Source organism: Aegilops tauschii, chromosome 2 (assembly GCF_002575655.3).
Source record: "Aegilops tauschii subsp. strangulata cultivar AL8/78 chromosome 2, Aet v6.0, whole genome shotgun sequence".
Lineage (NCBI taxonomy): Eukaryota > Viridiplantae > Streptophyta > Magnoliopsida > Poales > Poaceae > Aegilops > Aegilops tauschii.
In genome coordinates this window covers 585,511,937-585,582,237 of record NC_053036.3, presented here as the reverse complement: position 1 = coordinate 585,582,237, position 70,301 = coordinate 585,511,937, and the positions used below count along the sequence as shown (strand labels likewise).

Sequence of the window (70,301 nt, the reverse complement as noted above, 5' to 3'; positions counted from 1 at the left end):
CTTGCGTGTTGCATATTGCCATGTCATCATGTGCATTGCATCCTCATGTTTTTCAAAACTTGCATCCGGCCCGGTCTCCCAGCTTTCTCCATTGTCCATTTCGGATTCCGACACTCTCACATGCACCCGCCGCACCTAGATCTTGTTTCGTGAGCAGGAGAAAAACATTCTCGGAATGGGCCGAGATTTTTCGAGTGGTCTTGGTACACCACCGGTAGACCGCCTGCCAAATTTCGTTCCATTTGGAGGTCGTTTGATGCCCCAACGGTTAACCGCGTTAATCGCCGGACCCCTTTCTCCTTGCAGCCCAGCACCCTCCACAACAGCCCACTAGCCCATATAAACCCCCTCCATGCTCTCCGTCGTTGGATCACGATCGTGTAGGAGAAAACCGCACCTCAATAGCCCTCTCCTAGCTCCCAGAATCAATATAAACCCCCTCTCCCCCGAAATTTCAGCCGAAACCCTAGTTTTCCTCCTCCTCCCGCCGCCGGACGCATCCGCCGCCACCGGACATGTCCGCGCCGCCGCCCTCGTCCAATCCGCAGCCGCCACATCGCTCCCGCCGCCATCCCCGCGGCCGCGGCCCGCCGAGCCCATCGCGGGCCAGCGCGAGCCCGACCGCGCCCGCCGCCACTTGAGCTCCGCCGCCCGGCCCGCTCCGCCCCGCCGCTCGCCGGCCCTGCCGCCTCCCGCCGCCCGCGCGCTGCGCTCCGACCGCCAGCCATGCCGCCGCCCCGCAGCGCTCGCCTCCCCGCGCTCGGACCCCACGCGCCGCCGCCGCCGCACTGTGCCGCCTCCGCCTCGGCTCCCCCGTGCCCGCGCCGCGGCGCCTTGTCGCCGGCCGGCCACCACCCGGATCCGGCCGGGACCGCCCTGACCTCGCCGTCCTCGGCCTCCTCCGCCGCCCGCCATCGCCGGGCGCCTCGACGCCTCGCCGGCGGCCCGGATCCGGCGGGTGGACGAGATCCACCCGCCCCTCCTTCCAAACATGCTGCTCTCCCCCTGGATCCCTCAGTCCCGCTCGGCCTCATCCCGTTTTCCCGATGGTAAAAATCTGCTAAGTCCCCAGTTTGTGGCATTGTGTGCCTTTGTATGTATCCCCAATTATTATGTAATGGTACGATGTAATGATATCCACCTTGCAAAAGCGTCTCCAATATGCGCTTCTATCCTTGGTGGGACCTTCGAGTTCCTTTAGGATAGAGTCGCATATTGGGCGTGATAAGTTGGTATCAGAGCCTCGACCGGCCATAGAAGCCCCCTTGATTGTTCATAGTTGGCCGTTGTCGAGTCTAGAAGAAAACTGTTTTCGAAGTCTAGTTATATCGGAGGGTAGGAATTCTTTTTACTCCTCAGCCCCTTCGTCGCTCTGGTAAGGAATCTTGACATAGGTGCTTTGAATTACTACTCTTCCCCTTTAAATTCTTTTAGGATCACGCAGTTAGTTTCGTTCATTGCGATGTCAGCTCTTTTCATCCGGTGCTTTTCTCGTCAAGTTGACTCGACCCTCTTTGTCTTTTGCGAGATCAATCATCAGTTCTTTATCAACGACATTGTTCCCCCGTATGAAGTCGTCTTTCTTTTTACCACCCACCCACCCCCTTTCTTCTCGGAGTCGGAGTCCGTAATCGAGTATCCATTCTACTCGTGCGAAGCCTTTGCATTATTTCCTCAATAGTTCAACCGATGCTTTTCTCTTCTAGTTATTTGTCGGTTCCCCGTTTCAGTTGTCTTTGTTTTTCCCGCTCGTGTAATGCCCCAGACACACCCGCCGGTGGTCGTTACTCCTGGCGGGATCTAGACTGGCCCCATAGATCAATACTAGTCTTTTCTGCGCACTTTGTCCTCACTCGTGCGCACCTGGGAGCAACTTCCCGGTCGGTCACCCATCCCGAAACTACTCCAAGCGGAGCACGCTTAACTTTGGAGTTTTGTCCGAATGGGCTTCCGAAAAAGAAGGAATTCCTTATTGATATGAGTAGTCTATCATCCCTATTAAGCTAGGCTATCGCATACACCCCCACTCAGAGGAACCGACGTCCTCGTCGGGCCACAAGAACGTTCCCTCTTGGCACATACGTCTGTGCTTCCAGTCCGGCACATGTTCCTGTCGTCTGCCACGACGGGTCACAAGCATCATGCACAACATGACCGCACACATGTCCGCAAACATCCGTGTAACTGCGAGGGTCGGCTCTGATACCAACTTGTAATGCCCCAGACACACCCGCCAGTGGTCGTTACTCCTGGCGGGATCTAGACTGGCCCCACAGATCAATACTAGTCTTTTCTGCGCACTTTGTCCTCACTCGTGCGCATCCGGGAGCAACTTCCCGGTTGGTCACCCATCCTGAAACTACTCCAAGCTGAGCATGCTTAACTTTGGAGTTCTGTCCTAATGGGCTCCCGGAAAAGAAGGAATTCCTTATTGATATGAGTAGTCTATCATCCCTATTAAGCCAGGCTATTACACTATGCACCCTGGAGGGTTGCGTGGTGCTCCTCCATGGCCGCGGTGAAGGAGCGCGGGATCCGGCAAGCTTCCGATGGTGGCGTGGGAGGTAGAGGTGTTGCCGATGGTGGAGGAGGTGCGGAGTCGGCGACGAGCCCTTGTCTTCAACCTTAATGGCCATGTTCAGGCCGGGGATGAAGGTGTACCCGCTAGTTCCCGCTGCTACCTCTATCGGGGATGGAAATCCGGGATGGGGCCGCATCCAGGAAGGAAGAGGTGCTCTAGCAGTTCGTCCGATGGCGTTGGTGATGGTAGCCGTGGTGGTGCACCCGTACGCGCTAGGACGATCCAAAACAGTGTTGTAGGCAGTACGGGGGCAGAGGTAGCAGGGCGAGGTTGCAAGGGAAGTTCACCTCTTCTCCCAGAAATATCATAGACGGACCTGCAAGCAACCAATCCATCAGTGGGATGGTGAAGGAAGATGGTGGAGTTGCCAGTACGATGTGGTCAACGGCGACAGCCAGGGCCGAAGGCCTGGCATGACGTGTGATACGTCTCCAACGTATCTATAATTTTTGATTGCTCCATGCTATATTATCTTCTGTTTTGGACATTATTGGGCTTTATTATTCACTTTTATATTATTTTTGGGACTAACCTATTAACCGGAGGCCCAGCCCAGAATTGCAGTTTTTTGCCTATTTCAGAGTTTCGCAGAAAAAGAATATCAAACAGAGTCCAAACGGAATGAAACCTTCGGGAACGTGATTTTTGGAACGAACAAGATCCAGGAGACTTGGACCCTACGTCAAGCAACCAACAGGGAAGCCACGAGGTAGGGGGGCGCGCCTACCCCCCCCCCCCCCCCCCAGGCGCGCCCTCCACCCTCGTGGGCCCCCTGTTGCTCCACCGACGTACTTCTTCCTCTAATATATACCTACGTACCCCAAATGATCAGGGGAGGAGCCAAAACCCTAATTCCACCGCCACAACCTTCTGTACCCACGAGATCCCATCTTGGGGCCTGTTCCGGAGCTCCGCCGGAAGGGGCATCGATCACCGAGGGCTTCTACATCAACACCATAGCCCCTCCGATGAAGTGTGAGTAGTTTACCTCAGACCTTCGGGTCCATAGTTATTAGCTAGATGGCTTTCTCTCTCTTTTTGGATCTCAATACAATGTTCTCCCCCTCTCTCGTGGAGATCTATTCGATGTAATCTTCTTTTGCAGTGTGTTTGTTGAGACCGATGAATTGTGAGTTTATGATCAAGTTTATCTATGAACAATATTTGAATCTTCTCTGAATTCTTTTATGTATAATTGGTTATCTTTGCAAGTCTCTTTGAATTAGTAGTTTGGTTTGGCCTACTAGATTGATCTTTCTTGCAATGGGAGAAGTGCTTAGCTTTGGGTTCAATCTTGCGGTGTCCTTTCCCAGTGACAGTAGGGGCAGCAAGGCACGTACTGTATTGTTGCCATCGAGGATAACAAGATGGGGTTTTTATCATATTGCATGAATTTATCCCTCTACATCATGTCATCTTGCTTAAGGCGTTACTCTGTTCTTATGAACTTAATACTCTAGATGCATGCTGGATAGCGGTCGATGTGTGGAGTAATAGTAGTAGATGCAGGCAGGAGTCGGTCTACTTGTCCTGGACGTGATGCCTATATACATGATCATACCTAGATATTCTCATAACTATGCTCAATTCTGTCAATTGCTCAATAGTAATTTTTTCACCCACCGTAAAATACTAATGCTCTTGAGAGAAGCCACTAGTGAAACCTATGGGCCCCGGGTCTATCTGTTGGGAATCGTAGCATAATTTTAAAATTTTCCTACGCTCACCAAGATGCATCTATGGAGTGTACTAGCAACGAGGGGAAAGGGGTGCATCTACATACCCTTGTAGATCGCGAGCGGAAGCGTTCCAATGAACGTGGATGACGGAGTCGTACTCGCCGTGATTCAAATCACCGATGACCGAGTGCCGAACGGACGACACCTCCGCGTTCAACACACGTACGGTGCAGCGACGTCTCCTCCTTCTTGATCCAGCAAGGGGAAGGAGAGGTTGATGGAGATCCAGCAGCACGACGGCGTGGTGGTGGATGTAGCGGGTCTCGACAGGGCTTCGCCGAGCTTCTGCGAGAGGGAGAGGTGTAGCAGGGGAGGAGGGAGGCGCCCAAGGCTGTAATGTTGCTGCCCTCCCTCCCCCCCTTTATATATGCCCCCTGGGAGGGGGGCCGCCGGCCAAGATCCATCTGGAGGGGGGGGCGGCGGCCAAGGGGGGTGGCTTGCCCCCCAAGGCAAGTGGGGCGCCCACCCACCCTAGGGTTTCCAACCCTAGCCGCAGGGGGGAGGCCCATGGGGGGCGCCCAGCCCACTAGGGGCTGGTTCCCTTCCCACTTCAGCCCACGGGGCCCTCCGGGATAGGTGGCCCCACCCGGTGGACCCCCGGGACCCTTCCGGTGGTCCTGGTACAATACCGGTAACCCCCGAAACTTTCCCGGTGGCCGAAACTTGACTTCCTATATATAATTCTTCACCTCCGGACCATTCCGGAACTCCTCGTGACGTCCGGGATCTCATCCGGGACTCCTAAAAACTTTCGGGTTTCCGCATACACATATCTCTACAACCCTAGCGTCACCGAACCTTAAGTGTGTAGACCCTACGGGTTCGGGAGACATGCAGACATGACCGAGACGCCTCTCCGGTCAATAACCAACAGCGGGATCTAGATACCCATGTTGGCTCCCACATGTTCCAAGATGATCTCATCGGATGAACCACGATGTCGAGGATTCAATCAATCCCGTATACAATTCCCTTTGTCAATCGGTATGTTACTTGCCCGAGATTCGATCGTCGGTATCCCAATACCTTGTTCAATCTCGTTACCGGCAAGTCTCTTTACTCGTACCGCAATGCATGATCCCGTGACTAACGCCTTAGTCACATTGAGCTCATTATGATGATGCATTACCGAGTGGGCCCAGAGATACCTCTCCGTCACACGGAGTGACAAATCCCAGTCTCGATCCATGCCAACCCAACAGACACTTTCGGAGATACCCGTAGTGCACCTTTATAGTCACCCAGTTACGTTGTGACGTTTGGCACACCCAAAGCACTCCTACGGTATCCGGGAGTTGCACGATCTCATGGTCTAAGGAAAAGATACTTGACATTGGAAAAGCTCTAGCAAACGAAACTACACGATCTTTTATGCTATGCTTAGGATTGGGTCTTGTCCATCACATCATTCTCCTAATGATGTGATCCCGTTATCAATGACATCCAATGTCCATAGTCAGGAAACCTAGACTATCTGTTGATCAACGAGCTAGTCAACTAGAGGCTTACTAGGGACACGTTGTGGTCTATGTATTCACGCATGTATTACGATTTCCGGATAACACAATTATAGCATGAATAATAGACAATTACCATGAACAAAGAAATATAATAATAACCATTTATTATTGCCTCTAGGGCATATTTCCAATAGTCTCCCACTTGCACTAGAGTCAATAATCTAGTTACATTGTGATGAATCGAACACCCATTGCGTCCTGGTGTTGATCATGTTTTGCTCTAGGGAGAGGTTTAGTCAACGGATCTGCTACATTCAGGTCCGTATGTACTTTACAAATATCTATGTCTCCATTTTGAACACTTTCACGAATGGAGTTGAAGCGACGCTTGATATGCCTGGTCTTCATGTGAAACCTGGGCTCCTTCGCAAGGGCAATAGCTCCAGTGTTGTCACAGAAGAGAGTCATCGGGCCCGACGCATTGGGAATCACCCCTAGGTCGGTAATAAACCCCTTCATCCAGACTGCTTCCTGTGCTGCCTCCGAGGCCGCCATGTACTCCGCTTCACATGTAGATCCCGCCACGACGCTTTGCTTGCAACTGCACCAGCTTACTGCTCCTCCATTCAAAATATACACGTATCCGGTTTGTGACTTCGAGTCATCCAGATCTGTGTCGAAGCTAGCGTCGACTTAACCCTTTCCACGAGCTCTTCGTCACCTCCATAAACGAGAAACATATCCTTAGTCCTCTTCAGGTACTTCAGGATATTCTTGACCGCTGTCCAGTGTTCCATGCCGGGATTACTTTGGTACCTTCCTACCAAACTTACGGCAAGGTTTACATCAGGTCTGGTACACAGCATGGCATACATAATAGACCCTATGGCCGAGGCATAGGGGATGACGCTCATCTTTTCTCTATCTTCTGCCGTGGTCGGCCATTGAGCCGTGCTCAATTGCACACCTTGCAATACAGGCAAGAACCCCTTCTTGGACTGATCCATATTGAACTTCTTCAATATCTTGTCAAGGTATGTACTCTGTGAAAGACCAATGAGGCGTCTTGATCTATCTCTATAGATCTTGATGCCTAATATATAAGCAGCTTCTCCAAGGTCCTTCATTGAAAAACACTTATTCAAATAGGCCTTTATACTTTCCAAGAATTCTATATCATTTCCCATCAATAATATGTCATCCACATATAATAAGAGAAATGCTACAGAGCTCCCACTCACTTTCTTGTAAATACAGGCTTCTCCATAAGTCTGTGTAAACCCAAACGCTTTGATCATCTCATCAAAGCGAATGTTCCAACTCCGAGATGCTTGCACCAGCCCATAGATTGAGCGCTGGAGCTTGCATACTTTGTTAGCATTCTTAGGATCGACAAAACCTTCCGGCTGCATCATATACAACTCTTCCTTAAGGAAGCCATTAAGGAATGTCGTTTTGACGTCCATCTGCCATATCTCATAATCATAGTATGCGGCAATTGCTAACATGATTCGGACGGACTTCAGCTTCGCTACGGGTGAGAAAGTCTCATCGTAGTCAACCCCTTGAACTTGTCGATAACCCTTAGCGACAAGTCGAGCCTTATAGATGGTCACATTACCATCCGCGTCTGTCTTCTTCTTAAAGATCCATTTGTTTTCTATGGCTCGCCGATCATCGGGCAAGTTAGTCAAAGTCCATACTTCGTTTTCATACATGGATCCTATCTCGGATTTCATGGCTTCTAGCCATTTGTCGGAATCCGGGCCCGCCATCGCTTCTTCATAGTTCGAAGGTTCACCGTTGTCTAACAACATGATTTCCAGGACAGGGTTGCCGTACCACTCTGGTGCGGAACGTGTCCTTGTGGACCTACGAAGTTCAGTAGTAACTTGATCCGAAGCTTCATGATCATCATCATTAACTTCCTCCCCAGTCGGTGTAGGCACCAGAGGAACATTTTCCCGCGCTGGCTACTTTCCGGTTCGGAAGGGGTGACTATCACCTCATCAAGTTCCACTTTCCTCCCACTCAATTCTTTCGAGAGAAACTCCTTCTCCAGAAAGGACCCGTTCTTGGCAACGAAGATCTTGCCTTCGGATCTGAGGTAGAAGGTATACCCAATAGTTTCCTTAGGGTATCCTATGAAGACGCATTTTTCCGACTTGGGTTCGAGTTTTTCAGGTTGAAGTTTCTTGACATAAGCATCACATCCCCAAACTTTTAGAAACGACAGCTTAGGTTTCTTCCCAAACCATAATTCATACGGTGTCGTCTCAACGGATTTCGACGGAGCCCTATTTAAAGTGAATGCGGCAGTCTCTAAAGCATAGCCCCAAAATGAGAGCGGTAAATCGGTAAGAGACATCATAGATCGCACCATATCCAATAGAGTGCGATTACGACGTTCGGACACACCATTTCTCTAAGGTGTTCCAGGCGGCGTGAGTTGTGAAACTATTCCACATTTCCTTAAGTGTGTACCAAACTCGTGACTTAAATATTCTCCACCACAATCTGATCGTAAGAATTTTATTTTCCTGTCACGTTGATTCTCAACCTCACTCTGAAATTCCTTAAACTTTTCAAAGGTTTCATACTTGTGTTTCATTAGGTAGACATACCCATATCTACTTAAGTCATCAGTGAGAGTGAGAACATAACGATATCCTCCGCGAGCCTCAACACTCATTGGACCACACACATCGGTATGTTTGATTTCCAATAAGTTGGTCGCTCGCTCCATTGTTCCGGAGTACAGAGTCTTGGTCATCTTACCCATGAGGCATGGTTCGCACGTGTCAAATGATTTGTAATCAAGAGACTCCAAAAGTCCATCTGCATGGAGCTTCTTCATGCGCTTGACACCAATGTGACCAAGGCGGCAGTGCCACAAGTATGTGGGACTATCGTTATCAACTTTACATCTTTTGGTATTCACACTATGAATATGTGTAACATCACGTTCGAGATTCATCAAGAATAAACCATTAACCAGCGGGGCATGACCATAAAACATATCTCTCATATAAATAGAACAACCATTATTCTCGGATTTAAATGAGTAGCCATCTCGAATTAAACGAGATCCAGATACAATGTTCATGCTCAAAGCTGGCACTAAATAACAATTATTGAGGTTTAAAACTAATCCCATAGGTAGATGCAGAGGTAGCGTGCCGACGGCGATCACATCGACCTTGGAACCATTCCCGACGCGCATCGTCACCTCGTCCTTCGCCAGTCTCCGTTTATTCTGTAGTTCCTGTTTTGAGTTACAAATATGAGCAACCGTACCGGTATCAAATACCCAGGAGCTACTACGAGTACTGGTAAGGTACACATCAATTACATGTATATCACATATACCTTTGGCGTTGTCGGCCTTCTTGTCCGCTAAGTATTTGGGGCAGTTCCGCTTCCAGTGACCACTTCCCTTGCAATAAAAGCACTTAGTTTCAGGCTTGGGTCCATTCTTCGACTTCTTCCCAGTAACTGGCTTACCGGGCGCGGCAACTCCCTTGCCGTCCTTCTTGAAGTTCTTCTTACCCTTGCCCTTCTTGAACTTAGTGGTTTTATTCACCATCAACACTTGATGTTCTTTTCTGATCTCCACCTCCGCTGATTTCAGCATTGAATATACCTCGGGAATGGTCTTTTCCATCCCCTGCATATTGAAGTTCATCACAAAGCTCTTGTAGCTTGGTGGAAGCGACTGGAGGATTCTGTCAATGACCGCATCATCCGGGAGATTAACTCCCAGCTGAGACAAGCGGTTGTGCAACCCAGACATTCTGAGTATGTGCTCACTAACAGAACTATTCTCCTCCATTTTACAGCTGAAGAACTTGTCAGAGACTTCATATCTCTCGACCCGGGCATGAGCTTGGAAAACCATTTTCTGCTCCTCGAACATCTCATATGCTCCATGTTTCTCAAAACGCTTTTGGAGACCCGGTTCTAAGCTGTAAAGCATGCCGCACTGAACGAGGGAGTAATCATCAGCACGCTGCTGCCAAGCGTTCATAACGCCTTGGTTCTCTGGGATTGGTGCTTCACCTAGCGGTGCTTCTAGGACATAATCTTTCTTGGCTGCTATGAGGATGATCCTCAGGTTCCGGACCCAGTCCGTATAGTTGCTGCCATCATCTTTCAGCTTGGTTTTCTCTAGGAACGCGTTGAAATTGAGGACAACGTGGGCCATTTGATCTACAATACATAGTGTAAAGATTTTAGACTAATTTCATGATAATTAAGTTCATCTAATCATATTACTCAATGAACTCCCACTCAGATAGACATCCCTCTAGTCATCTAAGTGAAACATGATCCGAGTTAACTAGGCCGTGTCCGATCATCACGTGAGACGGACTAGTCGAGATCGGTGAACATCTCCATGTTGATCGTATCTTCTATACGACTCATGCTCGACCTTTCGGTCCTCCGTGTTCCGAGGCCATGTCTGTACATGCTAGGCTCGTCAAGTTAACCTAAGTGTATTGCGTGTGTTCCGAGGCCATGTCTGTACATGCTAGGCTCGTCAACACCCGTTGTATGCGAACGTTAGAATCTATCACACCCGATCATCACGTGGTGCTTTGAAACAACGAACCTTCGCAACGGTGCACAGTTAGGGTGAACACTTTCTTGAAATTATTATAAGGGATCATCTTACTTACTACCGTCGTTCTAAGCAAATAAGATGCAAAAACATGATAAACATCACATGCAATCAAATAGTGACATGATATGGCCAATATCATTATGCTCCTTTGATCTCCATCTTCGGGGCACCATGATCATCTTCGTCACCGGCATGACACCATGATCTCCATCATTGTGTCTTCATGAAGTCGTCACGCCAACGATTACTTCTACTTCTATGGCTAACGCGTTTAGCAACAAAGTAAAGTAATTTACATGGCGTTATTCAATGACACGCAGGTCATACAAAATAATAAAGACAACTCCTATGGCTCCTGCCGGTTGTCATACTCATCGACATGCAAGTCGTGATTCCTATTACAAGAATATGATCAATCTCATACATCACATATATCATTCATCACATCTTCTGGCCATATCACATCACATAGCACTTGCTGCAAAAACAAGTTAGACGTCCTCTAATTGTTGTTGCAAGTTTTTACGTGGTTTGTAGGTTTCTAGCAAGAACGTTTCTTACCTACGTATGACCACAACGTGATTTGCCAATTTCTATTTACCCTTCATAAGGACCCTTTTCATCGAATCCGTTCCGACTAAAGTAGGAGAGACAGACACCCGCTAGCCACCTTATGCAACTAGTGCATGTCAGTCGGTGGAACCTGTCTCACGTAAGCGTACGTGTAAGGTCGGTCCGGGCCGCTTCATCCTACAATACCGCCGAAACAGGATACGACTAGTAGCGGCAAGAAGAATTGACAACATCAACGCCCACAACTGCTTTGTGTTCTACTCGTGCATAGTAACTACGCATAGGCCTGGCTCATGATGCCACGGTTGGGAATCGTAGCATAATTTTAAAATTTTCCTACGCTCACCAAGATGCATCTATGGAGTGTACTAGCAACGAGGGGAAAGGGGTGCATCTACATACCCTTGTAGATTACGAGCGGAAGCGTTCCAATGAACGTGGATGACGGAGTCGTACTCGCCGTGATTCAAATCACCGATGACCGAGTGCCGAACGGACGGCACCTCCGCGTTCAACACACGTACGGTGCAGCGACGTCTCCTCCTTCTTGATCCAGCAAGGGGAAGGAGAGGTTGATGGAGATCCAGCAGCACGACGGCGTGGTGGTGGATGTAGCGGGTCTCGGCAGGGCTTCGCCGAGCTTCTGCGAGAGGGAGAGGTGTAGCAGGGGAGGAGAGAGGCGCCCAAGGCTGTAATGTTGCTGCCCTCCCTCCCCCTTTATATATGCCCCCTGGGAGGGGGGGCCGCCGGCCAAGATCCATCTGGAGGGGGGGCGGCGGCCAAGGGGGGTGGCTTGCCCCCCAAGGCAAGTGGGGCGCCCCCCCCACCCTAGGGTTTCCAACCCTAGGCGCAGGGGGGCCCGTGGGGGGGCGCCCAGCCCACTAGGGGCTGGTTCCCTTCCCACTTCATCCTACGGGGCCCTCCGGGATAGGTGGCCCCACCCGGTGGACCCCCGGGACCCTTCCGGTGGTCCCGGTACAATACCGGTAACCCCCGAAACTTTCCCGGTGGCCGAAACTTGACTTCCTATATATAATTCTTCACCTCCGGACCATTCCGGAACTCCTCGTGACGTCCGGGATCTCATCTGGGACTCCGAACAACTTTCGGGTTTCCGCATACACATATCTCTACAACCCTAGCGTCACCGAACCTTAAGTGTGTAGACCCTACGGGTTCGGGAGACATGCAGACATGACCGAGACGCCTCTCCGGTCAATAACCAACAGCGGGATCTGGATACCCATGTTGGCTCCCACATGTTCCACGATGATCTCATCGGATGAACCACGATGTCGAGGATTCAATCAATCATGTATACAATTCCCTTTGTCAATCGGTATGTTACTTGCCCGAGATTCGATCGTCGGTATCCCAATACCTTGTTCAATCTCGTTACCGGCAAGTCTCTTTACTCGTACCGCAATGCATGATCCCGTGACTAACACCTTAGTCACATTGAGCTCATTATGATGATGCATTACCGAGTGGGCCCAGAGATACCTCTCCGTCACACGGAGTGACAAATCCCAGTCTCGATCCATGCCAACCCAACGGACACTTTCGGAGATACCCGTAGTGCACCTTTATAGTCACCCAGTTACGTTGTGACGTTTGGCACACCCAAAGCACTCCTACGGTATCCGGGAGTTGCACGATCTCATGGTCTAAGGAAAAGATACTTGACATTGGAAAAGCTCTAGCAAACGAAACTACACGATCTTTTATGCTATGCTTAGGATTGGGTCTTGTCCATCACATCATTCTCCTAATGATGTGATCCCGTTATCAATGACATCCAATGTCCATAGTCAGGAAATCATGACTATCTGTTGATCAACGAGCTAGTCAACTAGAGGCTTACTAGGGACACGTTGTGGTATATGTATTCACACATGTATTACGATTTTCGGATAACATAATTATAGCATCAATAATAGACAATGACCATGAACAAAGAAATATAATAATAACCATTTATTATTGCCTCTAGGGCATATTTCCAACACTATCTTCATCATATTAATCTTCCAACACTTAGTTATTTCCGTTGCTTTTTACTTTGCTTTTATTTTACTTTGCATCTTTATCATAAAAGTACCAAAAATATTATCCTATCATATCTATTAGATCACACTCTCATAAGTGACCGTGTAGGGATTGACAACCCCTTATCGCGTTGGTTGCGAGGATTTATTTGTTTGGTGTAGGTGCGAGGGACTCGCGCGTAGCCTCCTACTGGATTGATACCTTGGTTCTCAAAAACTGAGGGAAATACTTACGCTACTTTGCTGCATCACCCTTTCCTCTTCAAGGGAAAACCAACGCAGTGCTCAAGAGGTAGTAAGAAGGATTTTTGGCGCCGTTGCCGGGGAGGTCTACGGAAAAGTCAACATACCAAGTACCCATCACAAACCCTTATCTCCCGCATTACATTATTTGCCATTCGCCTCTCGTTTTCCTCTCCCCCACTTCACCCTTGCCGTTTTATTCGCCCTCTCTTTCTCGTTCGCCTCTTTTTCGCTTGCTTTTCGTTTGCTCATGTGTTGGATTGCTTGTTTGCCACGATGGCTCAAGATAATACCAAATTGTGTGACTTTACCAATACCAACAATAATGATTTCCTTAGCACTTCGATTGCTCCTCTTACCGATACTGAATCTTGTGAAATCAATACTGCTTTGTTGAATCTTGTCATGAAAGATCAATTCGCCGGCCTTCCTTGTGAAGATGCCGCTACTCATCTAAATAGCTTCGTTGATTTGTGTGATATGCAAAAGAAGAAAGATGTTGATAATGATATTTTTAAATTGAAGCTATTTCCTTTTTCGCTTAGAGATCGTGCTAAAGCTTGGTTTTCGTCTTTGCCTAAAAATAGTATTGATTCTTGGAATAAGTGCAAAGATGCTTTTATCTCTAAGTACTTTCCTCCCGCTAAGATCATCTCTCTTAGAAACGATATTATGAATTTTAAGCAACTTGATCATGAACATGTTGCACAAGCTTGGGAGAGGATGAAATTAATGATACGTAATTGCCCTACTCATGGTTTGAATTTGTGGATGATTATACAAAAAATTTATGCCAGATTGAATTTTGCTTCTAGAAATCTTTTAGATTCGGCCGCGGGAGGCACTTTTATGGAAATCACTTTAGGAGAAGCTACTAAACTCCTAGATAATATTATGGTTAATTATTCTCAATGGCACACTGAAAGATCTACTAATAAAAAAGTGCATGCGATAGAAGAAATTAATGTTTTGAGTGGAAAGATGGATGAACTTATGAAATTATTTGCTACTAAGAGTGTTTCTTCTGATCCTAATGGCATGCCTTTGTCTACTTTGATTGAGAATAATAATGAATCTATGGATGTGAATTTTGTTGGTAGGAATAATTTTGGTAACAACGCGTATAGAGGAAACTTTAATCCTAGGCCTTATCCTAGTAATTCCTCTAATAATTATGATAATTCCTACAACAATCCTTATGGAAATTTTAATAAGATGCCCTCTTAATTTGAGACTAGTATTAAAGAGTTTATGAATTCGCAAAAGAATTTCAATGCTTTGCTTGAAGAGAAATTGCTTAAAGTTGATGAATTGGCTAGGAACGTTGATAGAATTTCTCTTGCTGTGGATTCTTTAAAGCTTAGATCTATTCCTCCTAAGCATGATATCAACGAGCCTCTCAAAGCCATGAGAATTTCCATTGATGAGTGCAAAGAAAGAACCGCTAGGATACGTGCTAAGAAATATTGCTTTATGAAAGCGTGTTCTTCAAATTTCTATGAAAATAAAGATAAAGATCTAAAAGTTATTGATGTGTCCCCTATTAAATATTTGTTTTGCAATATGAATCTTGATAATGATGGGACTAAATATGACCCACCTTTACCTAGAAGGCGTTCCAGAAATTCGGAGTTTTTAGATCTTGATGCTAAAATTGATAAAAGTGGGATTGAAGAGAACGAAACCCTAGATATTAATAAACCCACTATTTTGGATTTCAAGGAATTTACTTATGATAATTGCTCTTTGATAGATTGTATTTCCTTGTTGCAATCCGTGCTAAATTCTCCTCATGCTTATAGTCAAAATAAAGCTTTTACCAAACATATCGTTGATGCTTTGATGCAATCTTATGAAGAAAAACTTGAGTTGGAAGTTTCTATCCCTAGAAAAATTTACGATGAGTGGGAACCTACTATTAAAATTAAGATTAAGGATCATGAGTTCTATGTTTTATGTGATTTGGGTGCTAGTGTTTCCAGTATTCCCAAAACTTTGTGCGATTTGCTAGATTTCCGTGATTTTGATGATTGCTCTCTAAACTTGCATCTTGCGGATTCCACTATTAAGAAACCTATGGGAAGAATTAATGATGTTTTTATTGTTGCGAATAGGAACTATGTGCCCATAGATTTTATCGTTCTTGATATAGATTGCAATCCTTCATGCCCTATTATTATTGGTAGACCTTTCCTTAGAACGATTGGTGCAATTATTGATATGAAGGAAGGGAATATCAGATTCCAATTTCCATTAAAGAAGGGCATGTAACACTTCCCTAGGAAGAAAATAAAATTACCTTACGAATCTATCATGATAGCCACTTATGGATTGCCTACCAAAGATGGCAATACCTAGATCTATCCTTACTTTTATGCCTAGCTAGGGGCGTTAAACGATAGCGCTTGTTGGGAGGCAACCCAATTTTATTTTTTGTTTTTTGCTTTTTGCTTCTGTTTAGGAATAAATATTTGTTCTAGCCTCTGGTTAGATGTGTTTTTATGTTTTAATTAGTGTTTGTGCCTAGTTAAACCTATAGGATCTTCTTGGATGATAGTTATTTGATCTTGCAGAAAATTCCAGAAACTTTCTGTTCATGAAAATAATTGTTAAAAATCACCAGAACGTGATAAAATATTGACTCAATTGCTGCTGATCAATAAACAAATTGTCTAGGTCGTCCTATTTTGGCTGATTTCTTGGAGCTCCAGAAGTTTGCGTTAGTTACAGATTACTACAGACTGTTCTGTTTTTGACAGATTCTGTTTTTCGTGTGTTGTTTGCTTATTTTGATGAATCTATGGCTAGTAAAATAATTTATAAACCATAGATAAGTTGGAATACAGTAGGTTTAACACCAATATAAATAAAGAATGAGTTCATTACAGTACCTTGAAGTGGTCTTTTGTTTTCTTTCGCTAACGGAGCTCACGAGATTTTCTGTTAAGTTTTGTGTTGTGAAGTTTTCAAGTTTTGGGTGAAAGATTTGATGGATTATGGAACAAGGAGTGGCAAGAGCCTAAGCTTGGGGATGCCCATGGCACCCCCAAGATAGACTAAGGACACCAAAAAGCCAAAGCTTGGGGATGCCCCGGAAGGCATCCCCTCTTTCGTCTACTCCCATCGGTAACTTTACTTGGAGCTATATTTTTATTCACCACATGATATGTGTTTTGCTTGGAGCATCTTGTATGATTTGAGTCTTTGCTTTTTAGTTTACCACAATCATCCTTGCTGTACACACCTTTTGAGAGAGACACACATGATTCGGAAATTATTAGAATACTCTATGTGCTTCACTTATATCTTTTGAGTTATATAGTTTTGCTCTAGTACTTCACTTATATCTTTTAGAGCACGGTGGTGGATTTGTTTTATAGAAACTATTGATCTCTCATGCTTCACTTAGATTATTTTGAGAGTCTTAAATAGCATGGTAATTTGCTTAAGTAATCCTAATATGCTAGGTATTCAAGAATAATAAAAACTTTCTTATGAGTGTGTTGAATACTAAGAGAAGTTTGATGCTTGATGATTGTTTTGAGACATGGAGGTAATAATATCAAAGTCCGGCTAGTTGAGTAGTTGTGAATTTGAGAAATGCTTGTGTTGAAGGTTGCAAGTCCCGTAGCATGCACGTATGGTAAACGCTATGTAACAAATTTGAAACATGAGGTGTTCTTTGATTGTCCTCCTTATGAGTGGAGGTCGGGGACGAGCGATGGTCTTTTCCTACCAATCTATCCCCCTAGGAGCATGCGCGTAGTGCTTGGTTTTTGATGACTTGTAGATTTTTGCAAGAAGTATGTGAGTTCTTTATGACTAATGTTGAGTCCATGGATTATACGGACTCTCACCCTTCCATCATTGCTAGCCTCTTCGGTACCGTGCATTGCCCTTTCTCACATTGAGAGTTGGTGCAAACTTCGCCGGTGCATCCAAACCCCGTGATATGATACGCTCTTTCACACATAAACCTCCTTATATCTTCCTCAAAACAGCCACCATACCTACCTATTATGGCATTTCCATAGCCATTCCGAGATATATTGCCATGCAACTTTCCACCATTCCGTTTATCATGACACGTTCATCATTGTCATATTGCTTAGCATAATCATGTAGTTGACATAGTATTTGTGGCAAAGCCACTGTTCATAATTCTTTCATACATGTCACTCTTGGTTCATTGCATATTCCGGTACACCGCCGGAGGCATTCATATAGAGTCATGCTTTGTTCTAGTATCGAGTTGTAATCATTGAGTTGTAAATAAATAGAAGTGTGATGATCATCATTTTCTAGAGCATTGTCCCAAGTGAGGAATAAAAAAAGAGAAAGGCCATAAAAAAAGAGAAGGCCCAAAAAAAATGAGAGAAAAAGAGAGAAGGGACAATGTCACTATCCTTTACCACACTTGTGCTTCAAAGTAGCACCATAATCTTCATGATAGAGAGTCTCTTGTTTTGTCACTTTCATATACTAGTGGGAATTTTTCATTATAGAACTTGGCTTGTATATTCCAACAATGGGCCTCCTCAAGTGCCCTAGGTCTTCATGAGCAAGCAAGTTGGATGCACACCCACTTAGTTTCTTTTGTTGAGCTTTCATACATTCATAGCTCTAGTGCATCCGTTGCATGGCAATCCCTACTCCTTGCATTAACATCAATCGATGAGCATCTCCATAGCTCATTGATTAGCCTCGTTGATGTGAGACTTTCTCCTTTTTTGTCTTCTCCATATAACCCCCATCATTATACTCTATTCCACCCATAGTGCTATGTCCATGGCTCGCGCTCATGTATTGCGTGAAAATTTATAGGTTTGAGATTACTAAAGTATGAAACAATTGCTTGGCTTGTCATCGGGGTTGTGCATGATGAGAGCATTCTTGTGTGACGAAAAGGGAGCATGACTAAACTATATAATTTTGTAGGGATGAACTTTCTTTGGCCATGTTATTTTGAGAGGACATAATTGCTTAGTTAGTATGCTTGAAATATTATTATTTTTATGTCAATATGAACTTTTATCTTGAATCTTTCGGATCTGAATATTCATACCACAATTAAGAAGAATTACATTGAAATTATGCCTAGTAGCACTCCGCATCAAAAATACTGTTTTTATCATTTACCTACTCGAGGACGAGCAGGAATTAAGCTTGGGGATGCTTGATACGTCTCCAACGTATCTATAATTTTTGATTGCTCCATGCTATATTATCTTCTGTTTTGGACATTATTGGGCTTTATTATTCACTTTTATATTATTTTTGAGACTAACCTATTAACCGGAGGCCCAGCCCAGAATTGCTGTTTTTTTTGCCTATTTCAGAGTTTCGCAGAAATAAAATATCAAACGGAGTCCAAACGGAATGAAACCTTCGGGAACGTGATTTTTGGAACGAACAAGATCCAGGAGACTTGGACCCTACGTCAAGCAACCAACAGGGAAGCCACGAGGTAGGGGGGCGCGCCTCCCCCCCCCCCCCCCAGGCGCGCCCTCCACCCTCGTGGGCCCCCTGTTGCTCCACCGACGTACTTCTTCCTCCTATATATACCTACGTACCCCCAAACGATTAGGGGAGGAGCCAAAACCCTAATTCCACCGCCGCAACCTTCTGTACCCACGAGATCCCATCTTGGGGCCTGTCCCGGAGCTCCGCCGGAAGGGGCATCAAACACGGAGGGCTTCTACATCAACACCATAGCCCCTCCGATGAAGTGTGAGTAGTTTACCTCAGACCTTCGGGTCCATAGTTATTAGCTAGATGGCTTTCTCTCTCTTTTTGGATCTCAATACAATGTTCTCCCCCTCTCTCGTGGAGATCTATTCGATGTAATCTTCTTTTGCGGTGTGTTTGTTGAGACCGATGAATTGTGGGTTTATGATCAAGTTTATCTATGAACAATATTTGAATCTTCTCTGAATTTTTTTATGTATGATTGGTTATCTTTACAAGTCTCTTCGAATTATCAGTTTGGTTTGGCCTACTAGATTGATCTTTCTTGCAATGAGAGAAGTGCTTAGCTTAATCTTGCGGTGTCCTTTCCCAGTGACGGTAGGGGCAGCAAGGCACGTATTGTATTGTTGCCATCGAGGATAACAGGATGGGTTTTTATCATATTGCATGAATTTATCCCTCTACATCATGTCATCTTGCTTAAGGCGTTACTCTGTTCTTATGAACTTAATACTCTAGATGCATGCTGGATAGCGGTCGATGTGTGGAGTAATAGTAGTAGATGCAGGCAGGAGTCGGTCTACTTGTCTTGGACGTGATGCCTATATACATGATCATACCTAGATATTCTCATAACTATGCTCAATTCTGTCAATTGCTCAACAGTAATTTGTTCACCCACCGTAAAATACTTATGCTCTTGAGAGAAGCCACTAGTGAAACCTATGGGCCCCGGGTCTATCTTCATCATATTAATCTTCCAACACTTAGTTATTTCCGTTGCTTTTTACTTTGCTTTTATTTTACTTTGCATCTTTATCATAAAAATACCAAAAATATTATCCTATCATATCTATCAGATCTCACTCTCGTAAGTGACCGTGTAGGGATTGACAACCCCTTATCGCGTTGGTTGCGAGGATTTATTTGTTTGGTGTAGGTGCGAGGGACTCGCGCGTAGCCTCCTACTGGATTGATACCTTGGTTCTCAAAAACTGAGGGAAATACTTACACTACTTGGCTGCATCACCCTTTCCTCTTCAAGGAAAAACCAACGCAGTGCTCAAGAGGTAACAACGTGGTACAAGTACGTCTTCATTGACAGCGGCGGCCGGAGCGAAAGGTCCAGCCTAGTGCACCATTGGTGCTTGCCCACGAAGTGAGTGGTTGCCATGGCGTGCATAACCATGCGATGGTTCCTGGTGAAGAAGCGGCGACGAGGGACACTCCTTGGACCAAGACCATGACGACAACGTGCAGCGCGATGGCGATGTGTGCGAGGAAAGTGACGGCTCTCCCTTTGGATGAAGCAGGCAAAGGCAACAGCCAGGGATGACATGTCCTTTCATGCCATGATTCTTACCTTTCTCTTGTCTTTCTCGTGATGGCTCTCTCACTCTCTCCGTAGAGCAAATGCTGATAACGTGTAAAAGTGAAAAGTGAATGATTGAACTGATGCGATTCTCTTTGATCCAAGACTATTTATACAAGAGGCAGTTACAACTTTGTGAGAGCAATTCTAACCGCAAGAAGCGGTTGCTAATGTGTGAGATAAAATGGCAACAACAATTAGCTGTTGCTAATATGTGAGAGAGAGTGCAACTGCTCAAGGTAGTTAGAGATTACAATGTCAGTTCCTTAATTAGCACATGACAACTAGAAATTAACATGTGCTCTCATCCTATTCCTAACAAAAACCACTTGACTAGGTCAAACCAATACCAGGGTCGTTGATTTTTGAACCTCGTGGTTAGTTAGGGGTATATGTTGATTGTTTTTCAAGTTCAGAACTGAGTTTTAAACCGTGTGATTAGTTCAAGGTTGTATTGTAGACTTTTCTCAATATGAAATACACTAGAAGTTTGCATTGCCAAACTTCAACAATAAGGATGACGGCAAGTATTCAGAGTTTCTTGGGGTTGATAAAGCGAGACCATGCTAAAACTGCTCATGAGTTTATATCCTGTCTCCCTTTACAATTTTCTTAAATAATACGGTGCAAAGGGAGCTACAAATTCAAGCAGACAAAACACAGTCACGAGATTTCACCTATATGAAAGCACATTTTATTGCTCTGATCGATCAAATATAAATCTGTGGCTAAAGAACATGTCAATCACGCAAAATCCCTGTGGTGCTACCGTACTCGACAACGTCGTCGAATATCTCACCTAGGCTCTCGTGCTTGAAGATAAACCCTTCTCCAACGAGCTTCTGATACGACATGCACACTCTCGGTTCCGTAGGGCATCCAACAAATCTGCAGAAAACACGTGTCAGTGGCTCACTCTAGTCTGACACACGTGTGCATGTTGGGAATTTGTTCTTGTACCGTTCGGCATTCACATTGTAACGCGGGAATTTCTCTGCCAGGAGACGGGAGATCTGCACGACAGTGGTATTGTAGCTACAGCAGATGTACCTCCCTCACAAGGACTCGTTCACCGCCACGAACACCTCGGCGCGACAGACATCCTCCACGTGGACTATCGACATAGAACCGGTGACTAACTGCACGCCTTCCAGGATGGCCAGCTGCTCCTCGTCACCTGAAATATGTATGGGCATGTGCCATTGTCACCGATCACCAGAGTTATAATGGTTAATAGACTGCCCAAGTGATAAGAAAAATAGCAATATGATAAGTCCATCATATTGGTAACACCCGGAGTTTGTAATCTAGGTTTTCGCCCTTTAATTGACCGTTCAACTCTCTTCACCTTAATCACTGAAACTGTCAAATCTTTGCCACGTTTAAAAATAGTAGTAACAATTTGTCTACAATCGCCTCGTACCTCCAAGTTTCAGTTGGTAGCACCCAAAAATAACAGAGGACTTTACTTCAGGGGCCGTGCTACGCGTCGGCCGGTGGATCTTTTTAAATGATCCATCGCCTCGCGAGCCATTCAATTGTGTGATGCGATCCATTAAATCCTCTTTTCTAATTTCCTGCAATAATGCTTCTGTTGCAATATCTTCTCTTCTTTGATTTCCTGCAACAAGACATTTATTATGAAACCTCATCATCTTCTATAATTTTTTGTAGCATGACCCGTTGCAAAACTTCTTTTTCTCTATTTTCCTGCAACAAGACCCTTGTAAAAATTGCGACAACATCTCCCGCCGCGTATAATTTTCCGCAACAAAATCCAACAAACCTTGTTGCAAAAATTGCAACAGCATCTCCAGTCTCATCTAATTTTCTGCAACAAGACCCTTGTTGCAAAAATTGCAACAACATCTTCCGCCGCGTCTAATTTTCTGCAAAAATTGCAACAGACCTGTTGCGTCTGAGCTCGAGGAGGCGAGAGTCATGGACGTCGGCGCTCCTCCAGGACGGCAGCGACATCGAACGGCGAGCGACGGCAGATGCAGCTCCAGCGGCGGCATGCCTCACAGAGGTTGGCGGTGCGGTCTGGCGGCTTCCAGCGCATGCGCAGCCGGAAGGCAGCATCGCGGTGGCCGGCTGACAGTATCTACGCACCAGCTGCGCAGGTACCTACTCACAGGTTACTGCACCGGCCACTGGCCATGGAGCGCTTCTCGTCAAGGACAAGGTCAACACTTCGCTGGAGAGACGCGTTGCATCGAGGCATGCTGTGACTACAGAGCTTAGACATAGAGAATGTCTCGAAGGGCCGTTGGCCGATCATTATTAGATAGGAAGAAATTAGACGTAGAGAATGAACGAGGCGAAAAAAGGGAACGAGTGGTTCTCGGTCGTTAGCTACGGAGATAAGAAGGGAAAAAGGGATGCTTGGTGATGGCCCCACATGGGACGCGTACCGCGCGTATGAGGCGGCAGAAGATGCGCTATAATCCACCGGATGATGGTTATAATGGTAGCACCCGGAAATAACAGAGAACTTTAGTTTAGGCGGCGTGCTACGAGTCGGTCGGTGGATCTTTTTAAAAAATCCGCCGCCTCACGAGCCGTTCGATTGTGTGACGTGATTCGTTGAATCCTCTTTTCTAATTTCCTGCAACAATGCTTTTGTTGCAAAACCTCCTCTTCTCTGATTTTCTGCAACAAGGTTTTTGTTGTGAAACCTCATCTTCTATGGAGGCATGCTATGATTCCCACAGCTAGACGTAGAGAATGCCTCGAAGGGCCGTTGGCCGATCTTTGTTAGATAGGAAGAAACTAGACGTAGAGAATGAATGATGGGGAAAAAAGGGAACGTCGTTAGGTACGGAGATAAGAAGGGAAAAAAGGATGCACGGTGATGGCTCCACATGGGACTGGTGGTGTGCGTCTGAGGGGCGGGCGGACGATGCGCTATAAGCCGCCGGATGATGGTTATCGTTTCCCACAGTTCAGAGCTTTTTAATTTGCTGTACCTTTCAGCTTATAAGCAGCAAGTGATCAAGTTGAAAAAAAAAAAGAAAAAAGAAGAAGATTGCTAGCAGGGATGCCCCTCGATCTCTCACCGGACAACAAGGAGAGGACGGCCGGAACGCTGGATCTTGCTTTGGAGACCGGCGCCGCGCCCAATGTGCACACCGGCAACACGGTGACGAGGCTGATGCCATTCTCCTCTGCAAATTGGCTCGCTGCCTTCTCCAGAAGCACCTTCGACACCCCGTATGCCTGCGTTGCAGATTACATGAAACCAATACAAAAGTGCATGCCTGACATACTTCCATTGATGGTAAATATCCAGGGGAGAGAGACGAAACACAAAATTTTGGTATTTGTGTACCCAAGTTGGTGGCTTGTTGGCTCTGAGAAGGAAAAACTACATGGGAGCCTTATATGACGACGGTCTTATGCCTTGGATCTGACGGACGCACGTTGACCCACCAAAATTCGGCCGGTCGACCCGCGCCTACTGGTCGCCAAATAAAATCCTGCTTAGTACTGCTCGGGGTAAGTGTATTGTCTTTGCATCAGACAGTTGGCAGGTGCGTGGAACAGTAACTGATACTCCCTCCTTTCCGGTTTATAAGGCTTAATTCAAAAATCTCATCAACCAAGATAAATGATGAGTGGTGGAATATTTTTTGTAGTTTGCAAAAGCACCCAATTAATTATCTTGTTTTCCTCAAAAAAATATGTTTACCAATGCATGCATGCATAAATTACATGCATTGGTCAATTTTCTCTTAATACTTGCATGCAATGATTTAATGCACCTTGAAATCTGAATGTGTGATGGGAAACAACCAAATTGAGCCTTATAAAATGGAAAAACTAAAATCTTGAGATAAGCCCTATAAACCGAAAAGGAGGGAGTAGTACTCCTTTTGGTAGATGAAAGTGACTGGCTGCATTATTATGCAGACTACACTGCACAAATGTACTACCTGCTACTGGTACCCTACTCCATCAAAAGAAAAACAGCAATCCGCAAAAAAAGTAAAGACAAAAGCCACTTGGAGCACTAATAGGTACCCCATATTAGTGATCCCACATCACCTAAACAATAACTATTCCACCTCACTGAAGACAAGCTATCAGACGTGCAGTCTATCAATAAGTGATGAAGGACGCCGGTAACTGAAATCTAACAAGTGTCCTGAGCACATTGCAACTCAACTGATTTACCCTCCTGACTGGAAGTTAGCCCTTAAAAAATGCAATCATTAACTGGCAATTAGCATTTCCCGCAACAAAAAAAAGAAAAAACTGGCAATTAGCATGACGCGACGGTGATTCAAAGCGCCTATTGAGATCACTAGAAGAACGAGACCAGTAGCCATAACCCGGAGAAAGAAGACGCAGCTTGCAGCGACCACGTGATGAATGCCAGAGTGACCGAAAGCGCGAACTGGGCTGCAATCTATCTGTGGCAACAAGTCTCTTTAAGGCTATCCTATTCTCTTAAAGTGAGGCAAAACAAGAACTTAGCCAACAGAGAAGCATGAGTTGCACTAATCCTGAATTTCTGTTTTCCTAAGAACTAACATTGATATAAAATCTGGGTTCAATTGTTGCGGTGCCTGCTTTCAACTAATTCAGACGTAGCTCCATGGACAATAGAGGTGACAAAGCGAACGACTTACCCAGTCAATGATAACAATGAGCAATAGACGATCCGGTGCGTGAAGATCCTTTTCATTCCTGAGAGAAAAGATATCCAGACAAGCAAGGGGCAAACTCCACAGAAACTGCAGCACCGAAGCAAAGTTCATGTAGCTGCAGGAGACCATAATACACGCGTTAGTTGATGTCAACACAACGAGCTCCTGCCAAGGCAATTCTGAAGAGTAGACAACACATTTAAGACTTATGCAGTTCATAGTCTCAATGATATGAACTTGATATGAAAAAGATAAATCATCGGCGCTCACCGGCACAGACACAGCAGTCAAGACAAGTCACATGTTGGCACACAGAGCCTAAGTTTTACAATCCTGATAATAAAATATTATCATGGGAAGAAAAACTGTATGTAAACGGAAAACATGAGGCTTCGTTCTTTACACGTACGCTGACACAAGCACATACATAAAGAAAACATGTCCAATATCCCAGTCCCATTTTTGAACAAGTATGGTGTTGTTCACCCTTCCTGCTGGGAATTAGGCTTGGAACGAATACCGGCCCCTCAACACCCCAGTGATTAGATCACACCAAGCGAAGTTTTACTCGGAAAAATTCCAGGGACAGTTCAATTGTCAGTCAATTTCCAGCAGCAATCACCTTAGCTGAACATGAATCCTTGGTAGGGCAGCTTCAACAAAATCAGCTAATCTAGGAAGTGAGACTGAAAGGACGGTTCAGGCGAGCTCAGTTGTTCTGTCCTTTATCTACTCTTCAAGTAATTAATCATCTCCTCTGTTTTGGTCTGCTTCTCAAGAAGGGTTCTATAAATATTCTACTACTAGCTCAGACGTGATTCTTTTTTCTTCTTTCTATCTAACTAATAAATATGGTGTTCCTTTTCTGGCGGTGTATATCTAAGATAAATTGGGCAGTGATTTGTATGGCATGAAGCCGAATGGAAAAAAATTCATCAGGCACCAACAGCATGCATCTAGGCTTTTGTACAGGAAACTTCCCCCAAAAACTCCAAGAGGGAGGGACTCTGAATTTTACAACCAAAGTAACAGCTTGAGCTCGAAGCACTGGGGATGCTACTTGAGTGATGCTCATGAATTTGCAAGAAAACGCACAGAGGGAAGGGCATTCAAGAAAGGATTACCGAAACTAGAAGTGGAAAGAAAAATGTAGGAATTCATCCCAACACACAGATCACAGCAAGCGGAGAAGTAGCACTAATTTGCTGTAGAATGAAACTGGTGGCAGGGAGAGAGAGAGAGAGAGAGAGAGAGAGTACAAGTAGGCGCTGTAGTTGGAGAAGCCGTAGGCAGAGAACATGGCGAAGACGGATGCGGCGGCGAAGACGCACTGCGACACCCGCAGCGCCATGCCGCTCCATGTCCCCGGGCTCCCCACTATGCACTTCATCCTCTGCCTCTGCCCTGCCTCGGCTTCGCTTGCTGCGGTGGGGAGAGGTGGGCGGGGCGGAGAACCTGACTGATGGAGTCCTTCCTGGCTAGCCGGGCAGGATCTGCAGCACCAGCTACCTTGTTGTGTGCACTTGACTTGGCTCGTGTGAGATAGATAGATAGATAGATGGGAAAGGTGATGAGCAAAAGACGAGAGCAGGAATTTCACATCATTTTCACTTTTCCCTATATGGGTAACAGGTGCCCATTGCCAAGAAATCACCGTGTCCTGTCAGTTTTGGCTAGGGCGAGCAGGGCCATGTGATCCCAGGTAGCTTTACGCTTTACCCTTGTACCAAACGGGAAGCTGCATTGAACGATTCCAAGAGCAAGAATGATGGCAGGAGTGTGGTAAAACATTTTTTTTTTAATTGGAAGTGTGGTAAAACTTGAGGCATCAATCATCCAAGTAGATAAACTCCGCTAGCATGGAGAAATAGAACGGTACCAACAAGGTCCGTAATGGAAAATGTGTGAATATGTCTATTCCTATGTAGTAGTATTAAATTATTTTTTACAACCCGTTCTCTCTCGCGGCATGGAGTTTATAGACACAGAAGAAGCCACTGCCGCTCTCTTAAGGCATCTCTAAAGCGGACCCTCAAATAATCTCTATGTTTAGATTTGAGAAATGGTGGCTCTCTCAGCCTGGTTTTGCTCAGGTTGTTAGTGATGCTTGGAATTTTGTTTCTGACTCCAATTCTTCTATTGACAATTGGCTTAGCAAAACTAGAATCCTTAGGAAAAAAATTAAAGGGTGGATATTAATATTGAAGCTGCTATTACAAAAAGGAAGAAGGCTCTCCTTATGGAGTATGACATTCTTAATGTTTTATCTGAATCTCAACCTTTGTCTGTGGCTAATTTTGATAGGATGAAAATGAATTAACTTGAATTAGATGAAATCTGGAAAAAAGAAGAGACTGCCTTGTGGCAGAGATCAAGAGATAGAAAATCCTTGAAGGTGATCGCAACAATGCATATTTTCGGGCCGTAGCTAATCACAGGCATCGTAAAAACCATTTAACTGAGTTAGATGGACCTGATGGTCTTGTCACCTCTACTTCTGATATGTTGGATGTTGCTACTTCTTTCTATACAAACCTTTTTGCCCTAGAACCAAAGCCTAATATTCACTTGGGCACCAATTTTTGGCGTGAACTGGGATTTCCTTGTGGAGATGCCCACTTATAGAGGCTTTGGTAGTAAGTGGATTGATTGGATCTATAGAATTCTCGATCGGGGATCTTTCCAGGTTAGAATTAATGACACCAATGGTCCTCATTTTGTGTGTGCGTGTGTGTGTGTGTGTGGGGGGGGGGGGTCTGAAGCGGGGGGGTCGTATTTCCCCCTTGCTATTTAACCTAGTTGTAGATGTGTTTTCCAAAATGCTTTCTAAAGCAGCTCACCATGGTTTAATTGTTGGGCTTCTGCCTCAAGTTGTTCCTGGGGGAGTGGCCAGTTTACAATATGATGATGACACTCTTCTCTTCCTTGATGACACTTTGGACCATGCTAGAAATCTGAAATAGCTATTGGCTTGCTTTGGAAAACTTTCTGGCTTGAATATTAAGTTTCATAAAAGTGACCTTCAAACCATTCATGTATCTGAGGATATGTCTAAAAAACTTGCTCAAAATTTTTGTTGTCGGATTGCGGATTTCCCCTTTAAATATCTTGGTGTTCCCCTGTATTTCAAAAAAAAAATCAGAAGAGAGGACATCCAACCTATTATTGATAGGATTATCAAAAACATTTCTGGATGGCCGGGTGAAAATCTTTCTTATAGGTGCAAATTGGTTCTTTTGACTACTTGCATTGTTAGCATCTCAACCTAACTTATGTCTGTTATGAAGTTCCCTAATGGTTTATTGAAGTTATTACTTCACAAATGTCACACTTCTTTTGGGGTAACCTAGGTGATGAGCATAAATACCATCTGGCTAAATGGGGGCTCATCTCTATGAAGAAAGAGATTGGGGGGATGGGTGTGCCCAATCTTAGAGAGTATAATATGGCATTTTTTGCTTCCTGGAGCAAAAGATTTTTTGATGGGAGAGACAGTGACTGGAAAAAACTACTCTGCTATAAATATGTTGTTAATAATCCTAATATTCTTTGGGCCAAACCTGGTGTGGGTTCTCCCTTTTGGAAAAGTGTGTCCCGGGCTTTTGCTGCTGCCAAAACCTTTTATAAATGGGTTCCTGGGAATGGTGAAAATGTGGCCTTCTGGCATGATATCTGGATTGGAAATTGTTCACTTAGAACCCTATTCTGGGATCTTTTTTAAATCTGTCAACAACAAGATGCCACAATTGCCCAACTATGGGATCGAAGTTGTCTACATCTAACATTTAAAAGATGTGTGGATGATCTGACTATGCCTAGGTGGTTTAGTTTGGTTGAATTGGTCAAACAATATACTCCTTCTGATAATGTGGATATACCAGTCTGGATGTTCGAGCCTTCTAGAAAATACTCTGTTAAGTTGTTTTATAAGTTGATTAACTTTGGTGGGGTCTCTTCTGAAATTAAAGATTCTATATGGAAAATTAAGGTTCCTCCAAATATCCATGTGTTTTTATGGTTGATCTTCAATAATAAAAGTCTGACTAGGGATAATTTGGCCAAAAGAAGACATGTGGATGATCTTACATGTGTCTTTTGTAGTAATCATGAAACCATTCAACATCTTTTCTTTGATTGTATTGTTGCTAAAGAAGTTTGGTCTATTATTGATGATAGTAATGGTATTTCTATACCTGTATTTTTTATGTCTCTAATGCCCCTCTGGAAATAGAGGAAAAACATGAGGCTGTTAATACTATTACATCTGCTACTTTGTGGGGCTTATGGTTGTTCCGGATTGAATTTGTTTTCCAGGGGGGAAATGGCGAAGCATACATTGCGTTCTGGATTTGGTTGGGGCACTGATCAGGTAGTGGAAGATCTTATACACAGACGCCCAGGGTGCTCTTCTCCTCCGGTGCTTAAGACTATTGGATCATCGACGAGGGGGATTGCTTAGAATAGCCTGGCATAGTGGCTAGTGTGGGAGCTCGACTTGCATATCTTGTTGTTGTTATATCCTTCGATGTCGAGTGATCCCCCTATTTTTGTTTGTAATCTTGGGCCACTTGTTTTAGAACCCTCTACTTAAGTCTGTGGCAGCTACTTTGGGTTGCTCACCGAGAGCTGTAAATCGTTTGGATGCTGGTTTCGTGGCCTTGGCTTAAAAAAGAGACAGGGGAAACCCCTATCGTTTCCAAAAAAATTACTTATTTGAGATGACATCATTTTGTTCCAAACACATACAGATCAGTAGCTGGTGGAAACATCAGTAGGGTAGAATCCCTGTGGTTCTGCCGTACTTGACGAGGTCATCGAAGATTTCACCCAGGTCATCATACTTGTACACGAACCCTTCCCCGATGAGTTTCTTTGATGAGACACACACTCTTGGCTCTTGCAGGATCCATCAAAGCTGCAGAAACATATGGATGGTGTTAAACCCATAACCAAAAATAACAGGCGTGTGTGTGTGTTGGGAAAAAGGTTCACGAACCGTACAGGTTTCACGTTGTATTGTGGGTACTTCTCTGCCAGGAGACTGGCGAGCTGCAAGACAGTAGTGTTGTGATTGCAGCAGATGTACCTACCCGACGAGGACTCATTCTCCGCGACGAACACCTGGGCGCGACAGAGGTCGTCGACGTGGCTAATCCCCACGCAGTCCTTGACTGATTGCAGGACCATCAGGCCATGCAGCTTTGCCTCGTCGCCTGCAAAATGTAGAGGACAGGTAGTCGCAGGACACCGGTCAAAAGAGCATGGGGCTGAAATCAGGGCTTACTTGCTACACATCTTTCCATTGCCAAGCACTGAGAAATGTATATAGAGAAATGCTGGCCTTTCTCACCGGACAACATGGAGAGGATGACGGGAACGCTGGTTCCGGCGTTAGATACAGGCGCCGTGCCCACGGTGAACACCGGCAACACGGTGACAAGGCTGATGTTGTTCTCCTCTGCGAATTCACTCGCCGCCTTCTCTAGAAGCACCTTGGAGACCGCGTAGGCCTACAATGTAAATCAACCAACACCAGTGTTACGTCGACATAGTAAAGGTCCAGGCGAGAGAGACTGAACACAAAGACATACTCCTTCGTTCACAAATATAAGATATTTTGGATATTTCATATTATGGGCTACATAAAAACAACACACTGAAACAAGTCTATACACATCTTTAGAAAAAAAATTAAAACATCTCATATTCGTGAATGGAGGGAGTATGTATGTACCCAAGTTGGTGGCTTATTGGCTCTGAGGTACTCGACGTCTGACCAGGAACCCTCGTCCAACACGTGGCTGCCGCCCTGCAGCGGCCTCCTGGACACGCCGGCGTCCGACGATGTTAGGATCACCGGCTTCACTGTCCCTGCTCTCACGCACGACCTCATCACGTTGAGTGTTCCTTGGACGGCGGGTTCAATCAGATCTCTCTGCCGTTAAACACGAAGCACCCTAAGTTATCTCTGAAAGGGAAATGTACTGGCATACACTAACATTTCCACGTCTTCTGTGGCCGAGAATAAGTTGTCAAATACTAGCTGAGAACACAAAGTGACGGGCACGAAGTTCAGGGTGTGCATGGGTGATTGGTGTTTACCTCAGGATCTTCTGACCTGAAGTTCATTGGAGCAGCGACGAGGAAGGCGTATTCGCAGCCAGAAACTGCATCGTCGAAGCTACCTTCCACCTCCAGCTGGGCACGGATGATCTCCAGGGGGCCAAGCGCTTGCAAGTCCTTGAAGTGGGAGTTCTTCTCCATGTCATCTTAATACAAAGTACAGAGTAAATTTTAACCTCAGGGAGTACCACTCTTTTGGTTACCAGTCAAAATTTCAAGATTTCCCATGGTTACCGCGTATTTCCGTGCCCCTCGGTAAATCACCATACCGAGCAAAAAATACCATTTTTTAATTTTTTTAATTTAAACACTCAATTTATTGTAAAGTATGTAGGATCTAATTAATGCCATGAGAGTTGGTTCTGGCGTGTTGGTAGCAACCTAGTTCCTGTTTTGAGAGGTCTCTGGTTCGAATATTCGTTCATTCATTTATTTGAATTCAAAATTCAACTACAAAATTCGCTTAAAATATTCTCGGTAACCGTGGTAACCACATTTTCCAGTACCCCTCGGTAAAACTGCCTCATTCGGTAACCAAAACCTTGGGGAGTACACACTATATAAACAAAAAAAGACATGGCTTATCCAGTCGAGACTGAAGAGTGAAGAACCTAAAGATTTCAGGTCAAACTCTGAAAGGAAGATTGCTATAGTACATACAAGACAGAACTAGAAACAAGAAACGAACCGGGGTCTCTGACGGTCGTCTTGACAGCGTAGCCTTTCGGAACAGCAGCTTGATGAGCGCTGAGGCGATGTAACCGCTCCCTCCGGTGACGCATGCCGTCTTCCTTCCCTCACCCGCCGACATCGCCGGCCACCACTCAATCAGTACCGGCAACGGCGAAGAGAGGGATGGTTGGCTCTGTAAGTAGGGAGCCTGCAAGTAATTTTCCAGATCTGCTTATCGTAAACGGACAAGTGTAGACAACTCACAACCGAGACAAGTTGCAGCGGATGACGAGTTTTTTTTTGGCAGCTGAAGGTGACCTGCAATGCATACAATGCCTTGCTCGTGATCTCACCAAGAAAGTGATGATGTAGCTGGTGGTTGTTTACTCAGTAGGTATCGCCGTGCACTTTGTACGGTAACAGGCGAGGATTCCAATGGTCCAGGCTGCGTTGCGTTTGCATTCAACGTGCACGATGCGTCGCGCCCGTGCTGCCGAGCGTCGAGCGTGCGTTTATTTTTATTTTTGAAAAGGGGTCTCCCGGCCTCTGCATCAGAACGATGCATACGGCAGAAATAACATACGGCCTCTGCATCTATTCCGTTAAGCCACGTCCCAAATAACATGTTGACAGAATTCGGAGGATTAATATTAAAGGCTATGTGTACCGTCCGCCATATTTTTTTGCCAACGGGCAGTCAAGAAAGAGGTGTTTGATGGATTCATCCTGATCAATAAAACTACATCTTGTAGGTCATGTCCAGTTGCGCTTTGCCAGATTGTCCTTAGTTAAAATGACTTGTTTATGTACAAACCACATAAACACTTTAACTTTCAAAGGAACTTTGACTTTTCAAACATATTTGAAACTAGGAATGGAATTAGAATTGATAACATCGAGATACATCGATTTGACCGTAAACTCTCCAGTCCTAGTAAGCTTCCAGCGCAACTGATCGGGCTGTTGAGAAAGATGAACCTCCATCAGTCTACTCTCTAGATGGAGCCAAGCTTCCCAACGATTTCCGGCTAGCGTGCTCCTGAATTGAATATTGAGAGGGATGTACTAAAGTACTGTTGCAACGTAAGCGTCTCTTCGTTGAACAATGCTATAAAGGGACGGATATTGAAGCGCGAGGGGTGTTTCCCCTAGCCAAGTATTCTCCTAGAATCTCGCGGTGGTACCATTTCCGATTATGAACTTTGTCCTATTGAAAAAAAAACTGATTTAACTATCGTCAGTCCTTTCCAAAAAGGCGAGTCCGTCGGCCTCACTGTCACCTGGGACAAAGTTTTGGATTGAAGGTACTTACTACGGAGAATCTGCGCCCATGTGGCCTCCGTCTCTACAGATAACTTATACAACCACTTACTGAGAAGACATCTGTTCTTGACTTCAAGATTTTCAATGCCAAGACCCCCTTGGTCTTTTGGTCTACAAATAATATCCCATTTGGCGAGTCTGTATTTTCGTTTTAGTTCATCACTCTGCCAGAAGAATCGGGATCGATAGAGTCCAGCCTTTTCCTAACTCCAACTGGAACCTCGAAAAAAGACAAGAGAAACATAGACATACTCGTGAGAACCGAATTAATAAGAATTAATCGGCCTCCGTATGACATGAGCTTGCCCTTCGAGCAGCTCAGTTTCTTCTCAAATCCATCATCAATGCACTTCCATTTTCTGTTTGTCAGCTTACGATGGTGAATTGGTATAACTAAATACGTAAAAGGTAAAGCCCCCAATTCGCACCCAAACAATTGCCTGTAAGCCTCTTATTCCTCATTGGCTCTTTCAAAACAGAACAATTTGCTTTTATGGAAGTTAATCTTTAACCCGGTCAATTGTTCGAATAAGCATAACACCAGCTTCATGTTTCCCGCTTTTGCCAAGTCATGCTCCATAAAGATGATAGTATAATCGGCGTACTGTAGGATAGACACACCTCCATCAACTAGATGAGGCACCAGGCCACCTACCTGACCAGCCTCCTTAGCCCTTCCTATTAGAATCGCCAACATATCGACTACAATGTTGAACAAAATAGGAGACATCGGATCTCCTTGTCTCAGGCCCATATGTGTCTGGAAATAATGACCTATGTCGTCATTCACTTTAATTCCAACACTCCCTTTTTGCGTGAAAGATTCTACCTGACGTCGCCAGGCTTGATCAAAACCTTTCATACGCAAGGCCTGTTGAAGAAATGACCATTTGACTTTATCATACGCTTTCTCGAAATCCACCTTGAAAACAACTCCATCTAGTTTTTTCGTGTGAATTTCATGGAGCGTTTCATGAAGGACCACAACCCCTTCTAGGATGTTTCTGTCCAGCATGAAAGCAGTTTGAGAAGGCTGCACCACAGAATGCGCAATCTGCGTGAGCCTATTAGTCCCAACCTTGGTGAAAATTTTGAAACTAATGTTAAGAAGACAGATCGGCCTGAACTGCTCAATTCTCACAGCCTCTGTTTTCTTAGGAAGCAGAGTTATCGTTCCAAAATTTAGGCGAAACAACTGAAGTTGTTCAGAGATAAATCATGGAACATCGATATCAAATCCCCTTTAATAATCATGGAGCGTGCGTTTATTTTGTGGGAAACGTTTGTTTTCAGCCGGATGATTTCTTCCTCGCGTAAACCGCTTCCTCCCCTCGACACGTATCACGCTGGGCACCACAGTGTCTTGCTTTTTTCCATAAAGGATGAATTTAATTGGCTCAAAATTAAAGCATTAAGAGATACAAAACATAATGAGCGACACTCAGCCTTGGCATAGTTAGTATGTGCAAAGACAACATCAACACGTGTATACAAAAATTAATATGTCAACAAATAGTAAAGACCAAAGCTAGCTATGCGTAGGCGAGAAAAAACAAACCAAAGCGATCAGATTCAGAATCTCGCTTGGATACAATTCTCCACGAGACATCGTATCCGTATGAAACTATGAACACGTTAGATGATTCCTAGTTGCCTGCAATTGGAACTTTGGTCAGTCCACTTGGGATGAGAAGAAGGAGCGAGAGGGGGATGAGGGGGCGAGTGCCAGCGAGACATGGGGACACTTGTGAGACCTCGGTCAGGAGTGATCCATAGTCAACAACACGGCAGTGGCATCGCAACTGAAGGCCAATCAAACATTGATTGTGCGGGTGAGGGTGAGGGGTTCGTCGGAGCTAGAGAAGGGGATGAGGGGTGGGTTAGAGGGAAGGCCAAACAACGGAAACTCAGCGGAAGGCAAGAATCAGCGTCATGGCCCTCCAAGCTCTAGATCTGAAGCAACCAAAGCCCGTCGGACCTTGAACTCCCCTTCTACCGCAGAGGTAGCAAAGGGAGGAATGAGGAGGACCACCAACAACAACTCGCGTCCATCGTAGAAGGCACCTGGAGGAGGAAAAGATGGTCACTAGATATCACTCAGCTGCTCTGATGACAACAACAAACCAAAATCTACTATTTACAAGGGCGACCCGAGCTCCACTCCCATGCCCAGTTGCCCACTACGATCGAGGCCAGGAAAACGAAGTGATTCTCAATGGATAAATGCGAGGGAGGAAAGAGAAAGATCGATAATTAAATGAGCCTGGTGTGAGTTTCTGCTTATTTGAGATGACATTATTTTGTTCTGATCACATATCGATGAACAACTGGGTAACTGACACAGACATCAATAGGGCAGAATCCCCGTGGTTCTGCCGTACTCGACAAGGTCGTCAAATATCTCACCTAGATCATTGTACTTGTACACAAACCCTTCCCTGATGAGCTTCTCAGACGACACACACACTCTCGGCCTCTCTGGGGACCCATCAAAGCTACAAAAACATACTTGGACGTTGTTAAACCTTCAAAAAAAACATGCATATGTATCCAATAATTTAGATAGATAGTCCGCACACCGTTCGAGTTTTATGTTGTATTGCGGGTACTTCTCCGCCATGAGATGAGCGAGTTGCAAGACGGTGGTGTTGTGACTGCAGCAGAGGTATCTTCCTGAGGAGGACTCATTCTCGGCGACGAACACCTCGGCATGACAGAGGTCGTCGATGTGGCTTATGGGCACGCAGTCCGTGGTCAACTGCATGCCCATCATGATATCCATTTGTGCCTCGTCGCCTGAAAATTGCATAGGACAGGCAGACACCATGCGTGTGACAACACCGGTCAGAAGAACACGGGACAGAAAACAGAGCATACTTGTTGTAAAGTAAAATAAAAATGAACATAGAGAATTGCAAGCCTCTCTCACCGGTCAACAGGGAGAGGGTGACAGGGACGCTTGATGTGGGCTTGGAGACCGGCGCCGCGCCCAAGATGAACACCGGCAACATGGTGACAAGGCTGATGCCGTTCTCTTCCGCGAATTTGCTCGCCGCCTTCTCAGCAAGCACCTTCGACACTGCGTACGCCTGGGATGCCAATATACACCGAACCAATACCAACGTTTATGAAATGTCCGGGCCCGAGATACTGAACACAAAGGATTTATGTACCCATGTTTCTGGTTTGTTGGCCCTGAGGTACTCGACGTCGGACCAGGAGCCCTCGTCGAGCACACGAACGTCGTCTGGCAGCGGCCTCATGGAGACCGCAGAATCCGACGACGTCAGGATCACTCGCTTCACCGTTCCGACTCTCACGCACGACCTCATCACGTTCAAGGTTCCTTGGACGGCGGCTTGGATCATATCCCTCTGCAGCCAAACACCAAGCGTAGTAAGTTAACCCCGCGGGCTTGTTCGATTTGGTGGGGATTGAAGGGATTAAGTCCCTTGCAAGTTGCAAGTCAAGATCTCCTTCAATCCTGTCAAATTCCATGACGAGGGGATTCATCGAACAAGGACCGTAGAGAAAATAAACTATGGCTGAGAATAATTTGTCAAATGCTTGTTAGACATGGATGAGAATTTCCCCGGCCAAATGGCAGAGAATAAACTATGCGCTTGTTAGAGCATGATTGGGTTGCCAAATGCTGAAATGCCCACATGATCCCAAATCTTCTATGGCTGACAATAATTTGTCAGTGAGAGGGCGATGGTTCTGACAACTTAAATGTTTTGGATTGTTTTGCAATTCCCAACAACTCCATCAAAAAAAAAAAATCAGTTGCCAGAAGAACAGTCCTGCAAATGAAAACAGAGCTTGCTCCGACGGCGGAGCTGAAAGACAGTTGCTTGCCTCAGGGTCTGCTGACCCGAAGTCCATCGGGGCAGCGACGAGGAAGGCGTAGTCGCAGCCCGAAACTGCCTCGTCGAAGCTGCCTTCCTCGTCCAACCGGGCACGGATGATCTCCAAGCTGCCAAGCGATTGCAGATCCTTGAGGTGGGCATTCTTCTCCGTGTCCTCTGCTTACAGATTACAGAATATCTTAGAACTGAGATCAAAGGTAAACATGTTTTCAGAGAAGTTTTCCTGCCCGACTTAACCAAGCAAATCATAGGATTTCGCATCAACCTATGAAGAGAAGTTTTTCTGAAGTACAGAGAAGAAAGAACTAGGAATGAGGAAACGAGAACCCAACCAGGGTCTCTGACCGTCGTCTTGACGGCGTACCCCTTCTCCAACAGCGTCTTGACGAGCGCTGAAGCTATGTAGCCGCTCCCTCCGGTGACGCACGCCGTCTTCTGCATCTCACCGGCCGACATCGCTGGGCACTGATGATCCCCTAGCTCACCTCGCTTCAAGCACATAGGTTGTTAGGTCGTTCCTCTCGTATGGTTGGTTGTTGGCAGCTTGGCACATTGACAGTGACACGTGCTGCATACTACTCCATTCGTTCTTGAATATGAGTTCTTTTAGAGATTTTAATATAAACTACATATGAAGCAAAATGAGGAAATCTACACTCTAGTATATCTATATACATCCGTATATAGTTTAGGTTGAAATCTTTAAAGGACTTATTTAGGCAATGGAGAGAGTAATAAACGATAGTAGTAACGATAATATATTTTATTTGCAGATCTGAGCTATCGTTCAGTGCAACTTGTCTCGGTTGTGAGGTGTCTACTTCTCTATGATAAAGGTGGGGTTTGCTTCCTAAAAAGGTGGTTTGCTTAGTCGTTGTTCTGCCCATTACTTATCGTGCCTATAGTAAACTCGACCCGCTGCTCGCTCGCTTCCTGAGTAGTACATCCTCTTGACGTTGACCACGCGCTTTGCCATCGCAGAGGATCGTGTCCATGTTCACCTCCAACAGCTCCGGCGTGCCGGCCCCGGACCCGGAGGCGGCCGTCAGCAGCGGGGTCAGAGCGGCGCGGCAGCCCCAGCCGCAGGCGTTTGACTACTTCGTGGTCCTAGACTTCGAGGCGACGTGCGACAAAGGCGCGCGGATCTACCCGCAGGAGATCATCGAGTTCCCCTCCGTGCTCGTCGACGGTGCCACCGGCGACCTCGACCCCGCCGAGTTCCGCGCCTACGTGCGCCCGCAGTACCACCCCGTGCTGACCGACTTCTGCAGGGACCTCACCGGCATCCGGCAGGCGGACGTGGACGGCGGCGTGCCGCTGGCCGAGGCGCTCCGCCTGCACGCCGCGTGGCTGCAGGCCTCGGCGTGGGCCAGGAGCGGCGGCTGCTTCGCCGTCGTCACGTGGGGGGACTGGGACCTCCGCACCATGCTGGAGTCCGAGTGCTGCTTCAAAGGCCTCGCCAAGCCGCCCTGCTTCAACCACTGGATCAACCTCAAGATCCCCTTCGCCGCGGCGATGGGCGGCGGCAGGTGGGCTGCTCTGCGGTCGGCCGTCGAGGCGGCGGGGCTGGAGTGGGAGGGCCGCCCGCACTGCGGGCTCGACGACGCTCGTAACACGGCGCGGCTTCTCGTGGAGCTGATGCGGCGCGGCGTGCAGCTCAGCATCACGACCTCGCTGAAGGCCCCATCGCCTCAGGTAACTGTAACTCCATACGGTGGCGCCGCCGCGGCGTGCTACTGCTACTGCGGGGTGGCGAGCAGAGGCGGCGTGGTGGCGGTGCCCGGGCCAATGCAGGGGAGACGCTTCTACGGTTGCGGTCATTGGACGCCGTCCATGGGAGCAGTGTGCTCCTACTTCATGTGGGCAGATTAATTGCTAGCCAATCCATGGGTTTGGATTTGGAGAATACGCTATAAATTATGTACATGTGCTAGTATGACTACAGCTCTTTGATCTTCTTGTCAGCACAGTGTTGACAACACTCTGTTGAGCTTGATTTTCTTAACAACTTGAATGCTATTGCGTGGTGTATTTGATTTTCTCATCAACTTAAAATTCTATACATGTTTGAGTATACTCTGTTTTGCTTAAAATGATTCATTTTGTAAACCATGGAAGAAAATTGCTTGTTCCACTACTAGAATCTAGTTTTGGACCGAGTTCATTTCATCGGGAGCACGGCAAACTCTTGCATGGCTTGATGCAAACGTGCACTCGTCAGCGAGAAGAAACTTGGGAAACTTGACATTTTTTCATGTACGAGTGAAAAGGACTCGGAGAAGGTATGAAACTCGCAGTGTCTCATGTTCACCGAGTTCCTCCGGATAAAAACTCTGCAAAGACTGGCAGGTGGGCCCCATGGACGAGCAGGCAACGGAGCTGTGACGGCGGACTATGTTTGCTGGCTTTCCGCTAATGGAAACTTGGCAATATTTTTACTTGTCTTTTTACCGAATTCGATGGGTCACGTGTATGTTGAGTACCGTGAAAAACAACTCGACAGTTTTTTTTGTTTTTCCTTTTTTTTTCATACAGAAATCAAGGAGTCAAGTGTATGCCTAGCACCCACGGGGATAAACTCGATATAAATATGGCAGGCGGGCCTGTGTGGCACGTGTCATTGACTACTGACGGTTGGTCTCCCTATGAAGAGTTCCGAAACTCAACCAAGGGTTGAATCTTGGTTTGAAATGGGCAACGGGGCGAGGGCTCGTGCCAAATGCAAAAATACTCGTCCGCCCAAACAAGCCCATCCCAAACTCGCTAAGCATGACATAACATGGTATGCAACCAAAATAAAGAGTTCGCGGGATGGCATGAGTGGTTGTACAACGCCTGCACAAAGGTTCAGTCGCTCACAAATGTGACTTTGGGTACCTCCTACCAATTTCTTTCAAAAAAGGTGAAAAGGACAAATTTACACACGCACAAAAACACAGTCGTGAGACTTTACTTATTTGAAAGCACATTATTTGTTGTGATCACATATAGATCAGCTCCTGATCCACATATCAGTGGAGTAAAATCCCGGTGGCCCTGCCGTACTCAACAAGGTCATCAAAAATCTCACCCAGGCTCTCGTACTTGAACACAAACCCTTCCCCAACGAGCTTCTGAGACGAGAGGCACACTTTTGGTTGCTCAGGGCACCCGCGAAATCTGCAGAAAACACATGTCGTCAGTGGCTCACTGCGGTCTGAGCGTGCATGCATGTGCTGGATTTGTACATACCGATCGGCATTCACATTGTATTGTGGGTATTTCTGTGCCATGAGACGAGCGAGTTGTAGGACGGTGGCGTTGTGGCTGCAGCAGATGTACCTCCCAGATGAGGACTCGTTCTCGGCGACGAACACCTCAGCGCGATAGAGATCCTCCACGTGGGCTATCGACATGGTGCCGGTGACGGACTGCAAGCCTTCCAAGATGGCCAACTACGCCTCGTCACCTGAGATATAAAGACACGTCACCGGTCAATAGGGTTATAATGTGTCGGTGTACAAAAAGAGGGTGCGTTTTTGTACCCCTATACCTGTGCACGGGCAGTCGGAGCCGCGCCTACGGTCACGCCAAGCAGAGCAAGGGAGGTGAGCCAAGATAAGACCGAAGCTCAAGATAATCAGAGCAAAGCCAAGGCCAAGACCACAAAGAGCAGAGGGACGAAGCAGGTTCCCCCGGCAAGACCCTTGCCGGGGCAGCCTCAGCAGCCCCGGCGAGATCCTTGCCGGGACAGCTCGCCCCACACCAACAGAGCGAGCCACCCTTGAGCCCACGGTCCCCCAACGCCATCATCCACGTGGGGCCAGGGCTCGGGAAGGCACCTCTGTGGTGGCATGCAGATCTTTGTGAAGACATATTCAAGATCAAATGAGGATTAGAAGACGACAACCCTCGGCAAGATCCTTACCGAGGAAATCCACCAGACCCCCGGCAAGGTCCTTGCCGGGGACGACAGCGCGCCACGGCAAGACCCTTGCCGGGCGACAAGGCCCTCTCCAAGGACGCCAGCAGGGCCACCGCCAGGCCCACGCCAACCAAGCTTCCACCGCCGTTCACATGCACCTGCCAGCCCAACTAGCTGGGCGGGCACCTGCGTGGCAACATGCAGCTCCCAGGCCAATTCATCGAGCGCCTGCGTGGCGGCATACAGATCTTCGTGAAGGCTCCACCACCGCGTCACCTCAGCTACCTGCCTGCCTACGTGGCGCCGCACGCCTCACTGGCCAGGGCGCGTGTCAAAGCGAGGAGGAGCGGCGACGGACGGGACGGACCTCGCCCCCGTCCCCGATAAAGCAGAGGGACACCTAAGCTACGCATTAAATGCGTCTTGTCCCGTAATACGAGCGATAAGCTCAGGGCACTGTACGCCTTTCCACCTCCTGTGTTCCACTGTGGCAGCCCCTTTCGACTATAAAAGGAGGCCCATGGCATACTGGAGAGGGATTCGGCTCTTTCGAACCACGCACTGACCACAGCTAGTTCGAGAGCTCAAGAATTCTCTGAAATACACCCACCAAAGCAGGACTAGGGTTTTACGCATCCTCGCGGCCCGAACCTGGGTAAACGACCCTTGTGCTGGCTACTAACCCTGCTCTTCCCGCAACCCCGCGCCCCGGCAACCATAGTAGAGATTCTTGTGATCCCATAGGTGTCGTTCCACACCGACATAGTGGAATGTCGAAATGATAAAACAAATAGCCATAGGAAAAATCTGTCTTCCATCAGTCTTTCGATTTTTTTTCTTCTGAAGGAGGTAAAAGCTTTGCCACATCACATTATTTAAGAAGAGTTTACAAATAATACTCGACCAAATGGCCGGAGCTACAAAGAACTACTCTCACGGTATCAAAGATCCTAAAACGTTTGGCCCGTGCCTTCTTCCAAAGAGGAGCCTCGTCTTTTGATATTATCAAACACGGTGCCCGATATGGATAAACAATTTTTTAAAACCCGGGCATTACTCTTACACCCAATTTCAGTTAATAATATGTGAAAACAAGAGAGAACTCAAGATCATGGCTTCTCTGCTCATCTTTCATTTTGTACACAAAAAGAAGAGAAATACTAGTAGGGATGCCCAACACATGCATGTGCATCGATCACTCACCGGACAACAAGGAGAGGGTGACGGGAACGCTGGACGCTGCTTTGGAGACCGGCACGGCGCCCAAGGTGAACATGGGCAACACGGTGACGAGGTCGATGCAGTTCTCCTCCGCGAATTCGCTCGCCGCCTTCTCAGCGAGTACCTTGGACACCAAGTACCCCTGCGACATGAACACGGGAGACAAGATACCAGCGTCAGCCCATGGCAGGCGTCGTGTCACTACTAGGAAAAAGACTAGATGGAATGGCCACTAATGGCGCACCAGACATGTGGTGCGCCACTACTATAGCAGTGGCGCACCATGTGCTGGTGCGCCACTAGTAACAATTTTTTTTCCAAACATACTAATGGCGCACCAGGGCACAGTGCGTCATTACTAGTTCTAACTAGTAAGGCGCATCAGCCTCATAGTGCGCCATTACTATATTTTTTTTTTGCAAAACTACTAATGGCGTACCAGTGTATAGTGCGTCATTACTAGTTTAAACTAGTAATGGCGCACTGTTCCCCGGTGCGCTATTAGTGTATTTTTTTGTGCAAAACTACTAATGGCGCACCACCAGCAGGTGCGCCCTTAGTAACCAGGGTTACTAATGGCGCATTTGTAGGTGGTGCGCCATTAGTAACCTGGGACCAGCTAGATATTTTGGACAGCCACACCTACCCACTCACTTTCCCCACTTCATTCTCTCCACCTCCTCCTCCAAGCTTGTCTCGGCTGCCTCCTCCTCCTCACCTCATTTGCACCATAAATTCATCCAAATTAAGTGGTTAAACCCCCTTTTTTGATAGGTAAGTAAGGGGGAAGCTATCTTTATGTTGTTCTCCCTCCAACAACGTGCACATGCACTTTTTATGTCCTAGCTAGATCTATGTATGTTTGTGGTGTTGCATATGTTTGTGGTGTTGCATATATGTTTGTGTTTGCAGGTACCGGTATTTGAAATGCGATAGTTGCCAATATTTTGCCGGAATGTTGATTCATTTCCGTTTCGGCGAGAATTTTGGCACTATGCATTCTTTTTGGTCCTATTTTTAGGGAAAGTCATGCCAAATTTTTTCTTGGTTCTAAAATATCGTTTTGCTCTACCCCGCAGGCGACCATGGTCCGCACGATGACCGAAGGCATCGTGAATAGGTTTTTGAGCTCCGCGAAGGCCGAGATGCTTGAAAAGAACGAGACGGAGATAAGATCTCCGTGTCGAAGATGCAAGCTGAAGAGCCTTATTGCGGACCCGGATTCCGGGCAGGTGCGGGACCACCTGCTCTTGCGTGGTTTCATGGATGGCTATCGGTGGCAAGGTGATGAAGATGACTATGAAGTCGTCCATGGGGGCCGGGCAAGAAATGAGGAAGGGCAGCAAGACAACCACCGCGGCTCGGGCGGGCGAGAAGACGAAGAATCTCCAGGACATGATCACGACGGTGATGCTGTACACAGTCATCATGTAGAAGATGCCGGACATGATGATGAGGAAGATGCCGGAGCAGACGAAGGGCATGATCATGAAGATGAAGATGCCGGCGGAGCAGACGACGATGGACCATCAATGGGCTGGGTGCAGGACCCTCATATTCAAGAGCTGCTTCTCAAGCAGACGGATAACGCAAGAGCTGCCGCCCGAGAGAAAGCCAAGCTGGATCAACTGGAGATAGACGCGGTTACTCCATTGTATGAAGGATGCAGGCCCGAGGATACCCGCCTGAAAGTAACGCTCATGGCTCTGGAGATGAAGGTAAAACACAAAATGACCGACGCATGCTTCGACGAGAACATGTCATTCTGGCACGAACGTCTTCCCAAGGGGAACAAGTGCCCGACCAGTTTTGAGGAGACGAAGAAAATCGTGTGTCCTCTGGATTTACCGCACGTGAAATACCATGTGTGCATGAACAATTGCATCATTTATCGGGACGAGCACGCGGAGTCTACCATATGTCCGGTGTGCGGCGTCACTCAATACAAGAAGAGGAAGAAAGCTCCTCGAAAAGTGGTGTGGTACTTTCCGATCACTCCTCGTCTGCAGCGGTATTTCGCGGACCCTAAGGTAGCAAAGCTCCTGCGTTGGCACGCGGATTGGGAGGAGAAGAAGCGAGAAGATGACGCAAATGATCCGGAGATAAATAAAAAAGACAAGATGCTGAGTCACCCTAAGGATGGGAGCCAGTGGCAAGCGTTGAACTTCGAACACCGAGAATTTTGGAAGGATCCAAGGAACATCGTGCCGGGCGCGAGCACCGATGGAGTCAATCCGTTTGGCAGCCAGAGAAGCACACATAGCACCTGGCCTGTGTTTGTGTGGATGTACAACCTTCCCCCCTGGTTGTGCATGAAGAGGAAGTACATTCACATGAGTATGCTAATTGAAGGGCCGAAACAACCAGGGAACGACATCAATCTGTATCTAGGGCTGCTGAAAGAGGAGCTAGACACGCTGTGGAAAACGCCAGCCAATACGTGGGACGCCGCAGAGAAAGAATATTTCCCTATGAGAGCCGCATTGCTCACGACGGTGCACGACTATCTCGGTTACGGATATCTCGCGGGGCAGGTGGTCCACGGATTTTCTGGATGCGTCAGGTGCATGGATGACACAACGTATTGCCAGCTAGATAGAGATCCCGGGTCTTCGAAAACCGTGTTCATGGGACATTGAAGGTGGCTTCGCGACGATGACCCGTGGAGGAAACGCAAGGATCTGTTCGATGGTGAAATCGAACCCCGAAGACGCCCGCGTACGAGGAGCGGCGAGGAAATAGACGAGCTGTTGAAAAATTGGAAAGATTGCCCACTGCCGGGAAAGAAGCAAAAGGCGCCAGTGCCGGGAAATAAGCGAAAGGCGCCAGAGCCGCTGCTGAAGGTATGGAAAACGAGGTCTGTTTTCTGGGACTTGCCGTACTGGAAGATCCACCGTGTGCCTCACAGCCTTGATGTCATGCATATCACGAAGAACGTGTGCGAGAGTCAGCTTGGTACCCTGCTCAACATGCCAGAGAGGACCAAAGATGGGCCGAAAGCAAGGGCAGACTTGAAATCAATGGGCATCAGGGAGGAGCTTCACGCTAATGATGATGATGATGAGGCGAAGCAGGACACGGAAAGTCGTCGCAAAGGCAAAAAGGCCAAGAAGACCGGAAATGACTTCCCTCCCGCATGCTTCACTCTAAGTCAGGAGGAGATCGATCAGTTTTTCACCTGCCTCATAGGAGTAAAACTTTCTTACGGTTACACGGGGAAGATAAGCAGATACCTAGACTCAGCGAAGCAGAAGTTCAGCGGGATGAAGTCTCACGACTGTCACGTGCTGATGACGCAGATACTTCCAGTTGCAATCCGTGGGATCATGGACGCGCACATCCGTGAAATGCTATTTGGCCTATGCAACTTTTTCGACGTCATCTCTCGAAAGTCGGTTGGCGTGAGGCAACTCAGAAGGCTACAGGAAGAGATCGTGGTGATACTATGCGAGCTTGAGATGTACTTCCCGCCCGCATTCTTCGACGTTATGGTGCATCTGCTGGTCCATATCGTGGAGGATATCATCCAACTCGGGCCGACGTTCCTGCACAGCATGATGCTGTTCGAAAGGATGAATGGTGTCATCAAAGGATACGTTCGCAACATGTCACGTCTAGAGGGAGGCATAGCCAGGGGCTTTCTGACCGAAGAGTGCATCTCCTACTGCACGAATTATCTAGGCATCGAGAACCCCATTGGTCTGCCCCTCAACAGGCACCTCGGCAGGCTCGCTGGATGGGGTCACCGTGAGGGTCGCCGCGGAATGCATGTCGACTTCGAGGGTCGACTCGCCGACTTTGAAGAGCAAACCTAGTCGCGCTACAACACATAGACGTGGTCGATCCTTGGGTGGTAGAGCACAAAACCTTTATTGAGAAGACGTACAATGACCGAGGCCAACAGAGGACGGACGGAGATATAATCAAAGAGCACAACTCATGTTTCATGCGTTGGTTCAAGCAGAAGCTTCTGTCGTACCCTTTACATGAGGATTCTTCTGCGGAAGAACAACTCATATTCGCCTTGTCACAGGGCGCCGAGCACAACCTGATGACGTATGAGGCATACGATATCAACGGCTACACATTCTACACCGAGGACAAGGACATGAAGAGCGATGGTTATCAGAACTCTGGGGTAACGATGGAATCCTACACCGGTAACGACAAGGACAGATACTACGGAAGGATCGAGGAGATCTAGGAGCTGAGCTACGCTGGAGAGAAGGTCCCGATGTTCCGTGTCAGATGGGCCAAGAGCGTCATAAAAGAAGACCGGTATTTCACCACCATGTTATACCCGAAGCCAAATCCAAGACCGCAGGCGCGAACGTCACCGCGAAAAATGAGCCATGGGTACTGGCTTCCCAAGTGGACCAATGCTTCTTCATTACCGACCCGTCAAAGCCCAGTCGTGTTGTCGTGAGGAGAGGCAAAAGGAAGATCATCGGAATGGATGGAGTCGCCAATGAGCAAGACTTCGACAAGTACGGCGACCCGAAGATGGAACATGACGACGACGATGAAGTATCAGCATACACCACAAGAAGAAGCAGGACCACCCTACCTAAAGGACGTCCGTTCAAGAGAAGAACTCCATTTACGAAAAATAAGGGCAAGAAGATTGTGAACAGATAGCTAGCTAAGATCGATTGTATTTAAATTGTAGCCTTCATTTCTCGATTGTATTTCATGGGCACTTTTTGAACTCATGAATATTTTTAAATTTCATGGACACTCGATCTCGATCGCTATCCCACCTCGCCAGATCCGGTCCCCCTCGCCGCCGAGCACCCCCCGCACCCTCTACCCCGCTCCACCGGCCGCCGCCGCCGACCCCCCGCACCCTCCCCCGCTCCACCGCCGCCGACGACCCACCGCACCCTCCCCTGCTCCACCGCCGCCGACGACCCACCGCACCCTCCCCGGCCCGCTCCACCGCCGCCGACGACCCCCCGCACCCTCCCCGGCCCGCTCCACCGCCGCTGACGACCCCCCGCACCCTCCCCGGCCCGCTCAACCGTCACAAATGAATGCAACTAAAATTGCAAAAAAAACAAATTTGATTATATTTTCAAATAACAAATTTGATGATATTTTCAAATAATAAATTTGATGATATTTTTTCATATTCATAAATATTTTCAAATAACAAATTTGATGATATTTTTTAAAAAATTATTACTATTTCATATTCATATTCATTTTCTAAAAAATTATTAGATGCAACAAAAAATAAAAAAAATTACTTATGGCGCACCTCTGGCTGGTGCGCCATTGCTATATAAAAAAAAGATTACTAATGGCGCACCTCTGGCTGGTGCGCCATTGCTATATATAAAAAAAGATTACTAATGGCGCGCCGACCGTGGGTGCGCCATTGCTATCTAGAAAAACATTCTAATGGCGCACCGCTTCGGGGTGCGCCATTAGTAAGTTTCCCCCCTAGCTAATTCCTCCCTCTCCATCGCCAGATCCCCTTCGTCCCTCTCCCTCGCCAGTCCACCCGCGCGCTCAACTGACCCACGACGCCGCCACCCCGACCCCCGCCGGACTCCACCCCCGCCGCCCCCGGGCCCCCCACCACTGCAGCTCCCCCGCGCCGCCGCCCCCGCGCCCCCACCACTGCAGCTCCCCCGCACCGCCGCCCCCGCGCCGACCCGCGAAGCACGTGGCCGCCGGCCTCCCCACGACCAACCGAGGCGCCCAGGAGGACCGCCGCCGTCTTCCTCTTCGACTACGAGGACCCGGACGAGCTCGAACGCCCTCGAGCCATCCCTTCGACGCCGCCGCTGCCGCCGACCCCGACCCCAACCCCGACCCCGGCCCCTCCGGCGACCGGCCGCGCCCGCCCAGGTCCCTCTCCTCCTTCCTCCTTCTTGTCCAGCGCCCGCCACCCCGACAGCATCTCCAGCAGCACCACCCCGCAGTTGTACATTTTTTGGGGTATTAAGGCATTTTAGAGTTAGTTTTATTCATGAGGCAGTACTTTATTTTAATATTTGAAAGGGCCTTTCACAAGACATGTATTGTCAAGCACATCGATGAACTAATCTTTTTATTTATTATAATCTTACAACCAAACATAAGCAGGACAGTGTTGGGTTCAATTTTCACTGGTATTTATTTTGGGGCATCAATGCATTTTAGAGATAGTCTTGATGGATGCAGTGCTTCAATTTAATAATCAGTAAGGACCTCATAGTAGTACATGCATTGTCAAGCACATTGAAGGAACAATCTTTTTTGTGCAGTACAATATCCCAACTAAACACAAGCAGGACAGTGATGTGGGAATACCTGTTCCATTGAGGATTTCTGACATCAGATTAGTTTAGCAGCCCCATTTTGATACCATTACTTTTCTTGGGGGGCAAATCTCCAGTGTACTTTTTTCTTTTCCAAAGGAAAAGAAAATGTGGTGTATAACAAATGTATTATTTGGTGGAAATTGAGATATCATATTAATCATTGACAAATTGGCTTTGAACAAATAATCTTAAATCCATGCATACCTACACAATTCATCTATTTGCTCAAATTTCTCCAAATTTGCATTTTATTGTCTGTTTATGATTTGGAAATATTCTAATTCAAGTTTTGTTGCGTATAACAAAACACAGTCACCTCCAAAGAAAAGCATCAAGGACGGTACCTACAAAAGGATTATCTGTAATGAGGTCGATAAGCTGGTAACTAAGTTCTGTTCTGTAAAATCTCTCGACTTTTTTTAGCGTTATAAGGGTCCATAAGCAGTGTTGTCATCAGGTCCAGACATAAGCTCCTGTAGTAAGTAGCTTTTGGTTTTATCTTTGTAAGATAATTGGTTCTTGTAGTTTGCTGTTGGTTTCTCTTAATGGAAATCGGAGGGGTAAACCCTTCCTTGATAAAAATTAAAGTGTCTGGTTTGTCGATTGCAGAACTGAACTTCTCTTTGAGAATGTGTACTCTGTGCTCTTGACATTTGCGCTTAAAGTTCTGAGAAAATCTACATGGTTTTTCATTTCTGTTGCATTGTTTTATGTATATGGTATTTCATTTCAGAGTTACACTTATATCATATTAATCATTGACAAATCCACATGCTTAATCAATCAAGTAGTAAGTTGTTTAGGCTTGGCCATTTCCACTCATTGTAGATACATAGAGTTACACTTTTGTTACATTGCATTATCTTTCTGTAGAGTAGTAATGCTCCACTTCCATTGGTACTACTTGTGATGCTGACAGCAAGTCTGTAAGTACTCTAGTTAGTTAGGGAGGGAGGGGGCTAATTATAAACAGTAGCAGATGCATGTGCTACCTATTCTAGACTGATGATGAGCAATGTGTCCACGCATACATTTCTTTCTTTTCTCTTTTTGGACGGGAATATATGTGTTGTTATCACCTCACCAGTGGTCAGATTTGATGTTTGGAGTGCACACTGACTGGTGGCGCCATTTTTTTACTGGCTTTTCACTGATTAACCTAACTATTTATCTTAATTAATTTATTAATGGATCAGTTAGTACTACTCCAGTCCAGTGGGTAAATATGGATTAGCAATGTCATCAAGCTGCTCTCCAGCAAACTAAGAGAGAGAGGGAGGGAGCAGCCATGTGGCCACGTGTTGTGTATGAACTGCAATTTCATTTATGTTGTTATAAGTTTGTTGCTGTCAGCATGAGTTAACTTGCTGTCATTTATCGAAATTCAGAATGTGCTGGACTATATGTTCATTGGTACTACTTGTGATGCTGCTACTGTACTACTTGGGAATTTTGTCAACTTGTGATGCTACTGCTGTACCCCGAGAGGCCCTTGAGTTTGCTGGAATGTCGATTAACTTCCGTTCTGGCAAATTCGGGTACTCCATATGTCCTATTTTCAGCAAAGGTCATGCTGAAATTTTCCATGAATTTTAGCATGACTTTGCTAAAAATAGGACATATGGGGTACTTGTGACTAATGCATGGGCCGGGGCCTTAGTACTTAATTAAGTAGGATCAACTGCCCCTTTATTCTTGCTGCATTAAACCATAGGTGGCAATAGAGCCAAGTGATTAGGCCCAACTTAGAATTCTCCTTCCCAGCTTAGCTTTTAGGGTGCCTCGGTGTCGATGAGAACCTAAATGATGTACGCTTAGGCTTTGAGGGTGCCTCGGCGTCGACAAACCCTAAATGATAAAAGCTTAGCTTTTAGGATGCCTTGGTGTCGACAAACCCTAAATGATGAGACCATGATCTTGTTCCTTGACAATAACCAACTTTTTGACCAAACTTTTTTCCTATTTAGAGCGAAACATGGCCCACAACGATGAGGCCGGTGGTTCGGGCGGCAAGCAATTCTGGGAGCTGTCCCAGGAGCTGGAGGAAGAACCTCACCGCTATGAGGACGACGCCGCGGAAGACACCGATCCTGACTACACAACCCCTAGTGGCGTCGGGGATGACACCACTGATGGTGCCACCGAGGATGCCACCACTGATGATGGCGGCGCACGCACAGATGGCAGCCAACCGAAGAGGCAACGGAAGGACCGGCGCCCGAGCGTGCTCGGCACCGTCAAGGAGGAATTTACTGAAGTGAACTCCGACGGGCATCCAACGGCGCCCAAACAAGTAGTCAAGGGGTACTCGGTTCAGCTCGGGTGCATTCTCCGGAGCACCGTCTCGATCAACACCGAGAACCTAAGGCATAAGGACCGAGGGAATTTGCGCAGCCTCCTCTTCACGAAGCTGCACGAACGATACAAGTTCCCCGCTGAGTTTGCAAACACACGCCTCTCAGGGAATAAAGTGAACAGTGCCGCCCTCACGAGGATGAGCACGGCCCCGTCTACATGGAGAAGCACGGTGAAGGCAATGATTGAAAAAGGTGATAGTTATGAGAAGATCAAGGCGAAATATCCTTTGATGAGTGAAGATGACTACAAGGAGTTCAAGATCAAGTGCGAGAGCAGCGCAACCTCCGAATCAAGTCAGTGGGGGAAAGAAATGCGGCAGTTGAACTTAGGGGTCCACCAACTCGGTCCCGGCGGTTGCAGAGTGGCGGAGCCTATATGGAACAAGGAGGACGCGGAGTGTGCCGAGCAAGGCCTACCGCCCCGCTTCGAGAAATTCCGTGACAAGCAGACCAGGAACTTTGTCAGGGCCCGGTACAAGGAGGACCCGGTAACAAAGGAGCTTACCACGGATCCGAAGACCAGGGCGCTTGAGCTTGTTCTGGTAAGGAATACACCCCCGCGTAATTAGCTCCATATGGTTGCATTCTAATTAATGAAGCCAAATTTCTAAATGGTTCACATTCCTTCCGCAGGAGGCTGAAAGCAGTAGCGCGGGGTCGTCTCAGAGCTCCCCTTTTGACACCCCTTTAAATAGGGCGTTGAATGTAATGAAAAACAAGGATAAGCTCAGTAAGCCGTCGTCAGCTGGTCGTGTGGCCGGCAAAGGCTTGTCCACAAAATGGTCATCATACTATACCGCTGGTGGGCGAAAGGAGAAAAAGACCAGCTCGGAAAGCCAGTCGTGCGAGGTTCAAGAACTCAAGGCACAAGTGGTGCGGATTTCGGAGATTGTCCAAGAGCAAGTGCAACAACAACTAGGAACGACGCTCACCGCCATTGTGCCTACCTTGATTCAGGGGCTGACGACGTGGATTGCGGGCGGCCAACAGGGGCCTCCCCCGGTTCCCAGCTTCACGGCCAGCAACTCGCACAACGCGCAGGCGGCGCCATTGGTGTCTCCGGCGGAGGCGGTATTCGTGTCTCTGGCGCCGGCACGGGCATTGGAGCTTAATGCACCCGGGTGTATGCTGGCCGGTACCTCGCCAGCAAGCGGCCCCTCCGTCAGTTGCACGCCCGCCGTTGGCGGTGCCTCGACATTAGCCGAGCTCGACGACATCACGGTAACTAAGCCTCTCGGCCGATGACTTCATCTCCTTGCCTTTGACTGGGCATCCCTGACGCCCTACATGTTTTCGCAGGGCGTCGCCGACGTTCCTTGCACTCTCCTGCACTTCATGGGCGGCGAGTTGGTCGATGTCGCCAAGGGCAGAATCGTTCAACCAGGCAACCGCATGTTCCACGGTAATCCGATGCCACCCACCTTGTATAGGGTTGAACTGGTTCGGGTGCTGCCAGGCTGCGACGAGTTGTTACCTCCGATTCGACTCGCTGGGGCCGACGAAGATGATGTGATGACCCTCAGCGCCTGCGTAAGCTGGCCCCTGCTTTGGCCGAAGAGCCAGATTCGTTTGCGGGCGGGGGACACCACCCCACAGACAAGACCGCCAGTCGTGCCAGCGCCAAGCCATGGCAAGAACGCCGCAACGCTACCGGACATGCCGGACATCCCTATGGCACAGGATCCGGACATGCATATGGCACAGGATCCGGACGACGACGACAACGACGACGGTACATTTTCCAACGTCGATAAGTACTTTGCCGAACATGGGTACGGTGACGAGTTCTGCGGGCCTCCTTCTCAAGAACCCAACCCTGAAAAAGACGACCGCGATCTAGCTGGTACGGCGGAGAAACCCAATTGCAACATGCGTCGTCTGGCGTTCAGTTCTCAGGAGACGCCTCCAGCTGCCGCCTTCACCGAGCCTCAGATAGCTGAGGTGCGAAATATTATCAGCCCCAACACGCTCAAGAAGGCGGTCTGTGAGCAGAACTCGATCCCATTACAACAGACCGGGAAGAAGGAACGGAAACGAAAGACTAACAAGGGCGCCAGTGCGAGCCAGCCGGCACCGAGTACGATCCGTACTCAGGACGGGCCACCTTCACCTAAGGATATCTCGAGGAGGGTGCATGTGGCCGGTAGGGCGATGCTACCGACAAATATGCTCAATGCTGCAACCGGTGCTATGCGGAGTCTGCATGACAGTGTTCTTTCTTTGGAGAAGCGGCGTCTCAGAGAGAATGATGTGGCATACCCGGTTTTCGTGGCCAAGGTGCCAGAGGGCAAGGGCTTTGTGGATAGCGCCGTCGGGGGTACGATCGTCCTGCGGTTTGATGACATCTTTGCTATGTTTAACCTTCATCCGCGGCACTACACCTTCGTTCGCCTGTTTTCGCTGAGTATGGAGATGCGGATCATTAGAGACAAGACCCCGGACATTGTGATAGTCGACCCCTTCTACATGCGTGTCAAGATCTTGGGCAGCGCTGGGGACCGGCAAGTCGCGAGTTCACACCTCGAAGGCGTCATTCTGGCAAACCCAGATAAGGATAACTTCCTCGTGCCTTACTTTCCCGAGTTAGTCATCCCCTAACCGCCCGTAACATATGATTTCTTAGATTTCGATCGTTCTTTTTTTTCTAACATTCCGTGTTCTGTGCAGTGACACACATTGCACACTCATCCTCTTAAGACCGAAATATTCCATGGCCACGTATTTCGACCCGGACCGTGACTCCAAGATAGACTACACAAATATCAAGAAAGTTCTTGATGATGCTCTCCCCGGCTACGCCGCATCTGGAGGCACCTTTAAGAGGCCAGCTCGTAGGTACGGCAGGCACGTGTTCACCCACAATACGACGTTCCCCTGCGTCAAGCAGCCGCCTGGCGGTCAGAAGGATGCCTACTACGCCCTCCATCACATGCGGGCGATCGTATGGGACCATAATCACCTTCTGCTACCAAATAATCTCAAAGATTGGGCCGCAAGCTTGGCGGCAATCCAGGACACGGACATCCGACAAGAATTCTTTCGCATCCAGTCGGAGTTTGCAGAAATCATCCATCAAGATGTCCTTCGTACCTCGGGGCGGTTCTACCTCAAATATCAACCGTCCAATAGTGAGATAGACACAATGCTACAAATGCAGGCTGACAACGCCCGCGACTTCATGACCATCACGACAGACGGCGGCTTCATCCACGCTCCGGTCCCATGAGTCGAGTCGAAAGTAATGATGCTATGTGTGGTTCTGAAACATTGATTAGCTCATGTTGTAATTAAACTTTAATGAACTTGTATGTCTCTTTGGTTTGGACAGTCGTTCAACTTAGATGTAATCGATGCTATTTATTAGTAGGACCATGAATCGTGCTATTAATGTCTTGCTTTTCTCTTCCGATCCTTTTGTTGCATACTTATATATTGCTTATGTACTGTCTGTTGTTTGGCTAGTGCATAGAGATGCCGTCGTATGTCGTGTACAAGGGTAAGGTTCCCGGAGTCTATGACGACTGGGAGGAGTGTCGGAGACAGGTTCACCGTTTCAGCGGTAACAGTTACAAAGAGTACACCACTAGGGCGGAGGCGGAATCTAGATACGCGCGCTATCTAGCGGGAGAGAGGAGGGAGAGTTGGAGGAACCGGATGAAGACCAGTTTCATCGCGATGATGCTCATCGTGATGACCGCAGCTCTCTTCTATGTGATGGTAGTTTAGATGATCGATATCGACTTGTAATGTGAAGACAAACTCGCTACTCACGGTCTCGAGACTTGTAATGTTCTATCTTTGTTCGGTCTTTTGAATTCGGAGACTAATATGATGAATTGTATTCGGAGACTAATCTTCTACTGTATTCGATGAATCTGTTGTTGCTGTGTGGTGCTGTCTATATTTTGTCTAATAATATATTTTGTAATCGCCATTAGTATGGCAAAGCACATGGGTAAATATGGCCCCCTGGAAGGCATACTAATGACGCACGGTGGGCTATACTAATGGCGCACGGCGTGATGCGCCATTAGTATACCAGATACTAATGGCGCACCAGTGGTGCGCCATTAGTATTTAATACTAGCAGGCAAAACTGGTGTGCCACTAGTAGGTCTTTTTCTAGTATGTGTTCCCGAAATCCATCCGCGGATGTTTCTGTGCGCTTAATAACATTGAAACGAACGTACCCAGGTTGGTGGCTTGTTGGCTCTGAGGTAGTCGACGTCGGACCAGGAGCTCTCGTCCAGCACGTGGCCGTCACCCTGCAGCGGCCTCCTGGACACCCCGGCGGTCGACGACGTCAGGATCACGCGCTTCACCGTCCCTGCCCTCGCGCACGACCTCATGGCGTTGAGCGTTCCTTGAACAGTTGCTTCTACCTGATCTCTCTGTCGTCACCATCACCGTAGCAACACAAAGCACACAGTAAGTTATAGTTGTCCCTGAAGAGGAAATAAGCTGGAAATTTTGGGATGCCAAATGCTAAAATGACAATTGCCATCAGATGGTAATAAGAATCAGAAGCTCTCTACCAGTCAGAACTGTACGTGAAAACGAAGCTTGGTGGAAAAGGCAGTTTACCTCAGGATCTCCCGACATCAGGTTCAGAGGAGCGGCGACGAGGAAGACGTAGTCGCAGGCAGAAAAAGCTTGGTCGAAGCTGCCTTCTTCACTCAGATCGGCACGGATGATGTCCAAGGGGCCAAGCGCTTGCAAGGCCTTGAGATGGGAATTCTTCTCCGTGTCATCTGCAGCGACAAATTACGGAATCTTCAGTTGGGGGCGAACCTTGGGAGCACAAAAACTCGAAGCAATCTCAGCAAAAGATTTACATAAGATTTGGTAGGCATGCTTTCCTTGTTGAATTTACTGAAGATAGAACTGGCAACAAGAGTCAGGAGTCCAACCGGGGTCTCGGACGGTCGTCTTGACAGCGTAGCCTTTCTGAAGGAGCAGCTTGATGAGCGCTGAGGCGATGTAGCCGCTCCCTCCGGTGACGCACGCCGTCTTCCTTCTCTCACCCGCCGACATCGCCGCCGGCCGCTACTCTAGTGCCGCGATCCAGGGAGGTTCCTCTGCTCTGGTCTGGTTGTTGGCACACTGCAAATACCTGAGAACCCGCTTATATCCCCTCGGGGCAAGGAAGATCCTGTGGTAAATTATACTCCAGGGAGTAGTAGTAGTAGTACGAATCAATCAGAGGGGGTCCGTTTGGTAGATGAAAATGACCAGCATGTTATGTAGAGTCACTGTGAGAAAGTGACGGGTAGCTTTGGTTGGTGGATCTCAACAGCGAGCTACGTTCAGTACCACGTGATGCTGCGTTCACCTGCAGGGTGAGATTTTTTTTTCTTAGAAAACATGCTTGGTGAGAGAGGAGGATTTTTTTTATATCAGAAAATGGTGAGAGATGAGATCGGCTAGCAGTCCTGTCCTTCTCGAATGAAATGAGCGCTATAGCCGGCCCATTGCTCCGGCTCTCTCCGATTTCGCTTTACTGTTTTCCAGCTGTTTGTTTGTTTTTCTGCTTTTTTTTCCTTTTTCCTGTTTCTGTTTCTCTCTCTCTCTCTCAATTTTCCCTTTTCGGCTTTATTTCTTGAAATTTTATTTTTCTATTCCTTTTTTACATTTTCATTTTTGTATACAACAATCTTTTCAACAGATACACAATTTTTGTTGTAAAACACATGAACACTTTTACCGGGACCCAAATATGGTTCTCGACGGTGACATGGAAATAGTAATATCATTTTCATATATAAGATAAACACGGAAAAGAAGTAAACAAAAGGTACACACAACATTTTACCGTGCTACGCTCTCGGCGAGAAATCATGAAATCAAGCTTAGGCATCAACAGTTCAACACGTCTTGTGCCTCTAGGAGGAAGGTTTTATTTTGCGACCACGGAATTCGGTTCTAGATCCCAGGATCGAGAAGTCCACCATGTCGGTATGGAAGGATTCCCAGAGTCTTGTTGTGCACGACGACATCGTTGTATATCTCATCTAGATTCTTGTACTTGTACTCGAACCCCTCCTTGATGAGCTTGTCAGGCCAGTCGCTGACCATGGGCTCCTTCGGAAGCTGTCAGGAGTGTAGAAACTACACTTCTTTGCACATCAATATATCAAAACATATTGCATGTATAATTTATTGTTTTCTCAAACAATGAAGACAAAAACTCCACCCCGTCTGAATGATAGAAAAGATGCTTAATTAATTTTACGGAAAGTACCTAAGGTTGAAGACAAAACAAACATCCACATCAGTCTTTTTTTTTTGTGAACACATCAGTCGTTATGTAACGTGACAGCTTTTGAGGGCACACATGACCGACCTAATACACAACGGAGACACTCACGCGCTAGGCAAGCATCATAGTCAATAGTCCCCACAAACAATTGTGACCGCACCACCAACAACCCCACCGCAGCTCGTGTAAAGCTACGCTAAAATTTGGTAAATAGTCGTCCACAAGCACCGAGAACGTGTTAGCTCTGATTCTGAAGACCAAGTAAGAGGGACGCTGCTTCGGTGTGCCTTTGGGTCTATAACATGCGGGCTCGGTCCAAGTAAGAGGGGCTGGCCGTGAAGGATCTATCCGTCGACTGTCCTAATCACCACCTGGAAGCCACCGCTGCCTCTTGGCAGACAGAACACTACAAATGTCCATGGAGCATCATATCAGGACATGACCCCTTTTTTTTCTAGGAATGGTGACGAACCAGCATATCAATACTTTCTTATCCGGCTATATTTTTACAGATTTGATGCCTGAATCAGATGGTTCTCGATGGTAACATGGAAATAGTAATCTCATTCTTCTTATCTTACAAGATAAACACAAACAAGAAGGGCAAAACAAAGCTACACGATTTGACCGAATTGTGCTCTCGGTCAGCAGTCATGAAATCGAACTTAGGGACCAACATTTCAACACATTTTGTGCTCTAGCCTCTAGGAGGATAGATTTTATTTTGCAAGCGCATAATCCCGTTCCGAGATCAGTATTTCAGGAGTCCCAGGGTCCTGCCGTAGACGACGAGGTCGTCGTATATCTCGTCCAGGTTCTTGTACTTGTACTCGAACCCCTCCTTGACGAGCTTGTCCGACCAGATGCTCACCCTCGGCTGCTCCGGAAGATGACCAATGCTGCAAACCAAACACAAGCTCACGTTATGTTGTGCATGTAGACTGTCGAGGAGCCAGTTGAGTATGTACGTACCGGTCGTCATTGATCTCGTACTGCGGGTACTTGGCCGCCAGGAAGTGGGCGAGCGCCACGGCGGTGGTGTTGAGGGTGCAGACGATGTACCGCCCCGACGTGGCCTCCTCGGCGGCGAATATCTCGGCGCGGCACACGTCGTCGATGTGGACCAGCGGGATCGACCCGGACGCCTTCTCGATCAGCTCCAGGTTGTCGACCATGTCGTCGTCGCCTGAAGTAAGCCATCCATCACACGCACGACGTTATATGACTTATATCACGCGACCACGGCGGGCGTAGCGCTGAAACTTGAGACAGAGACGCGGAGAAGAACGGGGCTGAAATCCGGACGGAGGCCTCACCGGAGAGCAAGGAGAGGACTTCGGGCACGCTGGTCTTGACCTTGGTGGCCGGGGCCCCGCCGACGACGACCACGGGGCACACGGTGACCAGGCTGAGGCCCTTCTCCTCCGCGAACGCCATCGCCGCCTTCTCTGCGAGCACCTTCGAGGCAGGGTACGCCTGCAACGCCAAGACAACACGTACTTACGGCGGCGTTCCAAGCTCATATGCTATGTTCCACTGATTGATCCACCGATCGTACGCACCCAGGTACCGCTCTTGGTGGCCCTGAGGTACTCGACGTCGGACCAGGAGTCCTCGTCCAGGACGTGCCCGTCGCCTTCCAGCGGCCGGCTGGAGATCGCCGCCGTCGACGATGTCAGGACCACGCGCTTCACCGTCCCCGCCTTCACGCACGACCTCATCACGTTCAGGGTTCCCTGGATCGCTGGCTGGATCACTTCTTCCTGACATCACCAAACGAATTAGAACAGTATATGCTGATTTGTCTCCCTTTCCATAAAAAAAGAACAGTATGCTGATATGTGACAGACATGGCACCATGGTGTATATTACTTACCTCGGCGTTCTCTGGCATGAGGGCCACCGGAGCGGCGACGAGGAAGGCGTAGTCGCAGCCGGCGACGGCGTCGTCGAAGCTGCCCTCTTCGTTGAGGTCGGCGCGGAAGACCTCCAGGGGGCCGAGCGCCGCCAGGGTCTTGAGATGCGCGTTCTTCTCCCCGTCATCTGCGAATCCAAAACATGACACAACGCATATGATCAGTTTCAGATGCCAACAGAATCGATCCCCTCCACGGGCGGGCTCCATACGTACGGTATGTTAATTTCACCGGAGGTAAATAAAGCTCTAGAGTAATTACCGGGGTTCCTGACCGTCGTCTTCACGGCGTACCCCTTCTCCAGCAGCATCTTGACCAGCGCCGACGCGATGTACCCGCTCCCTCCGGTGACGCACGCCGTCTTCCTCCTCGTCCCATCCCCAGCCGCAGCCGCCATATCGCCGGTGATCACTACTACAGTTCTCCTGGGCTCCTGGCAGTAACTCGAGCACCACAGCTCTGCTCCTCTGGTCGAGTGGTGAGGGAACTGGATTGTGCTCGCACCTGCACGTGCATTATGTAGAGGAGAAGACGTGGTCGTGGCTGGTGGTTTCAGTGGTTGGGGAGCCGCGTTCAACACCACCCACGCAAGTCGATATCAGGGTCAGATCGCATGATCGGGGACTGTTTTCACCTGGAGCCAGCCCTGCAACAAACGGATGCGGCGTAGAGACAGTCTAGAGCACGGGAAGCACGAGGGAGCTGCACAGTAACCTTTTTTATCCGACAAAGAATATACAGTTCTCTCTTATCTCCAAAGTCTACGTGTCATGAGTCATGTATGAGGCAAGAGCGTGACGTGCTGCCGACCAAAAGAGGCCGAGGACAAGACGATGGATTAACCATACACTAATTCTCTTCCAAGTCTCCCTCAAAAAAAAAAACTCTCTTCCAAGTCAATGTGCAGTGGACAGTGGTCCCGAGCGCGACGTGCTGCCAACTAAGAGATGATGACATAAAAAATAAAATAAAATAAGAGATGATGAGGAGTAGAGCACGAGGTAACTATACAATTCTCACCCTAGTCAAACAAATGAAATCAGCTCAGCCTCTCTTTGTATACATAGACACATGTGTAGCATGTATATATAACAAAGAGGGGGTGGAGGAGCACACTTTCTTTTGTAATACCTGTCACCAATGGATAATGTATTGGTGAGACGCAAAATAAGAAAGAAAAACTGAAACATAAAAAAAATTCTAGAGTTGTGTGTGTGGGGTGGTGGGGACAAAAAAGCATAACAATAAAGAAATGTATAATCAGAGAAACGATGCAAAAATGAAAATTAACAAGAGAAAAGGTATCCATTTTTATTCCAATTAGGTTCATTATTATGTCATATCCTTCTTCGGATTGTTAATCTTCTCTGTCTGTTCTGTTCTGCTGCCAACTAAGAGATGATGACGCATCAAAAAAAAAAAACTACTCCTGTCATGTTAACGTGTCTTTCATAGTCATGTCGATGTCTTTGTCAATGTTTCTTCAAAATCATGTCTATGTCTATGTCATTTTCATGTCTAGTTTGGTTTATCTCCATGTCCTTTACTTCTTTAGATTCTTTTTTTAGTATATTTTGGTTTCGAGCGTGTATTTTTGTATGGTTATAAATTCATTGAGTACACTCTCCTATACCGGTGTAAGCATGTCGTGTGCTAAGTAAACCTAGCGATACTTCTCGGTATCTCCAACGCCGACCCTCAAACCTCCTGCAGTTGTCTGGATCGCGCTGTCTGGACCGTGGAAGCTGTCCAACGTGGGCCTGTATTGGTCTACAACGCGGTCCGGACACGTTTTCTCCCGTAAACCAGAGACAAACATGTGGGAGCTTTGTGGGAGTGCGGCCACTATCACGCCCGTTTCTGACCACCCTGGCCCACCCAAACCCCTCCTCCCTCGCCTGCGCGCATTCCCTCCTGACGCCAACTGCCGCATTCATGCCGCGGTAGAGCGTGTCGCTCCACATTGAAGACGGCTCAGCATGGACACGCCCTCTCATTGCCTCCGCCATTGAAGCATCTCACTGGCCGAGGGTGCCGCCTGCTGCACGCCCGGCTGAACATGCCTCCTCCCCGCATTCAAATGCCTACATTAAACCCGCGTGGAAGCCAAGAAACCTACTCCGGCCACACATCCGTTCACGAGCGGACCGACATTAAACTTAACGTCACGCAAGCTCCTCCCGTCTGCCCTCTATTTAAACGAGGCCAGACGCCGGGCAAGAATCGCACCACTCCGCCGCTCCTCATCTCCTCCTTTCACCATTTTCTTCACTCTTTCGATGGCGTCCGATGAGCCAGGAGAGCAGTTCTCCGGCATAAAAGCCGGCTGGATGGCCCGTCCCGCTAGATACGAGCGAGGAAGCTCGCTGCTCCACCTCCCTCGCCTAGCCCGACGGAGCCAGTTACCGTCCCAAGCCGGCGCGTTGGAGACCCGCCGCGCCGGCTGTGAACTAGTCCGGTTTCGTTTTTGGTTGAAAATATGTCCAAAGTGTAACTGTTTTAGTGCGGTTTGTATGAAATCCGTTATTTTATATGAAATCCCCTCGAGTTTGCATTAATTTCATCTGCTTTGTTGAAAAATAGTTTGAAATGCATGTGGCTAGCGTTGGATTACGTCCTTCCGCATCCGTATTCACGGACTGGTCCCCCTACCCGTGGATGGATGCGGGAGAAAAATTGTTGGTCGCAGTCGGAGATGCCCTTACATTTCTAGTGGTGCTTAACCCATCCATTTTATGTGCACGTATGCATGATGTTGTTGAGATGGCCTCTATCTATTTACCTGAAGCAGGTTAGTGTAGAACTCGACACATTTCTCATATACATGCAGAAATTATTAGTGACATGTATGTTATTTCTTTTCTATAACAAAACATCCATAATTTATGAAAAATGAAATTTTAGCTTGGATGAAATGTGTATATCTCACCTGGCATTATGTAGCATCTATCTATGAATTCATCATGCTGATCAACATCTAGCTACCGGATCCAACATCGCTTGGCGATTAACAAGGCAAACCAACGCCACAACCCAGGAAGCCAGTCCATGCTACCGCCGTGGCCGACCTTTGGGCGACTAACTGGTGGCGACAGAGAAGGGGGGCTGCTAGGCCACCTCCACCTCTTCCCTTGTCCTGTCCCTTCCTCTTACGCCCTTCACACCATGGAGCCATGTGTCACATTTGTACTTGAGGGCGTTGTGTGTTGAAGAAAGTTGTATGCAAAACAAAAAATTTCTACACACACGCAAGATCAATCTATAGAGATGCATAGCTACGAGAGGGGAGAGTATGTCTATGTACCCTCGTAGACCGTAAAGCGGAAGCGTTTATTAACACAGTTGATGTAGTCGAACACCTTCGCGATCCAACCGATCAAGTACCGAACGTATGGCACCTCCGTGTTCAGCACACGTTCAGCTCGATGATGACATCGCCTTATTGATCCAGCAAAACGGGCGAAGTAGTAGATGAGTTCCGACAGCACGACGGCCAGGTGACGGTGGTGGTGAACTTGTTTCGCAGGGCTTCACCGTGCACTGCGGAAAAACTGGAGTCGCCCCGAGGGTGGTCGCCGGCCCCCTTGGCCCTATGGCGCCCCCCCCCTTTCCTTGTTTGCACAAGGGGGGAAAGGAAAGGGGAGGATAGGAAGGCAGGGGGAAGCCGACTCCCCCCTTTCCTTTTCTCCCCAAAGGACTGTGGCCAGAGGAGGGGCGCGCCATCCCCTTGTAGGCTGGTGTGCTCTCCTCTTTTGGCCCACATGGCCCATTAACCTCCGGGGGCTTCCCGAAACCCCTTCCAGTAATCCGATTATTACTTGGTATACTCCGAAACCTTTTTGGTGACCAAACAGTATCGTGCTATATATCAATCTTTACCTCCGGACCATTCCGGAGCTTCTCGCCATATCCGTGATCTCATCCGAGACTCTGAACAACATTCGGTCACCAAATCACATAACTCATACTGCCTCCATTCCAAAATATAGTGCGCCCACGCTTCCCGAGGTCCAACTTTGATCATAAATTTAACCAGCGAGACCGACTGTGGGGGGAGAAAAAATTATATAATTGAAAACTTCTTTTGAATACGAATTCACTGGTATAACTTTTGCTCCCGCTGCAATCGGTCTCGTTGGTTAAATTTATGGTCAAAGTTGAAGCACGTGAATGGATGAAGCACTATATTTTGGAACGGATGGAGTATAATACTATATTGTTAATGAACGTTAAACGTGCAGACCCTACGGGTTCGAGAATGATGTAGACATGACCGAGGCGCCTCTCCGGACAATAACCAATAGCGGAACCTGGATGCCCATATTGGTTCCTACATATTCTATGAAGATCTTTATCGGTCGAACCTTATGACAACATACGTAATTTCCTTTGTCTGTCGGTATGTTATTTGGGCGAGGTTGGATTGTCGGTTTCTTCATACCTAGTTCAATCTCGTTATCTGCAAGTCTCTTTACTCATCCGTAACATATCATCTCATAACTAACTCCTTAGTCACTTTGCTTGCAAGCTTCTTGTGATGTGTATTACCGAGAGGGCCAGAGATATCTCTTCGATACATGGATCTCGATCCATGCCAACCCAACAGACATCTTTGAAGATACCTGTAGAGCATCTTTATGATCACCCAATTACGTTGTGACGTTTGATAGCACACAAGGTATTCCTTCGGTATCCGGGAGTTGCATGATCTCATAGTTGAAGGAATATGTATTTGACATTAAGAAAGCAATAGGAATAAACTGAACGATCATATGCTACACTAACTGATGGGTCTTGTCCATCACATCATTCTCCTAATGATGTAATCCCGTTATGAAGTGACAACACATGTCCATGGTTAGGAAACCTTAACCATGTTTGATCAACGAGCTAGTCTAGTAGAGTCTCACTAGGGACACGGTATTTGTTTATGTATCCACACATGTATTTAAGTTTCTGGTCAATACAATTCTAGCATGGATAATAAACCTTTATCATGATTAAGGAAATATAATAATAACCATTTTATTATTGCCTCTAGGGCATATTTCCATCAGTCTCCCACTTGCACTAGAGTCAAATCGTCATGTGATTAACATCCATAATTCACATCACCATGTGACTAACATCCAAAGAGTTTACTAGAGTCAATAATCTACTTCACATCGCCATGTGAGTAACACCCAAATATTTTACTAGAGTGTGATCATGTTTTGCATGCGAGAGAGGTTTTAGTCAACGGGTCTGCAACATTCAGATTCGTGTGTACTTTGCAAATGTCTATGTCTACAATGCTCTTGTAGAGCTACTGTAGCCAACTGTTTCCACGTTCAATACGTATCCAGATTGAGACTCAGAGTCATCCGGATCAGTACTAAAGCTTGCATCAACATAACCCTTTACGACGAACCCTTTATCATCTCCATAACCGAGAAACATTTCTTTAGTCCTCTTTAGGTACCTAAGGATAATTTATGCATTATTGGGAAAGGCATTGTTCGGAGTTTACATGGTCCTTCTCTCGTGTGTGAAAACCCACGATTTGGCCTATGTGATTGGATCCGTTGATCACGACATCAAGTATTGTTTCCTTGTTGAAGTCAGCACCATTGGGCTACCTTCTTCTCATTTGAGTTCTGTCAACAACGACAGTAGTAGTTGATGTTTTGTTGCAGTGGGTTTTCTCCTGGCCTTGAATCACATGGGTCATTTTTTTCCTTTTCCTTGTTGTTTGTGTGCACACTACTCGTCCTGAGGGCGTGTATTCGTGTATTTGTATCTGCTTGATGCGACATTATAAGTCAATAAGGAGCACCCTTTATCAGTAAATCAATATATCATCACCTTGGTAATTGTACTTATTTTTTTCTTTGAGCCTTGTCTAGCCCATGTAAATAAATCGTCACCATCTCTGGCCATGAAATAGTTGATTGACGGGTGAGGAAAAAATGGGTGTGGCAAGAAACAATGTGATCGACTATCAATTATACACTTGTTGTAACTTGGCTTTGACAAATGGGAAGAACACAAAAGTAACATGGGAAAAACATGGATGGCCATTAGGGTTGGTAAGCTACAAGGTCTAACAAACTTAACTTAATGAGCAGCTAACACGGAAGAGCACAAAAGTTTAATTAAATAATACTGACAAGCCGCGTCTTTTGGGCCAAGATGGCTAATTGGCGTGAGAAGTGTGGGGGAGGGATTGGTTTGGATTAAACATATCCGCATGAGTTTCATTCTAACCAAATTGCACTACCGCACAAACCTCAATCGAGTGACTGGGACCAAACCCCCTACCAGTTAACTAATGAATACCGACAAGCCGTGTCTTTTTGGTTGAGAGATTTTTGGTCAATGGTCAAGAGATACAATTTGCGTGAGAAACGTGGGCGTGCTCTTTGTACATTTGAATACATAAAAAAATCCATGTGAATCAGCTCTGACCAAATTGCACTACTTCAGAAGCCACTATGAGTGACGGGCCCAGGCCCCAACCAGTGGCGGGTTTTGCGTCGTGACTAATGCCTCGTCACTCGTGGACATGAGTGATGATTTCAACCTACCCATGGGTGATAAAAAGAATTAGGAACCATGACAAAGCTAGTTGGATGATGGCGGCACCGCAACTGCCTCTACACTGCTAAGAGCATCAGTAGTGTATGGAGGCACCCCAGGCTCTAAAGTGGGCCCCATATGCTTGCGTCTAGTTTTGAGAAAAATCCTGAAGTGTGTAGAGACTCTAATGGGCCTCCTAGGTAGACCCAAGTGAAAATAAAAAAAACCGTACAATAATCCAACTAACTGCTCCTCTCCCGTGTTCCTTTACATACATTTTTTCTGGGTGAAACAATAGGACTCTTCTGCATATTTTATAGATTTTCAAATAAATGGTACAAATGAGTCTAAACTAAAAAGGAAAAAAGGTTATACAAAATCAAGACCTAGGGCAAGAGTAAACAGATAAGGGAAAAACAAAGACAAATACAACAAGTAGGTACTAGCGGAGCAACTATCTAATAGCTTAACCCAAGCTTACCGACATAGTCCTTCCTAGTTGCTCTGTAAGTAAGTAAGTGTAGCTCTTCTTGAAAAGTCTTCCTGCAGGAGTAGATGCTAGGAGGTATTCCTTTGAAAATAATGCCCAGGGAGAATGGAACTCCAAGGTGGTCTCTGAGGTTGCTGATCTCTTGTTGAATACCGTGAAATTAGGAGTCCATATAGAACAGAGATAACTCCAGCATACTCTAGAAAAAGGACAATGACTGAAATGGTTATCCCTAGTTTCCAGCATATGGAGACCACATAAGGCACAAGTATAGTCAGAATGGCGTCCACGCCCATAAAAGCGAGCCTCCACGCCTAGCCGCCGTGGCCACTCCGGCCCCGGCGTCCACGCCTTGCCGCCGGTGGCCACTCCGGCCCCGGCGTCCACGCCCATAATCCCCGCCGGTGGCCAATACGGTCCCGGCGTCCAAGCCCAGCTCCCTCTTCGGTGGCCTCTTTTGGCTCTGACGTCCTCGCTCTGCCTTCCGCCGGAGATCAAGCTGCGTCCGTCGTCCTCGCCTAGCCTTCATGGCTCTTTCAGATCTTCAGTTTGATGCAGGCCTCAAGTTTGAAGAGAAAGTTTGGCAGAGGTTTGGAGTGCCCGTCAATTTTTTAGAAGGCAGAAATCTCAAAGAGTTCTTGGTTGCTGAATTCTCAAGATCCAAGTTAAGGCTTAATGAAGATTCGGTTGGTCTCATCCTGCAATCCTGCTTTGGAGGACATGCCTCCCGTTTCAAGGTTAAATGCTCTCAGAATTGGACCTTCAAGTTCTCTGTGACATCAAAAGATGTTGGTTTTCTCATTTTCCATGGAGGTAACATTTCAAACCAGATTTTCAATCTTTCTTTCTGGTTATGGGGAGGAGGAGGAGGACCTGATTATGTCCGGGAATTTGAGCTTTTTTGTCGTGAGAAAGATGATGAATGGACTCAGGTCTTCAGAAAGGGAAAATCCAAATCTTACGCCCAAGCTGTATTAGACGTAGACTTCTTTTGATGAATCGCACAGCCCTCTAGGGACGGCGTGAGTTGTATATATATTGGTGTTACATAGGTACAAAGTACAAATCCTAACCATACACGGTTAGGTATACAGAAGCTATACGTAATACAATTACATAGTCTAACACCCTCCCTCAATCTTAACTGTAGCCTGAAGTACAAAGCAAGTTAAGATTGTGCCTACAACTTTCAAACTGAGGTTGTGGAAGTGGCTTCGTGAAGATGTCAGCAAGTTGATCTTTGGAGGAGATGAACTTGATATGAAGAAGCTTCTGTGCAACACGTTCCCTCACAAAATGATAGTCAACTTCGATGTGCTTGGTACGAGCATGAAATACAGGGTTAGATGAAAGGTACGTCGCACCAATATTATCACACCAAAGAACTGGTGGCTGCCCTTGAGAGACTCCCAACTCTCTCAACAGAGACTGTACCCAAATCAGCTCAGCCGTGGCATTGGCAACCGCCTTGTACTCTGCTTCAGTGCTACTCCGAGATACTGTGGCCTGCTTGCGCGCACTCCAGGCGATCAAGTTGCGACCAAAGAAGACAGCATAGCCCTCCCGTTGATCGACGGTCATCCAGGCTCCCAGCCCAATCTGCATCAGAGAACGCAGAGAGAGCACTCGAGGAGGTAGACCGAAGATGCAAGCCATAGGTGACAGTATGAGAGAGATAACGCAGTATACGCTTCACAGCTGACCAGTGTGATGTCCGAGGAGCATGAAGATACTGGCACACACGGTTAACCGCATAGGAGATATCCGGGCGTGTGATAGTCAAGTACTGCAGACCACCAACCACACTGCGGTACTCTGTAGCATCATCTGAAGAAAGCAAGGCACCATCCAAGGTTGATAACCGATCTGTCGCAGACATAGGGGTAGTAGCATGCTTGCAATGCAACATACCAGCACGTCGCAGCAGGTCCAAGGAGTACTTATGCTGAGTGAGAGTCAAACCAGCAGGAGACCGTGAAACCTCCAGATCAAGAAAGTAATGGAGGGCACCCAGATCCTTGACAGCAAAATGACCACCCAGAGCAGACAACAGACGATCAGCGGCGGCCTCTGAGGAGCTGATAAGAATAATGTCATCAACATAGACCAGCAGATACATAGTAACCTCGGGACGATGTAGCAGAAACAGAGACGTGTCAGCAGTGGATGGAACAAAGCCAAGACATCGAAGCACTGAGCCAAGTCATGCATGCCATGCACGTGGAGCCTGTTTAAGTCCATAGAGTGCCTTAACGAGACGGCACAGATGATGTGGACGAGCAGGATCAACAAAACCTGGAGGTTGCCGCATATACACCTCTTCCTCCAAGACCCCATGAAGAAAAGCGTTCTGAACATCAAGCTGACGCAGAGACCACCCTTTGGTAACAGCCAAGGACAGAAGCAGACGGATAGTGGTAGGTTTGACAACTGGACTGAACGTATCCTCATAATCAAGACCGTACCTTTGCTTAAAGCCTTTCGCCACAAGCCGCGCCTTGTAGCGCTCGATAGACCCATCCGCATGCTTCTTGACCTTGAACACCCACTTGGAGTCAATAATGTTGACACCAGAGATGGGAGGAACAAGGCGCCAAGTATCATTCCGCTGAAGAGCCTGAAACTCCTGTTCCATGGCAGTACGCCAGTGAGGAATCCGAAGAGCCGCCTGAAAATGTCGAGGCTCAGCACTGGGGTCAGCCTCCGTCTGCGCCACACACGCCGCAATCCACGCAACCGTGCCATCTCTGCGCTCTTTTGGGCGAAAAATACCACTCTGACTGCGTGTATGAGCACGTCGAGTAGCGGTAGGTGGCAAAGGTGGTGGCGGAGGTGGTGTCGGAGATGCAGTCGAAGAAGATGGTGACAACGACACAAACGAATCACCAGTCTCAGGCGCGTCATGTGGAGCAGAGGACCACGCAGGGGTCGATGGAGAGGCGGCCGAACCAGGCGAGCGAGGCAACACCTGGCCAGGCATGCGGTCTAGCGGGGCCGACCTGCCTGGGGTCGAAGCAGCAGCAGCCGGCTCAGCCAGCTCGAGCGGACTAGGATGCGCCCCGCGCGGAGCCAAAGCAGCAGCCAACTCAGCCGGCTCGGGTGCCAGGCCAGGGCGCGGCCCGCACGAAGCAGCGACAGCTGGCTCAGCTGGCTCGGGTGCCAGCCCAGGTCGCGGCCCGAACGAAGCAGCGGCAGTTGGCTGGGCCTGCGCCAGCGAGCCAGCGGACGAGGGGCCAAAGGGAGGCGAAGGGGTGCTGATGCATGTGCCATGCACAGGAGAAACATCCCCCTGAACACGCACCATCGAGTTCCCGAGCGACCACATGCGACGAATCATCCAGGAGCTCAAGTCGCGCTCCTCGCCCAATACCTGCACCATGGTTAGGTAGAAACGAGGGAGTATATGCAACATCTACAAATTGAACAGGCAAAGGTAAAGTAGAGTTCTCAGGTGTACTGGGAGTGGTGGAGGTGTCCGAAAGTGCAGAAAAAGGAAAAACATTCTCATCAAACACCACATCACGAGAGATGTAGACGCGGTTAGAGGGAACATGAAGATACTTGTACCCTTTATGAAGAGAACTATAACCAAGAAACACGCACTGTTTAGACCGAAACTCCAACTTGCGTTGGTTATATGGACGAAGATGAGGCCAACACGCACACCCAAAGACCTTGAGAAAAGTATAATCAGGAGTTTCATTCAGCAAGAGTTCAAGTGGTGTTTTCATCTGACGGAGTCGTGTAGGAAGTCTATTAATAAGAAAGCATGCAGTGGAAAACGCATCACTCCAAAACCGGAAAGGAACGGAGGCATGGGCAAGCAAAGCAAGACCAGTCTCAACTATATGGCGATGCTTACGCTCGGCTACACCATTTTGCTGATGTGTATAAGGACAAGACACACGATGTGTGATTCCAAGCTTATTAAAGAATGCGTTGAGGTTGTGATACTCACCCCCCAATCTGATTGCACGTGAATGATTTTGTGATTGAGCAGACGCTCAACATGCGCTTGGAATTGCAAGAAAACATTAAACACATCAGATTTGCGTTTAAGAAGATAAAGCCAAGTGAACCGACTGTAAGCATCAATAAAACTAACATAGTAATTATGGCCACTAACAGAGGTTTGAGCATGGCCCCATACATCTGAAAACACAAGTTCAAGCGGTTTATGGACTACACGACTCGACTCAGAAAACGGAAGCTGATGACTCTTGCCTTGCTGACAGGCATCACAAACTGCATCAACATGTTTAATGGACACAACTGGAAGCTCATGACGATGAAGTACATGGCGAACGATGGGAGTGGC

At 47.3% G+C, this 70,301-nt stretch overlaps 5 protein-coding genes and 1 pseudogene across 7 annotated transcripts; 1 reads left to right on the top strand and 5 right to left on the bottom strand.

Annotated features, from left to right (window-relative positions):
* Positions 1–20,871: 20,871 nt before the first annotated feature.
* On the bottom strand, positions 20,872–26,625 carry LOC109736124 (CASP-like protein 5B3). Of its 2 annotated transcripts, XM_020295342.4 has the most exons (6): positions 26,240–26,625; positions 24,963–25,095; positions 23,388–23,547; positions 21,752–21,949; positions 21,289–21,505; positions 20,872–21,216 (listed from the first exon to the last, which is right to left on the bottom strand). In XM_020295342.4, exons 1-5 carry the CDS (start codon positions 26,368–26,370, stop codon positions 21,384–21,386), a joined length of 744 nt encoding a protein of 247 aa, XP_020150931.1. In that variant the 5' UTR covers positions 26,371–26,625; the 3' UTR covers positions 20,872–21,216; positions 21,289–21,383. The 2 variants fall into 2 exon arrangements, with proteins under 2 accessions (XP_020150931.1, XP_040255799.1); XM_040399865.3 differs by lacking the exon at positions 21,752–21,949 and having other exon boundaries at positions 26,240–26,622.
* Positions 26,626–29,729: 3,104 nt separating this feature from the next.
* LOC109736123 (anthocyanidin reductase ((2S)-flavan-3-ol-forming)-like) lies at positions 29,730–31,766 on the bottom strand. The gene is made up of 4 exons (XM_073509073.1): positions 31,083–31,766; positions 30,715–30,915; positions 30,331–30,490; positions 29,730–30,193 (listed from the first exon to the last, which is right to left on the bottom strand). The coding sequence occupies exons 1-4, from the start codon at positions 31,242–31,244 to the stop codon at positions 29,730–29,732; spliced, it is 987 nt and encodes a 328-aa protein (XP_073365174.1). The 5' UTR covers positions 31,245–31,766.
* A 2,749-nt stretch (positions 31,767–34,515) lies between these two features.
* LOC109736125 (anthocyanidin reductase ((2S)-flavan-3-ol-forming)) lies at positions 34,516–37,529 on the bottom strand. 2 transcript variants are annotated; one of them, XM_020295344.3, is made up of 7 exons: positions 37,300–37,529; positions 36,957–37,123; positions 36,272–36,472; positions 36,028–36,187; positions 35,678–35,894; positions 35,505–35,593; positions 34,516–35,162 (listed from the first exon to the last, which is right to left on the bottom strand). In XM_020295344.3, exons 1-7 carry the CDS (start codon positions 37,466–37,468, stop codon positions 35,029–35,031), a joined length of 1,137 nt encoding a protein of 378 aa, XP_020150933.1. In that variant the 5' UTR covers positions 37,469–37,529; the 3' UTR covers positions 34,516–35,028. The 2 variants fall into 2 exon arrangements, with proteins under 2 accessions (XP_020150933.1, XP_040255792.1); XM_040399858.3 differs by lacking the exon at positions 34,516–35,162 and having other exon boundaries at positions 35,349–35,593; positions 37,300–37,528.
* A 314-nt stretch (positions 37,530–37,843) lies between these two features.
* LOC109736131 (uncharacterized) lies at positions 37,844–39,041 on the top strand. Its single transcript, XM_020295348.4, has one exon. It carries the CDS (start codon positions 37,961–37,963, stop codon positions 38,837–38,839), a length of 879 nt encoding a protein of 292 aa, XP_020150937.1. The 5' UTR covers positions 37,844–37,960; the 3' UTR covers positions 38,840–39,041.
* Positions 39,042–39,763: 722 nt separating this feature from the next.
* LOC109736126 (anthocyanidin reductase ((2S)-flavan-3-ol-forming)-like) lies at positions 39,764–55,969 on the bottom strand (annotated as a pseudogene).
* A 1,704-nt stretch (positions 55,970–57,673) lies between these two features.
* On the bottom strand, positions 57,674–59,622 carry LOC109736133 (anthocyanidin reductase ((2S)-flavan-3-ol-forming)). Its single transcript, XM_040399859.3, has 6 exons — positions 59,197–59,622; positions 58,896–59,062; positions 58,582–58,782; positions 58,336–58,495; positions 57,992–58,205; positions 57,674–57,918 (listed from the first exon to the last, which is right to left on the bottom strand). Exons 1-6 carry the CDS (start codon positions 59,330–59,332, stop codon positions 57,771–57,773), a joined length of 1,026 nt encoding a protein of 341 aa, XP_040255793.1. The 5' UTR covers positions 59,333–59,622; the 3' UTR covers positions 57,674–57,770.
* Between the last annotated feature and the right edge of the window lie 10,679 nt (positions 59,623–70,301).

What these genes read in the sequence shown, in the direction of transcription:
- LOC109736124 (XM_020295342.4), bottom strand. Translation starts at nt 26,370, where the DNA reads ATGAAGTGCATAGTGGGGAGCCCGGGGACATGGAGCGGCATGGCGCTG. An exon ending in TCCAACTACAGCGCCTACTT is followed by an intron (nt 25,096 to 26,239) that starts GTACTCTCTCTC and finishes GGTCTCCTGCAG; the next exon opens with CTACATGAACTTTGCTTCGG. An exon ending in TCATTGTTATCATTGACTGG is followed by an intron (nt 23,548 to 24,962) that starts GTAAGTCGTTCG and finishes TCTGCAACGCAG; the next exon opens with GCATACGGGGTGTCGAAGGT.
- LOC109736123 (XM_073509073.1), bottom strand. Translation starts at nt 31,244, where the DNA reads ATGGAGAAGAACTCCCACTTCAAGGACTTGCAAGCGCTTGGCCCCCTG. An exon ending in CCAATAAGCCACCAACTTGG is followed by an intron (nt 30,491 to 30,714) that starts GTACATACATAC and finishes TTTACATTGTAG; the next exon opens with GCCTACGCGGTCTCCAAGGT. An exon ending in CATCCTCTCCATGTTGTCCG is followed by an intron (nt 30,194 to 30,330) that starts GTGAGAAAGGCC and finishes TACATTTTGCAG; the next exon opens with GCGACGAGGCAAAGCTGCAT.
- LOC109736125 (XM_020295344.3), bottom strand. Translation starts at nt 37,468, where the DNA reads ATGTGCTTGAAGCGAGGTGAGCTAGGGGATCATCAGTGCCCAGCGATG. An exon ending in TACAACATAAAACTCGAACG is followed by an intron (nt 35,594 to 35,677) that starts GTGTGCGGACTA and finishes ATGTTTTTGTAG; the next exon opens with CTTTGATGGGTCCCCAGAGA. An exon ending in GTACAAGTACAATGATCTAG is followed by an intron (nt 35,163 to 35,504) that starts GTGAGATATTTG and finishes TTCCTCCTCCAG; the next exon opens with GTGCCTTCTACGATGGACGC.
- LOC109736131 (XM_020295348.4), top strand. Translation starts at nt 37,961, where the DNA reads ATGTTCACCTCCAACAGCTCCGGCGTGCCGGCCCCGGACCCGGAGGCG.
- LOC109736133 (XM_040399859.3), bottom strand. Translation starts at nt 59,332, where the DNA reads ATGGCGGCTGCGGCTGGGGATGGGACGAGGAGGAAGACGGCGTGCGTC. An exon ending in GACGACGGTCAGGAACCCCG is followed by an intron (nt 59,063 to 59,196) that starts GTAATTACTCTA and finishes TTGGATTCGCAG; the next exon opens with ATGACGGGGAGAAGAACGCG. An exon ending in CCACCAAGAGCGGTACCTGG is followed by an intron (nt 58,496 to 58,581) that starts GTGCGTACGATC and finishes TTGGCGTTGCAG; the next exon opens with GCGTACCCTGCCTCGAAGGT.